At 42.4% G+C, this 69,538-nt stretch overlaps 7 protein-coding genes and 1 long non-coding RNA gene across 18 annotated transcripts in view; 3 read left to right on the top strand and 5 right to left on the bottom strand.

Annotated features, from left to right (window-relative positions):
- LOC106607195 (histone acetyltransferase KAT7) overlaps positions 1-7,704 on the bottom strand; it is a 14,638-nt gene extending 6,934 nt beyond the window's left edge. For 2 of the 4 annotated variants that reach the window (XM_014203900.2, XM_014203902.2), the window contains exons 1-3: positions 7,495-7,704; positions 1,859-2,006; positions 880-1,041 (exon numbers count right to left, since the gene is read on the bottom strand). In XM_014203900.2, the coding sequence (XP_014059375.1) occupies positions 880-1,041; positions 1,859-2,006; positions 7,495-7,509 (325 nt within the window). In that variant the 5' untranslated portion in view covers positions 7,510-7,704. The remainder of the gene's footprint in view (positions 1-879; positions 1,042-1,858; positions 2,007-7,494) is intronic. The other 2 variants (XM_014203901.2, XM_045720469.1) reach the window with 2 other exon arrangements.
- Positions 7,705-9,014: 1,310 nt separating this feature from the next.
- LOC106607196 (glucose-6-phosphatase catalytic subunit 1) lies at positions 9,015-12,041 on the bottom strand. The gene is made up of 5 exons (XM_014203905.2): positions 11,587-12,041; positions 11,263-11,372; positions 10,314-10,419; positions 10,036-10,151; positions 9,015-9,802 (listed from the first exon to the last, which is right to left on the bottom strand). Exons 1-5 carry the CDS (start codon positions 11,802-11,804, stop codon positions 9,294-9,296), a joined length of 1,059 nt encoding a protein of 352 aa, XP_014059380.2. The 5' UTR covers positions 11,805-12,041; the 3' UTR covers positions 9,015-9,293.
- A 4,957-nt stretch (positions 12,042-16,998) lies between these two features.
- LOC100194731 (primary amine oxidase, liver isozyme) lies at positions 16,999-20,416 on the bottom strand. The gene is made up of 4 exons (XM_014203899.2): positions 18,787-20,416; positions 18,271-18,556; positions 18,031-18,163; positions 16,999-17,904 (listed from the first exon to the last, which is right to left on the bottom strand). The coding sequence occupies exons 1-4, from the start codon at positions 20,342-20,344 to the stop codon at positions 17,620-17,622; spliced, it is 2,262 nt and encodes a 753-aa protein (XP_014059374.2). The 5' UTR covers positions 20,345-20,416; the 3' UTR covers positions 16,999-17,619.
- Positions 20,417-28,989: 8,573 nt separating this feature from the next.
- On the bottom strand, positions 28,990-39,007 carry LOC106607192 (proteasome activator complex subunit 3). Its single transcript, XM_014203891.2, has 11 exons — positions 38,711-39,007; positions 38,118-38,150; positions 37,845-37,907; positions 34,881-34,985; positions 31,553-31,607; positions 31,190-31,305; positions 30,984-31,052; positions 30,754-30,821; positions 30,591-30,645; positions 30,424-30,510; positions 28,990-30,297 (listed from the first exon to the last, which is right to left on the bottom strand). The coding sequence occupies exons 1-11, from the start codon at positions 38,753-38,755 to the stop codon at positions 30,217-30,219; spliced, it is 777 nt and encodes a 258-aa protein (XP_014059366.1). The 5' UTR covers positions 38,756-39,007; the 3' UTR covers positions 28,990-30,216.
- Positions 39,008-39,061: 54 nt separating this feature from the next.
- On the top strand, positions 39,062-51,778 carry LOC106607191 (next to BRCA1 gene 1 protein). 3 transcript variants are annotated; one of them, XM_014203890.2, is made up of 20 exons: positions 39,062-39,305; positions 42,303-42,365; positions 42,466-42,484; positions 42,578-42,600; positions 42,760-42,945; positions 44,099-44,176; positions 44,336-44,532; positions 44,861-44,986; positions 45,267-45,470; positions 45,686-45,845; positions 46,000-46,269; positions 46,412-46,619; positions 46,736-46,830; positions 46,864-47,023; positions 47,123-47,290; positions 47,416-47,833; positions 47,955-48,037; positions 48,430-48,505; positions 48,691-48,787; positions 49,006-51,778. In XM_014203890.2, exons 1-20 carry the CDS (start codon positions 39,204-39,206, stop codon positions 49,177-49,179), a joined length of 2,907 nt encoding a protein of 968 aa, XP_014059365.2. In that variant the 5' UTR covers positions 39,062-39,203; the 3' UTR covers positions 49,180-51,778. The 3 variants fall into 3 exon arrangements, 2 of the variants coding, with proteins under 2 accessions (XP_014059365.2, XP_014059364.2); XR_001329165.2 differs by having other exon boundaries at positions 46,736-47,023; positions 48,430-48,528; XM_014203889.2 differs by having other exon boundaries at positions 46,736-47,023.
- LOC106607193 (transmembrane protein 106B) lies at positions 51,453-60,065 on the top strand. Of its 6 annotated transcripts, none has more exons than XM_014203897.2 (7): positions 51,453-51,588; positions 53,500-53,713; positions 54,443-54,596; positions 54,747-54,887; positions 54,999-55,042; positions 58,449-58,502; positions 58,970-60,065. In XM_014203897.2, exons 2-7 carry the CDS (start codon positions 53,505-53,507, stop codon positions 59,085-59,087), a joined length of 720 nt encoding a protein of 239 aa, XP_014059372.1. In that variant the 5' UTR covers positions 51,453-51,588; positions 53,500-53,504; the 3' UTR covers positions 59,088-60,065. The 6 variants fall into 6 exon arrangements, with proteins under 6 accessions (XP_014059372.1, XP_014059373.1, XP_014059369.1 ...); XM_014203898.2 differs by having other exon boundaries at positions 51,460-51,588; positions 53,503-53,713; XM_014203894.2 differs by lacking the exon at positions 51,453-51,588 and adding an exon at positions 51,783-52,312 and having other exon boundaries at positions 53,503-53,713.
- Positions 60,056-63,329, bottom strand: LOC106607194 (uncharacterized). The gene is made up of 5 exons (XR_001329166.2): positions 63,176-63,329; positions 62,584-62,671; positions 61,818-61,887; positions 60,367-60,434; positions 60,056-60,277 (listed from the first exon to the last, which is right to left on the bottom strand). It is a non-coding gene; the product is annotated as an uncharacterized lncRNA (long non-coding RNA).
- Positions 63,330-65,079: 1,750 nt separating this feature from the next.
- LOC106607190 (ADP-ribosylation factor-like protein 4D) lies at positions 65,080-67,350 on the top strand. The gene is made up of 2 exons (XM_014203888.1): positions 65,080-65,257; positions 66,023-67,350. Exon 2 carries the CDS (start codon positions 66,166-66,168, stop codon positions 66,769-66,771), a length of 606 nt encoding a protein of 201 aa, XP_014059363.1. The 5' UTR covers positions 65,080-65,257; positions 66,023-66,165; the 3' UTR covers positions 66,772-67,350.
- The last annotated feature ends 2,188 nt before the right edge of the window (positions 67,351-69,538 follow it).

Genomic DNA, 69,538 nt, shown 5'->3' with positions numbered 1-69,538 from the left:
AAGTCAGTTAAGAACAAATTCTTATTGACGGCCTACCCCGGCCAAACCCGGACAAAGCTGGGCCAATTGTGCGCTGCCCTATAGGACTCCCAATCACGGCCAGTTGTGATACAGCCTGGAATCGAACCAGGGTCTGTAGTGACACCTCTAGCACTGAGATGCAGTGCCTTAGACCACTGCGCCACTCGGGAGCCCACATGGGGCTTAGTTCATATTTCAAGTGCCTGGCTTGTATCTAGAATTATGAATGAGGAGATTCCAACTATCTCACAGTACCATGTTTATACAGTTTCAGGATACAAGATTCCATTTAGTTGTGATGCTGTTACACACACACACACACACACACACACACACACACACACACACACACACACACACACACACACACACACACACACACACACACACACACACACACACACACACACTATGCTATATATTTTTTGTCAATGTTGGTGATGCATTTGTTTTTCACAGAATTCGTGCACGCCTCCTTCAGGTTTTCCCATGATCGCATACAACGACCCCACCACACCAGCAACGGAAACCCAAAGGAATGAATAGGGATGGTAGCTACAAGCAAAGGCTGCAATTTTCAACAGAACTGTCTGGGTAACCAGCAGAAACATAACAAATGAGTGGAATAACATGTGGAGGACAACACAAGCTCAAATCATCTATGTTTGAGGACACAAGCCCAAAACAAACTTAAAGAGTAGAAAAGCACTGGTTGAGCATCACTGCCTCTTCGAAAACTTAAAATGATACAATGAAAATATAACATAAATAACGCAGTGGGTGGCCAGCTCTCGGGTGTGGACAATGGAGCGGGGGGAAACTGTGAGAGAAAGTGACCATGCTGCATCGTCCTCCTACCCTCCACATGCTGCTCCGTGTCCGACCCCGAAGAGCGACTCTGGCGCAGAGGGTATTTCTTGGGGGTGACCGGCGGCCCTTGCTGAAGACTACGGCTACGGGTCACTCGCCGGGCAGAGAAGGTCACCACCTCTGCTGGGCTGATCTGGACAGGGCTGGAATCTAAAAACACATTTTTTTAACAGACGTCTTCAGGGGTCTCCGGCCCTCAGCAGTAATGTAGCAGGCTAGGAGCTACAATTCTTTTGTCTCGTCAATGGACAAATCCCTTTCAAGCAGAGACACTTACACTCCCTTATCAAACAGATTCGTTTCCACAACAAAACTGACCAGTAGAGTACAGGCAACAAACAAAACATATACACAACAAGCAGCCTACTGATTGGGCCTAACAACTTAATAACAATATCAGTTCAGACATGCCAAACTTTTTAAAAACCACATAGAGTGCATCCAGTTTTTTTTCAATAACAAAAGGGAGTGGAAACTATATCATCCTCTACTCAAACCATGACCGCCAGACCGAATAGGGATCAGGGGGGATGACTGCTGTCTAAATCCATTCACAGTTTATGAGCTTGAATGCTGATATACAATGGCTATTGTACAGCAACAGATAACAACCCACGAGCACATCTATGGGTGTAGCTACAGACAGACAAAAGAGAACCCCAGCATTACATTCAGTATCTTCATTTTGAATCTTCTGACTAAGATTATTGTCACAACATTTGGTTCAATGATCTAGACTGAAAACTCATAGGGCTGGAATCCAAGGGATTCATATAGGATTCATAGTTATTCAGCAGATTCTTGATGCAGAAACATAACAATATAAATATCTTGGCCATCTCATGACAGTTCCATATCAAAACTGCATTGTTGGTTAAGGGCTTGTAAGTAAGCCACTGTAAGGTCTACACCTGTTGTATTTGGCGCATGTGACAAATACAATTTGATTTGAAAGAGGCATATTTACCTTGTGAACTTTGGCTGAGTCGCAGCGATGCCCGGGTGAGGCGCGTGTTCCTCCGTGTTCTCCCATAGGTCTCGATTCTGTCTGTGTGCTCATGGTCAGCAGAGAAGTCTGAATCCTCAGTGCCGTCGGAGCTGCTTCCAGCATTCTTCTTTCATAGAACGAAAGGGAAGATCGATCGTCAGTTATGCACATCAGTAACATAAACATGACGATTCTTTGGTTTGGTTCCTGTTAGCTTGTATGAACACAATGCTATCATTGAATCCATTTATGATTATCATGAAGCATCACTTGTGTGCCCCAAACTTCCTATTACTTTCGTTGTCGTCTTCCAACAACATGTGGGAGGAAACAGCGCAATAGCCGCTCTAACTGCGACGTGAATAGGCTATATTCAGTAGCTTACAGTGCATTCGGAAAGTATTCAGACCCCTAGAGACTTTTTCCACATTTTGTTACGTTATGTATGAAATCGTTTTTTCCCCCTCAATCTACACGCAATACCCCATAATGACAAGGCAACATTTTTTATTTTAGCAAATGTATAAAAATATATATCATATTTACATACGTATTCAGACTGTTTACTCAGTACTTTGTTGAAGCACCTTTTACCCATTACCTATCCATTAGCCATTCTTCTCTGCAGATCCTCTAAAGCTCTGTCAGGTTGGATGGGGAGCATCGCTGCAAAGCTATTTTCAGGTCTCTCCAGAAATGTTTGATCGGGTTCAGGTCCGGACTCTGGCTGGGCCACTCAAGGACATTCAGAGACTTGTCCCAAAGCCACTCCTGCATTGTCTTGGCTGTGTGCTTAGGGTCGTTGTCCTGTTGGTAGGTGAACCTTCACCCCAGTCTGAGGTCCTGAGGGCTCTGGAGCAGGTTTTCATCAAGGATCTCTCTGTACTTTGCTCCGTTCATCTTTGCCTCGATCCTGACTAGTCTGCCAGTCCTTGCCGCTGAAAAACAACCCCACAACATGATGCTGCCTCCACCATGCTTCACCGTAGGGATGATGCCAAGTTTACTCCAGACTTGGTTTCATCAGACCAGAGAATCTTGTTTCTCATGGTCTGAGAGTTCTTTAGGTGCCTTTTGGCAAACTCAAAGAGGGCTGTCATGTGCCATTTACTAAAAAGTGGCTTCCGTCTGGCCACTCTACCATAAAGGCCTGATTGGTGGAGTGCTGCAGAGATGGTTGACCTTCTGGAAGGTTCTCCCATCTCCACAGAGGAACTCTGGAGCTCTGTCAGAGTGACCATTGGGTTCTTTTCCAATTTTTTTATTCTTGGTCACCTCACTGACCAAGGCTCCGATTGCTCAGTTTGTCCGGGCGGCCAGCTCTAGGAAGAGTATTGGTGGTTCCAAACGTCTTCCATTTAAGAATGATGGAGGCCACTGTGCTCTTGGGAACCTTCAATGCTGCAGACATTTTTTGATACCCTTCCCCAGATCTGTGCCTCGACACAATCCTGTCTCGGAGCTCCACGGACAATTCCTTCGACCTCATGGCTTGGTTTTTCCTCTGTTATGCATTGTCATCTGTGGGACCTTGTATAGATAGGTGTGTGCCATTCCAAATCAATTGAATTTACCACAGGGGGACTGCAATCAAGTTGTAGAAACATCTCAAGGATGATCAATGGAAACAGGAAACACCTGAGCTCAATTTCGATTCTCATAGCAAAGGGTCTGAACACTTATGTAAATAAGGTGTTTTTTTGTTTGTTTAATACATTTTCAAGAATTTATAAAAATCTGCTTTTGCTTTGTCATTATGGGGTAATGTGTGTAGATTGATGAGAAAAAAAAATATTGAATACATTTTAGAATAAGGCTGTAACGTAACAGAAGGTGGAAAAAGAGAAGGGGTCTGAATACTTTCCGAATGCACTGTATATCCCCAATATAGCTCCGGTCTCCCCTAATCTGCATCGGATGCGCTCATAAATTCTCTGCAGAGATCTCAAGTTATGATGTTGCGTGCATTTCATCAAATACACGCAGTCAAACAACAAATAACAATTACAGACCTATATCCATCCTGCCTGCCTTATTAAAAAGTCTTTGAAAGCCAAGTTAATAAACAGATCACTGACCATTTCGAATCCCACCGTACCTTCTCCGCTGTGCAATCCGGTTTCCAAGCTGGTCATGGGTGCACCTCAGCCACACTCAAGGTATTAAACGCTATCATAACCGCCATCGATAAAAGACAATACTGTGCAGCCGTCTTCATCGACCTGGCCAAGGCCTTCAACTCTGTCAATCACCGCATTCTTATCGGCAGACTCAACTGCCTTGGTTTCTCAAATGACTGCCTCACCTGGTTCACCAACTACTTCTCAGAAAGAGTTCAGTGTGTCAAATCGGAGGGCCTGTTGTCCAGACCTCTGGCAGTCTCTATGGGGGTACCACAAGGTTAAATTCTCGGGCCGACTCTTTTCTCTGTATATACCAATGATGTCGCTCTTGCTGCGGGTGACTCCCTGATCCACCTCTACGCAGACGACACCATCCTGTATACATCTGGCCCTTCTTTGGACACTGTGTTAACAAACCTCCAAACAAGCTTCAATGCCATACAACACTCTTTCCGTGGCCTCCAACTGTTCTTAAACGCTAGTAAAACTAAATGCACTACTACAGCATCACTACTCTGGACGGTTCTGACTTAGGTATTTGTAGTTGTCCACACATTCTAGGTGTCTGGCTAGACTGTAAACTTTCCTTCCAGACTCCAATTAAACATCTCCAATCCAAAATTAAATCTAGAATCGGCTTCCTATTTTGCAACAAAGCCTCCTTCACTCACGCCGCCAAACATAGTCAGTTTTACGAGGGTATCCTACCGATCCTCGACGATGTAATTTACAAAATAGCCTCCAACACTCTACTCAGCAAACTGGATGCAGTCTATCACAGTGACATCCGTTTTGTCACCAAAGCCCCATATACGATCCACCACTGCGACCTGTATGCTCGTCGGCTGGCCCTCGCATCATATTCGTCGCCGAGACCCACTGGCTCCAGGTGATATGTCTTTGCTAGGTAAAGCTCCGCCTTATCTCAGCTCACTGGTCACAATAACAACACCCACCCGTAGCACGCGCTCCAGCAGGTATATCTCACTGGTCATCCCCAAAGCCAACACTTCCTTTGGCCGCCTTTCCTTCCAGTTCTTTGCAGCCAATGACTGGAACGAATTGCAAAAAAAATCTAATTGAAATAAATTACAAATAAATAAAATCGCTGAAGTTGGAGACTCATATCTCCCTCCCTAACTTTAAACATCAGCTATCTGAGCAGCTTACCGATCGCTGCCGCTGTACACAGCCCATCTATAAATAGCCCATCCAATCTACCTACCTCATCCCCATATTGTTTTTATTTACTTTTTTGCACACCAGTACTTCTACTTGCACATCATCATCTGCACATCTATCACTCCAGTGTTAATTTGCTCAATTGTAATTACTTCGCCACTATGGCCTATTTATTGCCTTACCTCCTCACGCCATTTGCACACACTGTATATAGACTTTTTTTCTATTGTGTTATTCACTGTATGTTTGTTTAGTCCATGTGTAACTCTGTGTTGTTGTTTGTGTCACACTGCTTTGCTTTATCTTGGCCAGGTCGCAGTTGTAAATGAGAACTTGTTCTCAACTGGCCAACCTGGTTAAATAAAGGTGACAGATTATTTTCCTGTGTTTAGTGCGGACTGCATTCTCACCTGCAGTGAACCGCACCACGGTATGAATAGAATCGGACCGAGTACACCCTTTTTGAGCAAATCACAGTGCGTTGTTTAGTGTGCTTCCGAGTGCACATAGTAATCACACCAGTCCAAATGAGCCAAACTAAGGGGATAAACGCACCAGATGTCGGAAAAAACGCACCAAACCAATTGTGTGAAAGCCCCCTACAACTGCAAAAACATGTGGCAAAGAAATGTACTTTATGTCCTGAATAGAAAGCGTTATATTTGGGGCAAATCCCAACACGTCACTGAGTACCACTCTTCATATTTTCAAGCATGGTGGTAGCTGCATCATGTTATGGGTATGCTTGTCATCAGCAAGGACAAGGGAGTTTTTTAGGATATAAGAAATGGAATAGAGCTAAGCACAGGCACAATCCTAGAGGAAAACCTAGACACTGGGAGACAAATTCACCTTTCAGCAGGACAATAACCTAAAACACAAGGCAAAATATACACAAGAGTTGCTTATCAAGACGACATTGAATGTTCCTGAGTGGCCTAGTTACAGTTTTGACTTAAATCGTCTTGAAAGTCTATGGCAAGACTTGAAAATGGAATGCTCAACAACCAACTTGACAGAGGTTGAAGAATGTAAAAAATAATAATGTGAAAATATTGCACAATCCAGGTGTGCAAAGTTTGAGACCCAGAAAGACAGCTGTAATTGCTGAAAAATGTGATTCTAACATGCATTGACTCACGGGTTTGAATACTTCTGATTTCAATTTCAATAAATTTGCTAACATTTCTAAACTAGATGTTTTCACTTTGTCATTATAATTATGGGGTATTGTGTGTAGACGGGTGAGAAAAAAACATTTAATCAATTTTGAATTCAGGCTGTCACACAACAACATGTGGAATAAGTCAAGGGTAAGTGAATACTTTCTGAAGGCATTGTGTGTTTTGAAGCAAACTGGACTGGAATACTAGCTAGTACTCTACACAGGAAAAAAATCCTAATCCAAAAGCACAAGCACATAAAATACAAGAATCCCCGAAAATATTGTTTACAAGCGTCAACGGTTTACATCTTCATTCATGTGGAGGAGGAGCATGTGTACAAGCAACACTTCCGTAGTACTTTTCCCACAATGCACCATGTCAAAACATTTACCAACGGCCAGAACTGAAATCCACTCGAAAAATGTTCCAAAACAAACATGAACATGCAACGGACCATGCAAATGTATATTACCATACTGTTACGTTAACAACTAGCGTAGCGAAAATACATTCGAGATGAAAATGGTTCAACAATCGTTAGGGCACTATGTGTCTTTAACCAATTGCAAGCGAGGAAAGGCGGGACAGGAGAAAATTAAACCAATTGACACTATGTTATTCCTGAATCAATCCAATGAAATCGTTGTTTTGAGGAAGACAAGTATTTCCCTCACCACCAGCAGGATTCAACTAGCTACAGCCAGAGAGGTTTGAACCTAGATAACACCTTTTCCGTACACCCTGCGGGCCTGTTCCACCAAGCTTTTGGTTCTATCACTGCTAGCTGGTGCTTCATCTGTTAGCTAGATAACTATGTCAGCTAGCTAAAGCGATTGTTAAATGATGTTCAAATGCGCCCCATCACTATAGCCATGAATGAACATACTCATGGATAGCTAGTTAGCATTAACTACACCAGTATCGCATCAGCTTGCCATGGCATTTGTGCTATTCTAAATGTTACACAAAATTGATTGTGCTATGCTTTAACGCAAACCAGGGCTCAATTAGCTCCTATCTGTCACGTTATAGTGACATTTCGACATGATAGCAAGTTAGCTAAACAAATTGACATTAGATATAGCTAGCATGAGTCAGTCACCTGTATTTTACCACTACGTATCTAAATAAACCAAGTTCTTACCTTTCTCCGAGGCATATTTCACTTTAACGGTGTCTGTTTTAAGACGTTAGCTATCCCTTAGCAGTAAAAATAAACACCGCGTTTTAAAATGAAAATGCTCACTAATGAAACTGATTGACTGGAGATGCCGCTCAACGTTTGTCTCACACTTCCGTGGTATGTTCAAGCAAGTCGACACGTTTTGGAATGTTTTGAAACGGTTCTACTGTTATTCAATTGGCCACTAGATGGCAGTGTTGTAACGTGTACATGATGGTCCCTTGTGTAAAGGCCCCTTGCTATTCGGAATCCTTGGGAAGTCCCTACCCCACTACAGGTTGAGAGGTAGGGACATCCCAAGGACCCCAGATAATGTACAGTGAAATACACTGACAATACACTGACTCATACAGTTTACATAAAAATTGACTGTGTATTAGGGGCGTGTATCAGAAAACCAGTCAGTATCTGGTGTGACCACCATTTGCCTCATGCAGTGTGACACATCTCCTTCGCATAGAGTTGATCAGGCTATTGATTGTGGCCAGTTCTTCAATGGCTGTGCGAAGTTCCTGGATGTTGGCGGGAACTGGAACAGGCTGTCTTACACGTAAATCCAGAGCATCCCAAACATGCTCAATGGGTGACATGTCTGGTGAGTATGCAGGCCATGGAAGAACTGGGAAATTATCAGCTTCTAGGAATTGTGTACAGATCCTTGCGACATGGGGCCGTGCATTATTATGCTGAAACATGAGGTGATGGCGGCGGATGAATGGCACGACAATGGGCCTCAGGATCTCGTCACGTTATCTCTGTGCATTCAAATTGCCATTGATCAAAATGCAATTGTTTTCATTGTCTGTAGCTTATGACTGCCCATACCATAACCCCACCACCACTCTGTTCACAAAACATGGGACCAACACTTTGTTGCGTTTATATTTTTGTTCAGTATGTATGTAATTCTATGCTCACCCTCCTTCTCTCCCAATAACAATATTTCATGAAGACAAGAAACCGATTGGGAGTGCTTCTTGATTTTACAATCTAAAGACTGAATCCTCCACAGGCTTTTCTGGCTGAGAGCGATAACAAATAAATTAACTGTGGTCTATCAACAGTAAGTGATTATTAATTATTCTATTTGATAGTCAAATAAAATGTGCCATTGGGTATTACAAATCACAGGGCATTTACAGGAAAAGTGTCTGTTTCATAGAACATGATTAATGTGGATTGTACACAATAAAAAAATATATATATTTAATTTTAAAAGAATTGTCTCTCATATCATATAAAAAGAAAACCAAGTAGTGAGCTAATAATGGATTTATATTGCTGTCTAATTTCTCAGGGCAAGCCCTGTCCATGACCACTGCACTGCGTGAGGTTACCAGCCCTTCTCCATTGGAAAAAACGACAGCTGATCCCTCTATGGACATTTTATCCCCCCCAATGGACAATTACCCTGCCCACACCCAATGAACATTTATATTTATCATTGTCATGTTGTAAACATGTATACATAATAATAATAATTGTTATTGTATTTTTTTATTGTTTCATTCACACCTGCACTGCTGGAGCTCGGAGCTTAAGAATTTCACTGTACACTGCAACTACATCTGTGCATGTGACATGAAAAAAGAGAAAGAAAATCGAATATAAAACATCCACCTCATGCAGCAACAAGTGTCTACTGACCGACCTTCAAGCCCTTTCAACTGGGGTGAACATTCCTGCTTCTCCTATGACAGTCCGTCTCTGTCTGTCCCTTCAGGGCATTTCTCACAGAATTACAATAAGTTTGAATTAGTTCAAAACTGGTGTTTCTTTCCGTTCCGTCCCGCTGCCCCGGCCAAGCAGTAGGGCACTATGCCCACAGTGGCCAGGGGCACAGTGGCACTCTTACAGAAGGACAGCAGGTAGAACAGAGCCCTGGTGTGGGCTGGTGGCCTGACTGAGTCCAGTAGGTGGAGCAGCAGCAGTGTGGCGCCCACGCATGCCAGCCTGTAGGTGGCGCCACCGCCTACTCTCCGGGCCTCGGCGTAGAGGGGCGAGTGCAAGCCCAAGCCCAGGCCTAACAGAGTGCCGGTGTTGCGCAGGAGGCTGGCGAAGGGTGTAGTGTCTATGTGGACCCATTGGGGCCGCTGGCACCAGCGCTGGGCCTTGTCCAGGGTCCAGAGCAGGTCCACCCCCAGGCCCCTGAGGCCCAGGTAAAGGCCCACAGCGAAGGAGAGCAGGGAGAGGGTGGTGTAGATGTAGCGCCTCAGGCTAGCCCTGTAGATCCAGTGGACCCGGTCAAAGGTCTCCGCCACTAGGATGCCTAGGAAAATGGACAGGCTTGTCAAAGAGAAGTTCTTTCCCAGCTTTCACTTGCATGTTCTCAATTGGGAAAACACCTAACAAAGGCGCCAGGGACCTAGTACCATACCTCGTTCAAAGACACCTAAATCTTTTGTCTTGCCCATTCACCCTCTGAATGGCACACATACACAACAGGGTAGGGTGTAGGATTTGATTTAGAATTCGGTATAAGAGTTGGGGCTCTCCACTGACCTGTGACGACCCCAGCGACAACCTGGTGAGGGAAGTGGGCAGCGATGAAAACCCTGGAGAGGCAGACACACACCTGCACACACCAGAAGACAGCCCACAGGGTCCCGCGGACACACCTGACACAAACACACACACACACATACACACACACACACACACACACACGGGGAAGGACACACAGTCACCTACTTAGCAGAGTTGGATCATTCAATCTAGATAATTGTGTCTAGCGGATAAACTCTGATAAACAACATAAACAACAGAATTTGTCCTCTTACCAGTTCTTGATGTGACCCCCATGTTCCTTGAGGAGGATGGCAAGGAGTGATGAGATCATAGCGTAGTAAACCCCTGCAGCACTCATGGCATGACCCGACGGACTTCCTGTGAGAGGAGAACTGCAGTCAAGTACAGTTTTGCTTGAAAAGAAATTGCGAACTGAATGGAATCCAACTGAATCGAACTGCACTCTCTACTCCTCTGTAAACTGGTCATATGTGTATACCTGTTGCTAGACCCACTGGTTGATGCTTATTTATAAAACCCTCTTAGGCCTCACTCCCTCCTATCTGAGATATCTACTGCAGCCCTCATCCTCCACATACAGCACCCGTTCTGCCAGTCACATTCTGTTAAAGGTCCCCAAAGTACACACATCCCTGGGTCACTCGTCTTTTCAGTTCGCTGCAGCTAGCGACTGGAACGAGCTGCAACAAACACTCAAACTGGACAGTTTTATCTCAATCTCTTCATTCAAAGAGTCAATAATGTTCGCTCTTACTGACAGCTGTGGCTGCTTTGCGTGATGTATTGTTGTCTCTACCTTCTTGCCCTTTGTGCTGTTGTCTGTGCCCAAAAATGTTTGTACCCTGTTTTGTGCTGCTACCATGTTGTGCTGCTGCCATGTTGTGTTGCTACCATGCTGTGTTGTCATGTGTTGCTTCCATGCTATGTTGTTGTCTTAGGTCTCTCTTTATGTAGTGTTGTCTCTCTTGTCGTGATGTGTGTTTTGTCCTATAGTTTTATTTAATTGATTTTTATTTGTAATCCCAGCCCCCGTCCCCGCAGGAGGCCTTTTGCCTTTTGGTAGGCCGTCATAATAAAGATGTCATTTTTTTTTTTTTGAATAATAAAATAATGGAATTTAATTCATTTGAGTTGAAAATACTGCATGGATTCTCCAGAAGGGAAAGTGGTTTTGCCAGCAGCAGACAAACAGGCACTCACCTGGACTAGTCTCACAGGTCATAGGGAACTGCTCAATTTGTGGCGCTGATGAGTTGGCATAGTAAGGAGTCTCTTGAACCCACCAATAGGGACGCTCGCCAAACAGGATCCTGTGTAGACATGAGAGAGTAATACATCATGTATCACATATTAAATCCTCCTCTGTCTGGCAACATACGCCCTGGAGGGATCATCTGTTGGATCGTTCTCATAGCATTGTTAAAACATTCGGAACCTGCAGTATTTTCATCCTGGAAATATACTTATTATATTGTTATTCTTTATCTTAGCATCTGAGCACTGTGATTAGTATTAGTCACCTACCATTTGAAGATAAGGTTGAGCCAGTCTCCCACTACAGCCACCCAGACCAGCTTGACCCCTACTGATTCCCGCAGATGGAAACACACAGGGAAGAAGACAAAGAAGGTGTTCCGCAGGTCAGCTGCCATGGAAACAAACAGGAACCAGCTCTGAGTGTCCCTGTAGTGAGTCTGGAGGTATCGTGTGGTGCTAACCCCATAGGCGTGGACGGTGTCCATGGCTGCTCTCTAGTTCACTGTATCTGACAGTCACACTAACGTTAAGAACAGTCTTCGACAACTATAGCTGCTGCTGTGTCTGATATCCTATGTCAGAATAGCAGAGGTGTCTCCTGAGATGCCCGCTGGCAGTACCATAGTTCTGTGTATTGCCCGATAAAGTCAAGAGGTAGTGGTGTGAGGTCTCTGTGCAGCCCTTGTAGTGTGTGCTGCTTGTCTGTCCAGTGCCCGCCTGTCACCGCTGCTATCCCTTTTATACCCTTGTGAACACCTGGTCACTCCACCATGCCTGATCTTTGAACTGGAGAGAGTGAGGAGGGAAAAGAACTGGACAAACATTACATCATGACTGACTGCACTGCAGCCAGCTGGTCAGTGCATCACCATGGGGACTACCTGTGGTGTGGTATTGCTGGAAGACCCCCTTTCCCCCCCCCCCCACATGCACGCACGTACACACGCACCTGTGGTGGCAGGTGGGAGGAGCTATAGGAGGACGGGCTCATTGTAATGGCTGGAACGGAATCAATGGAACGGTACCAAACACATCAAACATATGGAAACCACATGCTTGACTCCGTTTCATTAATTCCATTCCAGCCATTACAATGAGCCCGTCCTCCTATTGCTCCTCCCTCCAGCCTCCACTGAAAGACATATGCATGCACACATACTCATCACCACCGTCACGTGTCATGCATGTGCAGGGGCTGCTCCTCCAGTTATCGCTCCCTGCCCTGTTAAGAGCTCAGAGTGAGTAGATACCAGATGAAGTAAATGTGAGGTGTTCTTTTTCCCCCGGTGCCTGATTGCCCTCTTATGGGGCTGGTGGAGTTGAACAATAACAAGAGTATGGGTTCAATATAAGCGCCAATGAATCGCTGACGGATTTCTCCTTTCAAGAGTTCAATATCCCTCAATGTCTCATTGATCCATCATTCTTATTTCATTCAATGACTGCTTTAAACTACATGTACTCTCTAAGGGTTCCAAAAGGGTTCTTTGGCTGTCCCCATAGGAGAACCCTTTTTGGTTCCACGTAGAACACTTTTGGGTTCCATGTAGAATCCTCTGTGGAAAGGGTCCTACTTGGAACCCAAAAGAGTTCTACCTGGAACCAAAAAGGGTTCTCCTATGGGGACAGCAGAATAACTCTTTTAGGTTCTAGATAGGTCCTTTTTTTCTAAGAGTGTATGGTTAACCATGTTAAGAAAGAGGACTTTTCCAGGACATACTACTTAGCATGTGTTACTGAAGGCCAAATGAGAAGGGGAAAAAAAGAGGACAATATGGAAAAACCCACGCTGGACAGGCACGTCGAGCTAGTGATGGAAAAGAGTGTAGCCTCGTTTAGTGAGGGTAGGCATGGAGGGGAGTGAAGGAGGGAAGAGGAGGGGAGTGAAGGAGGGAAGAGGGGGGGGAGGAGGAGAGGGTCTGTGTTTACTTCTAGCTGAGTGTTACCAACCTCCAACCAGCACAAGTTTCCAAGGTGATATGTTATCTGGCCGTGGCCGGCTGACAGACATTAGGCCTGTTCCTTGCCTGCTGCTGCTGTTTGCTCCACAAACCATAATCTTCCCCAGGGAGCTAAAAATAACACTAGCATGGTTCCACTGTGCAGCCCACCACACGTACACACACATCCTACAATTCCCATTTCATGTCCGTCCCCCACCCCTCCAACTGCACTAATGGAGCGGATGGCTTTCCCTTGAGAAACACGTTCAGGGAGGGGGGAGACAAGTGAACGTGTGTGTGGGGTGGGGAGGGAAACCAAGTGAGAGATGCATGATCTAAGTGTGTTTTGTTGAACTCTTCCCTGATGGTATAATAGGATACATTTTTGTGATATTTATTCATGTAACATTTGTAAATCCATTAAAAACCTATTGATATTTTCTAGCCAGCCAAGGGACTGCTACTGGTGTGAGAGGGGAGAAAGTTGTTATTTGCAACTCAAGGAGGCCTTTAACTGTGGTTGATCTCTGCTATGCAACATGTCACTGTGAAGATGTTTACTCAGTCAAGAGCCTCTTGTTTATGTCTACACATATACGTCTGTGATTAACAAGGCAATTGTCTTAATTGTGCCATGTTGATTACCAGAGTGCTATAACCAGGCTTAATAAACAGAGTTAAAACAGAGGTTAAACCGGGCACTCCATCACCAATAATACCCTTGCCATAGACCACATCACCAACACCACTGCCCTGCACACCAAAGTACCATCTGTCCCAGTGGACTGTGCTGATAAACTAGAGAAAAACACACAGTTGTCCAAATATTGAATGTTCAGCCAATGGTTGTCTGCTTTGTATGGAGATCAGGCCTCTGAGCTGTGGCTGTTTGGGACTGTGAGTTATGACCAAACCAGGTCTATTAGTTAATGATTACAGACATCCCCAACACATTCATCACAAGTGTGAGGATGCATAATGCATTAGAGAGGAAACCTGTGCAGTTCACCATGCGTCCATTACATTGTCTAGTGTTGCTGTTGTTCACCACGTTATAAAAGGAGGATAATGGTCTACTGGAGACTTTTAGCACCAGGGAATCACAAGGTTCAGACTTTTGCGGAAATAATGCATTGACGTCAATGGGAGATTTTTGTGAAAGTTATCCTTGCAGATCACATGGCAGGATTCCTCCCTGAGTTTCTGGACTCTGTCAGCATCCTCTTTCTGTCACAGGGGTCGTTGAAAGGGGACCAAGGCGCAGCGTGTAAAGTGCTCATATTTCTTTTTATTAATGATAACACTTCAACAAAATAACAAAACGACAGCCAACAGTTCCGTCAGGTACGTAGACAAAACGGAAAACAACTACCCACAAACCTCAAAGGAAAACAGGCTGCCTAAGTATGGCTTCTAATCAGAGACAACGAAAGACACCTGCCTCTGATTGGAAACCATACCCGGCCAAAACCTGGAAAACAAAACATAGAAATAGAATACTAGAAAAAAACCACATATAAACAGAAAACCCAAAACCACCCAACACAACCACCTGTCATGCCCTGACCGCTCTACTATGGCAAATGACCTCTTACAAGGGTCAGGATGTGACACTTTCATCAGTTGGAGAGGCTTACCTTCGAGGAAGTTCCAAAGGGAAGTCAAATACTGGGGTCTCACACCATGCATAGGCCTAGATTTAATTTCATTTATGGTTCATTTTAAGAGGGACGGGTACAAGCACATTGAAATATTGAATAAACAATCATCTGATGTGCTGCATCAGATAGATTAGCGTATTAAAATAGCATCACTGTGTTTACACAATACAATTTAGCCATAAAGTTGAGGTTTTGTTTATAAAGTCATCTGGTCTGTTCAGCATTTATACATCTGTTATAGAAGTTGTTGTTGAAAGAGAAACTAGACTAATTAATGACTACAGGATCAAAGGAAGTGTTGTACTATACTATCATGAACCTCAACTTGTAGGCAACTTTCCATCTATTGCCCTTGAGAATAGACAGATGAAGCCATAGCATGTGACACCCATGTTGCTCTCGATGTCTCGCCAGGCAGTCTGCCAAGAGAATCCAAATGATAAACAGTCTTGTTATGACAGTAAAGTTCTTTATAGAAACTTCCAACATACTTTCCCAAGTCAGTTCAGACTCCTCACAGTATGCCCTGAACCAAGAGACCCTGAAATTGAGTATTTTTTGCTAGATTTTCTTGCTGCCATAAAGAAAAAAAATTCCCATGGTTGAAGTTACCTAATAGTTGTGCATGGGTCTTTCATTATGAAATGAAACTCAAACTCAAGTGAACTCAGGTAAATCGCTAAAGATGCGTGGTTTTATCTGGCCAGCATTTGATCTAATGTTGTATAGAAATATGTTATCTTTCTATGTAGGCTATAGGCTATCCTGTATATAGTCCTCTATTCAAGTCTTCTTACTGCTTAGTCTAAGTCTAGTAATCTTGGTGCAGACTTTTCAACTCCAAGGGAGTGACTCTCCGAATGATGGTGCCTCTGGAGAGACTGACAACCAGTCTTTGGTCTACCTCTGAGATCAGTGTGTGGGGGTTCTTACCAGTAACTGGAGCAGTCTACTGGTCATGACTCATGACCGTTATATGGTTAGTGGAGCAGGAAGGTCACAGGGCGAGGACGTTGGGGTGACCAGCACAAGGCAGCTGAGAGTTTGAATCCAGTGGAAAATGTCCCTGACATTAACACAGATGCAGTTATCTCCTCTTTATTTAGGGGGGATGTGGTTGCTGTGTCAGGATTCAAGTTAGGAATTTGACAAATGAAGTTCCATCGCTTTCTACTGAGTGTTTATTTTCTTGTTTTAACCAAGCTAGCCTGCAGGCATTAATTAGAATGGAGGACAAACCAAAGTTTCCCTAGTGTCTGACTGAAATCATGCGAACCCAGATGTGGTAATCTCTATAGGAACGTTTTCTCTGACATCACAAACTCCAGTGTTGATTCAATGTGTCCATTCCCCTCACAGTTCTAACACTTTAACATCTGGTCTGTAACTGAATGTCTACACAGTCTGAGTGGAATTTATTGAAAGTGGGAGTAGACGTGTGTGTGTGTGTGTGTGTGTGTGTGTGTGTGTGTGTGTGTGTGTGTGTGTGTGTGTGTGTGTGTGTGTGTGTGTGTGTGTGTGTGTATTTACGATGGCCAGGGAGGGCAGGTCATTTTCAGGTCACCTTTTGTAAGGATTGGACGCTGCGCCAAGATATGTTACAAAATCTGTGGGTTATCCAAGGGAGGAAATTACAGCCTCGCAATGGCCTTAAAAAATGCCAAAATCTTGTGTAACAAACCCCCCAGAAATGCATGTTTACAGGAAATAAATTGCAGTGCTGTTTAAATTTGTTACCCTATTGTACTATGAAAAAAAATTCTAAGTTAATTCTTATCCAGGCTGTATCACAACTGGCCGTGATTATCCTATAGGGAGGTGCACAGTTGGCCCAGCGTCGTCCGAGTTTGGCCAGTGTAGGCCGTCATTGTAAATAAGAATTTGTTCTTAACTGACTTGCCTAGTTGAATAAAGGTTTAAAAAATATTTTCTATGTATTAAAATGCATTACAACAAGAACTTCCGTTCCCATGAGGTGAGGAGGGGTGGGGAGTTCATTCACCCACTGATCTGGTCTCTGCAGACACCATGGGGAGTAGAAAGACTGAAAAAACAGGAAACAGCTGAGGTCCAGCCCATTTTAAACAAATATTTTAATTTTTATTGGGAGAGACAACTAGACAGATTCTTTCTTATGTGTAAGGTAAAAACATAAACAAAACAATCAACGGAGAGTTCCAGCTTCCTCCTCATACAGAGAGTGGTCAGACGAAAGTGAATTGAAAAGCCTCAGTGCAGTGATAAAGTATTCAAATGAGCAGATATAAACCTATACTGTATTGAGTTGAATATATACAGTGAGTGTACCATTCAGAGGGTGAATGGGCAAGACAAAAGATTTAAGTGCTGTTGAACAGGGTATGATAGCAGGTGCCAGGCACACTGGCGCGAGTGTGTCAAGAACGGCAGCGCCGCTGGATTTTTCCACGCTCAACAGTTTCCCGTGTGTATCAAGAATGGTCCACCACCCAAAAGACATCCAGCCAACTTGACACAACTTTGGGAAGTATTGGAGTCAATTTCAGACAACATCCCTGTGGAACACTTTTGACAACTTGTAGAGTCCATGCCAAGTTAGAAATCCAATGTTGTTTGTTAATTATTTAAAATGTTGTCTTGGGAAAGTTTCACATTTTCATAAGTGTTTTAGTGTTTAGCGCAGAGCACACTCAGGATTGGGACTGGGGATTTTTTTTTCACTCTTCAAACTTCATGGTCCCTTCAAACCCACTGTAGGTGAAGGGTTCAATGACTGGGCTGCATGCGTCTTCAGTAAAGCAGGCCATCTTGTTATTTTCACAGTTTCCCTCTGACCCTGGGCTGATGTACACCCCGTCTGGAGAGTGAATAGACGGGTCCTCATCAAAGTAGTTATGTGGTCTCAGGATCACTCCGCCTCCATTTCCAACGGTAACTGTGTTGGGGATGTCCTCAGCGTGAGGAATGTGGAGGAAGCCGGTGGTTACCCAGGCAACCAGGTCCTAGACGAAAAAGCACTAATTTGGTGACTACCAAACCTTCATTTATCAATGACCTGAAAATGTGCAAGTCTCAAGAGAGGGGTAAAATATATGTAAGGACAATGGCACATTAGATCAAAAACACACCTGGTTCTCAATGCTCTCGTCATCCTCAATGTACTTGCTGAAGTCCACGGCTGGTGTCCACATGTTGTTCTGACTGTACAGGCTACTGCTGGTCTGCTCTGAGTCTTTGTGCTTAGTGATGGCCACTTTATACCTGTCAAATAAAATAACAAAAGTTGGTCAAACTGCTTTGCCTTTGGTCTACCTGTAACCTGTGTTTTAGGAATTAGGACCTTAGGAGGAGAGAGGAGGGAGCCTCACCTAGCCCAAGACATGGACTTCTCCTCTGGCTCCGTCTCTGGAAGGCTGTCACCGGTGAAGCTGACCACCTGGAGGCGGTAGGAGCGTTGGTGGCCCCAGCGGTTGGTGCGGTTGCTGGCGATGTGAAGGTAGCGTGGCGTCTTGGTGTCGTAGCGGAGAGCAGCCTCCTTCTCAGTCTTTAGCTGGGCCTCCACCAGCTGAGGAACCATGGCATAGCGCTCCGGCATCCAGGGTAAAGAAACATTCATAAACTTCATGTCCTTGGTCTGGAATACATTCTCAACCCCTGTGGTACAGAAACCCAATTCAAAATTCTAATTATTGGATCATGCTATAATCCTATCATTGAAATGAAAGATAACTCGCAGAGACAACTCGCAGAGACACATCCAGCACCAATGTAACCAACTGGGGTTAAAACCAGGTCTTCAGTGGTCACAAGGCATTTAAAACATTTATAGCTGTGCTTGACCTTTCATCGGTTCATACAAGGCCAAAGGCATTGTTCACACTTACCCAACACGTCTAGGTCAACTTTGAAGTTGATGAAATGAGTGTGGATGTTCCCAATAGTATTTTCTGCCACCTGGTGTCCGTATTTGAGATTGCCATCAACATTGAAAGATGACGATATGTATCCAGTGGCATGCACTTTGGTCTCAACAGAGCCGCTCTGGTAAAAAATGAAGTCCCACAGGTAGTCATAGTTACCTATGGCCGTAATGGTCCTAAAAACTAAGGCACTGTTAACCATGCCTCCATAACTATTGCTGAAAAAGTCAGAGAAGTGTCTTCTGAGAGGACGGCCTGTATTGTGCTCAAAAAGGCAAATTGAATTCCTGAATCTATGAGGTGCACTGACGTCAATGTATCGGAAAGTGTCGATGTAGGTTGCAGCGTACGGACAATCCACGCCTCGAACGAGCTCGTGCGCAAAGCGCCCTATTCCGATACTAGAGTCCAAAAACTTAGTCAGAATCATGCCGGGTGTGATGGAACCATAAACTGACATTGCCTCTTGAACACTAACCTCATAAGCTATCCTCTCCCCCTTAAAACGAATGTCAAAAACTCTCATACCGGTGAGGGAACTCAGACCAAACGCAAAACTCCATTCGAGATACATAACATGATTATTCTTGACACTGAAGCGTTTACCTTGCGCGTAAAACTGCTGAGGGCTTAAACCGGTGGGTTTACTTTTAGGTTTGAGTGATGCATAGTTCTGGACAGGTTTATACACAATTTTAGTCACTGTCCCGGCATCATATTGTTTTATAAGATCCTCCACACTGTCGAAGTACTGTCCGTTATAAAGTAATCTCTTCACACTCCAAAGAGACGCGTTGGTGCTTTCGTGATTGATTAAAACTTCCAAACCTACAGGGTGGATGTACATCCCACTCAAATCCCGAAAGAAAGATATCCATGTCTGTCTCTCTCCCGATTTGACACCCCGAGGCATGCCTTCGAAACCATTCAGGGTTTTCTCTTTACTGACATCAAAACTTTCTTTCACAATTTTACCAAGTTTTGTAAATACCTCCTCATTAATAAACTTGAAAATAAGTACATATTCACCAATGGTGACCGTACGCGCATTGATGGGCAACTCTTCTTTATACCTCTCAACGGTGACATCGCGGTGGTAAGTCGGGTTGGGGAGAGGTCCCACCACATATTCCTTAATGTGCCCAAGGGTGCCATAGAAAACCACCGCAGTCGCCTCTCTCACCGGCTTGGGTTTATTGTTATCTAGGTAGCCAAGCGCATCTGCTTTCCTTGGCAACAACACTTCAATTAAGAAGAGAAAATTCCCTGAAGGCTTTGTAAGCGCATTGACAGAAATATCCAAGTCTTTCTGATTACTCATATAGTCGCGGACTTGGAGATATTCCTCGGCGGACAGGTCAGCAAACACCACGCTGCGTTCATTGTGTTTGCCCTTGAAAGCATGATGCGGCTTCAAGGAGCATTTGGGCAGCCTACCTGAGTAAAGACATACGATGACAATATTCGCTATTACTGAGATCAGGCCAAAGAGTATCAATATCCATTTAACTAATGAAGTCATTCTCAAAACCACCAGCTAAACACCATGGGGTGTTCTGGATAGAGAAGGCGATTGCGAGGAGCATAGAATAAGATTAGGCGCGCAAGTGAATTTGGGATGAGCCACACCCGTCCGTCCCTCGTCCCACCCCCATGCAGCACCCTCAAGAAATTCAAAGTTCTCCCATACTTTGAATAAAGTTATGCAATTGCCGGGATTTAATCCAATAGTTTTTGGATAAACGCCAACATTCCCTTTGCGTAAAGTGTATTTTACGCACATACAGTGGAAAGGGTTGTGCGTTCCTGTCAAATAAATACTTGTTCAAGGGACTTCGTTAAGTTGATATATTTTTGACAGATATTTTTATTTGTACATGTAGGCCTAGATTAAATTAAATGTGTAACTATTTTTACACAAAATGTGGTTTGCAAGAGCATCGTCTTCTTGAAGTTGAAATACACTATAATGGTTATTTTAGTTGGGAAGCCTCTATAAACCAGGCATCATACGCAGACAAAACAACTGATGGTGTTGCTTTTGTTGTTTTTCACTAGCCTGGGTCTCACTGCACTGTCGAAGTAAAAAAACACCGTCTTGATTTGTCTGTTGTCTCCCGCCGTGTTTCCTGGACCCTGGTGGGAAGAGTTTTCCGTTTCGGAACGAAGCCAACATTCTCTTCCCAACATTTGATGTAAGTGGAAAGCCACAAGTCTTGGCAGCCTTCCGAAAGTCCTCAGTTTGAAGTAGGTTTATAGTGTATTGCGCTCCTCACTTTTTCTTTCTGAGGCAAGCCGTAAAAGGAGCTCTCTTATTCTAACCAACACAGCTATAACTCTTAGTTGCAACATCAATTTTTGGATATAGGCTATACATGAATGATATAGCCTATACCCATTGATTCTTGAAGAATAGGCTAAGTTATAAATGCCTCATGAGCTAGTTCAACTGTCGTAGACCTACCCCATCAGAACCCAAAATATAAGCTTGTTTTACACCAAATGTAAACGAACAATGTATACCCTCAAAACATGGCTAGCAGAGACAACTTTGTATTAGCAACTGATAATTATGTGCTTATATGGTATTAATGTTAAGGGACATCACCCTGGGCAGTGTGAACCATAGTAGGGGATAACAACGGCAAACAACATCTTGACAACTGAGTGTGTTACTTGCAAATGACTGTAAGTGTATACTCCAGGTTGCAATCCTTATTAAACAAACTAACCTCTGATCAAAGAAGTTTCCTGTGGTCTCTTGTATGAACATAGGGTAGAAATCCCTTACAACTGTTTGCATCTGAGTGATTGAAGCAGGGAGGACAGGGCATGGCTGGGGTCCCTGATGATCATCTTGGCCTTCCTGCGACACCTGGTGTTGTAGGTGTCCTGTAGGGCAGGTGGTGTGCACCCAATGGTGAATTTGACTGCACGTATCACCCTCTGAAGCGCCTTACGGTCCGTGGCGGGGGAGTTGCCGTAAGTGATGCAGCCTGACCATGCAGTCAGAGTGCCTTCCTCCTACCTGTAAACTGTCTCGTCGTTGTTAGTAATCAGGCCTACTACTGTCGTGTTGTCAGCAAACTTGATGATGGAGTTGGAACTGTGTGAGGCCACGCAGTCGTGTGTATACAGGGAATACAGAAGGGGACTGAGGACGCACCCTTGTGGGGCCCCTGTGTTGAGAATCAGTGTTGACAAGGTAATGTTGCCTACCTTCACCACCTGGGGGTGTCCCGTCAGGAGGCCAAGGACCCAGTTGCATATGGAGGAGGTCAGACCCAGGGCTGTGAGCTTTGTAATGAGCTTATAGGGCACTATGGTATTGAAGACCGAGCTGTAGTCGATGAACAGCATCCTCACATATGCATTCCTTTTGTCCAGGTGGCTAAGGGCAGTGTGCAGTGCAATGGCGATTGAGTTGTCTGTGGATCTGTCAGGGCGGTAGGCGAATTGAAGAGAGTTGAGTGTGTCAGGGAGGGAGGTGATATGGTCTTTGACTAGCATCTTTAAGTACTTCATGATATCAGAAGTGAGTGCTACTGGTCGGTAGTCATTCAGTTCAGTTACTTTCTCTTTCTTGGGCACAGGGATGATAGTGGACATCTTGAAGGTGGGTATAGCGGCCTGACCTATATGACCTAGGGAGAGAAAATGTCAGAGAAGACAACAGCCAGCTGGTCTGCACATGCTCTGCGGGCAGGGCTAGCAATGCCGTCTGAGCCGGCAGCCGTGTGAGGGTTAACACATTTGAATGAGTTACATATGTCCTCAGTGGAGACTGGGTGTGTAGCCCATGTTGTCATCGGGGCTCTCCTTGGCAGCTTGGGGTCATTGTGCTCGAATCATGAGAAAAAGGTGTTTAGCTCGTCCGGTAGTGAGGCGTTGGTGACCGCTATATGGATGGCTTTCCTTTTTTATGCTTCAGTTAAGGAATCTATCTTTAATTTCAGGATTAACTGGTATATTTGGATACATTTTATTCCCCATATTCTATTGATCCAATACAACAACACAATTCATAATTATAAAAATATATATATGTTTTGCTTAGGGCCCCCAAAACGCTAGGCTGGATGTGTGGGTATCGATGTGGGTATGGAGACCTGTGAGCCACTGGGGCTTCTCGTGATGATTTCAGATTTTTTGTTGTGGCTCCCACCCCCATCAAAGTTGCCCGTCCCTGACCTATACATTTTCCAGCCTTTGACCTTCCTGCCATTCGACTTAGATTTACTGAGATATGTTTCTATAATTCACTCATTTATTCCTGGCCAGTGCAAGAGCTGCTTGGCCCACTCATTTTCATTCTCCTATGAGTCCTCTCTCTCCCTTGTGACAACTTTCAGATGTTGAATTCCAGGGAAACACAACAATTTGCTTCTCAGGAGGAACTCCGATAAGTTGTAGCAAATTCAATGTCTGTTTATACAAGAAAACCAAGAATTGTAGATCACTTTGAGTATACCGGCCTATCTGCAGAACTATGTGGATATTTGATTTGTTAAATACACATTCATATATCTAGCTATATTATCTATATTATAATATGCTAAGCATTCTAAGCTGCAGGAGGATCCCCTTCTACAATTTCGCGCCAATTTTCTTAATTTTAGGCTCAAAAGAAGTCGATTTAGAAATGGATATGAAAAAAGCTTCACTTGAACCTGATTGGTCAACTCCCCTAGCCCTCCTGCATCAGTAGTGGCACTTACTTTGACCACTCAGAGGTCTGTAAGAAAACTCAATCAGTCACCAAAGACATGGGATAAAAGGCAGACACTCAGTTGGTGAGGCATAAATATTGCACCATTCCTGTTAGTAGAGACCATGAAGAGCAGGGATATGAAAATAAATAGTTGAAATGTAAAAAGGCTAAAAAGCACAAACTTTGAAAAATGTGCTCCGCCAGGTGGTTTGATACACTATATATAAGTATGTGGACACATTTACATACACCTCCTCAAATTAGTGAATTTGGCTATTTCAGCCACACCCGTTGCTGACAGGTGTAGAAAATCGAGCACACAGCCATTCAATCTCCATAGACAAACATTGGCAGTAGAATGGCCTTATTGAAGAGCTCTGTGACTTTCAACGTGCCGCCATCATAGGATGCCACCTTTCCAACAAGTCAGTTTGTCAAATTTATGCCCTGCTAAAGCTGCCCCGGTCAACTGTAAGTGCCGTTATTGTGAAGTAGAAACATCTAGGAGCAACAACAGCTCAGGTGCGAAGTGTTAGGCTACACAAGTTTACAGAACAGGACTGCCGAGTGCTGAAGTGCATAGCACATAAACATTTCTGTCCTCGGTTGCAACACTCACTACTGAGTTCCAAACTGCCTCTGGAAGCAACGTCAGCACAAGAACTGTTCGTAGGGAGCTTCATGAAATTTGTTTCCATGGTCATGCAGCCACACCAAGATTATGATCACCATGCGCAATGCCAAGCATTGGCTGGAGTGGCGTAAAGCTTGCCACCATTGGACTCTGGAGCAGTGGAAACGCGTTCTCTGGAGTGATGAATCACGATTCACCATCTGGCAGTCTGATGGATGAATCCGGGTTTGACGGAGGCCAGGAGAACGCTACGTGCCGAATGTATAGTGCCGACTGTAAAGTTTGGCGGAGGAGGAATAATGGTCTGAGGCTATTTTTCATGGTTCGTGCTAGTTCCCTTAGTTCCAGTCTAGGGAAATCTAAACACGACAGCGTACAATGACATTCTAGACGATTCTGTGCTTCCAACTTTGTGGCAACAGTTTGGGAAAGGTCTTTTTCTGTTTCAGCATGACAATGCCCCTGTGCACAAAGCGAAGTCCATACAGAAATGGTTTGTTGAGATCAGTGTGGAAGAACTTGACTGGTCTGCACAGAGCCCTGACCTCAACCCCATCTCACTAATGCTCTGAATGGAAGAAAGTCCCTGCAGCAATGTTCCAACATCTAGTGGAAAGCCTTCCCAGAAGAGTGTAGGCTGTTATAGCAGCAAAGGGGGACCAACTCCATATTAATACCCATGATTTTGGAATGAGATGTTCGATGAGCAGGTGTCCACATACTTTGTCATGTAGTGTATATGACATTATTCTTTTTGACACTGAGGCGTTTATCTTGAACATAATATAGTTGGGAGCCTGTCCCAGCGTCATATTGCTGTTTAAGATCCAGCACGCTATTGAAGTACCGGCCGTTATGAAGCAACTTCATCACACGCCTTTGAAACGGATTTGTGCTCTCGTGATTGAGTTGAAATTCAAATCCTATAGGGTGAACATACAACCCCTCATAATTACGACGGAACCCTCTGTCCTTGACTTGACTCCAGGAGGCATACTCTCGTAAGAGACAAGGGGCTCAACACCAAAATTCTAATTTAGCAATTTACCAAACCCTGAAAATAACTAAATAAACAACAGATTAAAAGTGTGTACTCCCCAGTGTAAATTGGCGGGCGGTAAAGTGTAACTCGGTTTTATACCTCTCAAACGTGACATCTCGATGTTAAGTAGAGTTGGGAAGAGGTTCCACCAAATATTATTTAATCAGTGTTGTAAAGTACTTCAGTAAAAATACGTTAAAGTACTACTTAAGTAGTTTTTTTTGGTGTGTATATGACAACTTTTACTTCACTACGTTCCTAAAGAAAATCATGTAGTTTTTACTCTATACATTTCCCCTGACATCCAAACGTACTCGTTACATTGGGAATGCTAAGCAGAACAGAAAAGTGGTCCAATTCACGCACTTCTCAAGAGAACATCCCTGGCAGGCTCACTAAACACAGACGCTCCAGGGGCACACAGTTTCGAGTGTGTCCCTGGCTATCCTTTCATTTAAAAAACAAAAAAATGGTGCAGTCTGGTTTGCTTAATATAAGGAATGTGATATTATTTATGATTGTACTTTTACATTTGATACTTACGTATATTTTAGCAATTACATTTACTTTCGATACTTAATTATATTTAAAACCAAATGATTTTAGACTTTGACTCAAGTAGTATTTTACTGGGTGACTTTCACTTTTCCTTGAGTAATTTTCTATTAAGGTACAGTATCTTTACTTTTACTCAAGTATGACAATTGGGTACTTTGCCACCACTGTCTTTAATGTACCCAAGGGTGCCAATGGACCCAAGCCGGTTCTCTCACCGGCTTGGGTCCATTGTCATCCAGGTAGAGCCGCGTATCCACTTTCTTTGGCAGAGAAAGGTCGATTAAAGTAATCATCAAAAGGCATAGTTTGTGGATAGTACGAAATGTTTATGTCTGGAATTGTGCCCATGTAGTCGCGTACTTGACGATATTCCTCAGCTGATAGGTCAGCAAAAACAACGCTGCGCTCGTTGTGTTCACCCGTTATAGGGTGGAGCGGTTAAGCAAGGAATTGTTGCCCTGCTGTCACATCTCTCGTATTAAGCCATATTAGAACAATGTTGTACCATTACTAAGACAATGCCAAGGAATATCAATATCCATTTGACTAACGGATATATTCATTGATGCGACCATTTTGCAGGAGAGGTCAAAAGAAAGCGGTAAAGGAACGATTGTCAGTTTTATATATTGTGAGAGGTGCACATCTTATCTGAGATGACCAGCCCACACCAACCATTCCCTTTAAGAGTTCATTAACAACATTCACATTACAGGATTGCATTTACAGCTGTATGGGATGTATTGGAACATTGTTCAGGTCAGGATCAGATGTAGCCCCTGACAAGGCTTACCTTTAAGAACCAACTGTATCAAATATAAGAGCACAATAAATCTTAGCAGGCACTAATGCTACTTTAAACAACCACTGTTCTGTATACAGTAAAGTCATGTGCCGATGACTCACCGTCTCTCTAAACTCTCACTATATACGAACATTTCATATCACACCCGTGACCAGAGTTGGGGAGTTATTACAAAAAAACGGATTATAAAAAAGCTACGCAATCAGTTATTTTACCAGCAAAAATATTGTAAACAGATTAGATACTTAAAAAAAATAGATTATAATTTAAAATCTAATTTTATTGGTCACATACACGTGTTTAGCAGATGTTATTGTGGGTGTAGTGAAATGCTTGTGCTTCTAGCTCCGACAGTGCAGCAATATCTAACAGTTTCACAACATATACCCAAAATACAGGTAAATCTAAGTAAGGAATGGATTAAGAATATATATATATATATATATATATATATATATATATATATATATATATACATACACACATATGTCAGAGCAGCTTTGGACTAAAATAGTGTGGCATAGTATAGAGCACAGTATATACATATGAGATGGGTGATGCAATATTTACAAACAATTAAAGTGACTAAGATACATAGAATAGTATAGAGTACAGTTTACACATATGAGAGGAGTAATGCAAGATATAGAGACATTATTAAAGTGGCCAGTGATTCCTAATCTATGTCTATGGGCAGCAGCCTCTGGTGTGCTGGAGATTGCTGTTTAACAGTCAGTGGTGTAGTATAGAATACAATACAGTATATACATATGAAATAGGTGATGCAATATGTAAACAATTTAAAAGTGACTAAGATACTGTAGAATAGTGTGGAGTGCAGTTTATACACATGAGATGAGTAATGCTAGATATGGAACATTGTTGAAGTGGCCAGTGATTCCTCATCTATAGGTAGCCACCTCTGATGTGCTAGTGATAGCTGTTTAGCAGTCTGATGGCCTTGAGATAGCTGTTTTTCAGTCTCTCGGTCCCAGCTTTGATGCGCCTGTACTGACCTCACCTTCTGGATGATATTGGGGTGAACAGGCAGTGGCTCAGGTGGTTGGTGTCCTTGATGATCTTTTTGGCCTTCCTGTGACATCGGGTGCTGTAGGTGTCCAGGAGGGCGGGAAGTTTGCCCCCGGTAATGCGTTGGGCAGACCACACCACCCTCTGGAGAGCTTTGTGGTTCTGGGCAGTGCAGTTGCTGTACCAGGCGGTGATACAGCCCGACAGGATGCTCTCAGTTGTGTATCTATAAAAGGTTGTGAGGGTTTTGTGTTAAGCCAAATTTCGTTAGCCTCCTGAGGTTGAAGATGCCCTGTTGTGCCTTCTTCACCACGCTGTCTGTGGGGGTGGACAATTTCCATTTGTCAGTGACGTGTACACCGATGCTCAAGTTTAAATTTGTTAGTCAGAGACCACGATGACACACCAACTGCGTTTGATGGGTCCTTTTCGTCCTCTTCTATTGCCTCTTAATGGGAAAGTAATCCAAAAAAACTGAAATTAATAATACTACATTACTGAGTTTGGTTAATCCCAAAATTACATTACTTCTGAAGTGCAGGTTACATTTAGAAAGTAACCTACACAACCCTGCCCATGACCAACCAGCAGCCAATTCTAGATTATTTCCCATTATCTAGCCTGTTATACATTACCTCTTGGGTGCACTTCCCTATCTCTATACCACCACTACGAGTGCAAAGTGTTGTGCCCTCAAACTCTTACTCTGGACCTCAAAGCCAATGCCACAGATTTTTTTATTTTCTTCCATTGTTCCCCTCTAATCAGGGACTGATTTAGACCTGGGTGCAATTAATGATCAATTAGAACAAAAAAACAGCAGTAGTAGATTAAAGTTACCCTATAACCATGTATCCATCAACAGTTTTTATGCGAGTAAAGGCCTGCCATATGAAAATACATCACGACAAGTGTGATAGAAACAGGATATGTCCTTACAATTTTGTAAATGTTTACAATTTCTTTGTTCGACATGGTGGGATCTTTGTGCAACGAATTGTGGTGAAATTTCTTACGCAATTTGATAGAATAATCATCATGTTGAGGTAAATTTGCAGTCACACGTTGCTATGATGTGTGGTCATCCCACAGCAAGTTGGTAAAGCATGCCGTTGTCTACACTACAGGGTGCTGAAAGTGCACAGTGATAAGCTTGATGCTCCTTTCCAATAAAAATTGAGGGTCTTAATTTGTATGCTAGTGACATGATCTGTGCTTAGCTGCCAATTAACAAATACAAGTTATCTTGCTCTTATCCAGCTTATATAACCTAACCTATCCTGTGTACACCATCAACAAACTTGTCTAGAGAGCATGCGAACCAGATTGGGCAAATTTGCCATTTATCGCAACACTGCGTGACAAAACTAAATCGGTAGAGCTGAAAATGCCATAGAAACACATCAACCTTTATTCAGTACATGCAACTTCATCACGCAGCCTTTTATCCACACACAAAAAAAAAAGTGTCTGATGGAAACACCTCTGGTGGGGAAATGCACATATTTTTTAAATGCAGATTTGAGCACATTTGTATGAAAATATGTAGCAAATTAGATAGAAACCTAGCTATTAATAAGTATTTTGCCCCCTCGTCTGGAGGTTAATAATTTTCACAGCAAGGCTTGAATTCAACTACACAAACTCTTTGAGACACACCAACAGTTTCAGCACATACAATAGGTGAGAAACCATGTCATTCTCTCAAGAATTTGTATTAAGTAAAAATATTTATTCTTAAAACAAAATTACAATTAAGGGAGAGATACAGTAAAAGACACTTCTCTCATCACGTAGCATCTGGGATATGAGAACATTACAGATCTGGCTTTTAACACAATTGAAACTCCAAGATCAGAGTGGGAGTGGATGGCCATTACATATTGTGCTGGAAACAGACCATAGTCATTCACAATGTACTTGTGAGTAGTCCCTTAAGTCAAAATAAAATAACTGACAGGACTGCAAGCTACACTACAGCTAAAATGCAGACTGAGCATTCCCACACACTCACCTTGACAATCTCACATACAGCTAATTATAGTTACCATCAAGCACTTCAGAATCCTAAAAATAATTCCTTAAAAACAAACTAAAGATAAAATAGACAAAGTATACCTGTGAGACTCCAATGATGGTTTCCAGACAAGACATACACACTACAAGCACACAGACATGGACAACAAGGACACAAAAAGTTTCATCTGACCTCCTACCAACCTTGTGGAGGCCGGCCATGTTTGAGTTCAGTTCAAGCCCGCTTGATTGGTAGACATGGAGAAAAATCCATAATCAAGGTACAACCTTCTCATAAGTCCTGGAAACATGGATGTTTCAGAACATGTCTAAGGAGGTTCTTTCGAAGTCCACCTTGAGGGAATTGATGATAGTCCAGAACAAAGCCTGTTACAGTCAATGGCTGCATTCACACAGGCAACCCAATTTGGAGCTTTTTCCCACTAATTGGCATTTTGACCAATCACATCAAAGCTTATCTGATTGGTCAAAAGACTAATTAGTGAAAAGAAATAGGCAGCCCAATTCTGATATCTAAATACTGCCAATGTGGCTGTTACTAGGAGTTGGTGAGAAGAGGATAAGGAGAAGTGGAGTGTTCAGTAGAGGGCTTCATTGTTGCTGCTTCGTGGCCTCTTGATCTTCTCTATGTTTTTCAGGATCATGTCATGTAATGTCACCTGCAAGCGGATGGGGTTTGGTTATTACGGTAAACAAATACCTGCACCAGAACATGACAGGCTAACAACATAACGTTGATACAACATGGTTGAACAGAGCCAGAACGGTGTGCATGTATTGCTCACATATTGATTCCTCAGCTCTGACACAATGATCTTGAGGCTGATGTATTCCTTCTCGTCTATTTCAGTCACCGTGCGCTGGTAGTCCTCCTGCAGACAGACGGTCAACAATAAGAGACTCGGGGCAGCAGATTGGATGTGGATGTAAACAGTATGCAGTTAACACTTACCACATGAGGGTACTTTGTAATTTTTGAGACTAGCTTCGCTCTGGTGATGTAATACCTGTTGAAAACAAATGTTTGAGACAGCCAAAGGAACCGTTTTACAGATTCATAAGGGATTTTTGTGAAGTAAATAAAAACACACAACGTAGTGTATACTGTGGCATACCTGGAAATTTGGTCCAGGTAAGAGGCTGCCTCTCCTTCCACAGTCCTGAGCTCAGCAACAGTTTCCTCCTGTAAACAGAAACAAGGCCAGCATCATCTGACAGAAAGGCAAAAGAGTGCAATTACTGCCCCCTAGTGTTGGAGATTTGTTCATGTTCGGGAAAGTAGACCAGAAGCTAGACATGTTAATGTGCATGTCTCTGCACTCATATTGATGGGAAAGTATAATACCTGGATGGATACACCAAAGTTGTTACCATCCTCTATTCTGGGGATTAAGAGCTGGACCCACATTTTGACCTGAGAGTGAGAGACATACAGACGAGACAGTCATTTCTCAACAGTAGATCTCCACTAAGCAATTCAGTGGGAGAGCCCTCAAAAAGCAATCAAATAAATCCCTCAAAAGAAAAATGGCTGTGTCTTTGGGTACATACCGTGTTGCATTTCTCTATGAGGGTTCTTATTTCTGGCTTGACTCTTTCGATCAGGTCCACCAGCTGGCCGTTGCTCTTTATCATCCCCCCTGGCATGGCAAACACCTTGGGGCCATCTAGAGAGGTGGGATTGAGAGGTCAAACATCCAAGCAGCTTCTAGCTAATACAGAATACTGCAAATCAGTCAAGTGTAGTCTACCTATTCTCTTCTATCAAGAAATGTATTGAAGATTAATGGTTCTGGCATAAGTCAGCATTGACAGACATTAAGCGATATCAACAAGCATATTTTACAGTACAGCAATGCCATCAGACGTATTATGCAAGTATTAAATGGCATGACAACAGGCAGTAGGGTTTACCTTGACAGTTATCATCATCTAGTCCATCTTCCATTTTCCGTTTTCTGGAATTTTGCTATAAACATTAACCTCGCGTTAACATAGGCATTACTTCTGTTACAGGTCTCCCTTGACCAAAGGGGTTCCACATTTTTCTCCCTCGAACAGTAATGGTCAAGTGCTTTGAGCACAGTGACCTGCTAAGAGTCAATGAGCCATTCTGTTTGTGTCTCATTAACATTCCTTCACAGTGTTATGTTAAAATGAGTGAGAGACTACTGGTGTTGGCTATCCTCCACTTTGTTCAGGGTAGTCTCTTTCAGATGTGGAACATACCCTTGTGATCAGACTAATGAAGTTGTTAGGCAGTGCCAATATAAACAAATGCTAGCTAACTGCGGGTGCAGGCCTTTGTTCCAGCCAAGCAGTAACACACCTGATTCTACTTTTCATAGTCTTTTTACATTTTTATTTCACCTTTATTTAACCAGGTAGGCCAGTTGAGAACAAGTTCTCATTTACAACTGCGACCTGGCCAAGATAAAGCAAAGCAGTGCGACACAAACAGAGTTACACATGGAATAAACAAACGTACAGTCAATAACACAATATAAAAAATCTACATACAGAGTATGCAAATGAGGTAAGATTAGGGAGGCAAGGCAATAAATAGGCCGTAGTGGCGAAGTAATTACAATTTAGCAATTAAACACTGGAGTGATAGATGTGCAAGTAGAGATACTGGGGTGCAAAGGAGCAAAATAAATTACAGTATGGGGATGAGGTAGTTGGATGGGCTATTTACAGGTGCAATCTGTGAGCTGCTCTGACAGCTGATGCTTAAAGCTAGTGAGGGAGATCTGAGTCTCCAGCTACAGTGATTTTTGCAATTCGTTCCAGTCATTGGCAGCAGAGAACTGGAAGGAAAGGCAGCCAAAGGAGGAATTGGCTTTGGGGGTGACCAGTGAGATATACCTGCTGGAGCGCGTGCTACAGGTGGGTGCTGCTATGGTGACCAGTGAGCTGAGATAAAGCGGGGCTTTACCTAGCAAAGACGTATAGATGACCTGGCGCCAGAGGGTTTGGCAACGAATATGAAGCGAGGGCCAGCCAACAGGTCGCAGTGGTGGGTGGTATATGGGGCTTTGGTGACAAAACGGATGGCACTGTGATAGACTACATCTAATTTGCTGAGTGTTGGAGGCTATTTTGTAAATTACATTGCCGAAGTCAAGGATCGGTAGGACAGTCAGTTTTACGAGGGTATGTTTGGCAGCATGAGTAAAGGATGCTTTGTTGCGAAATAGGAAGCCGATTCTACATTTAATTCTGGATTGAAGATGCTTAATGTGAGTCTGGAAGGAGAGTTCAAGTCTAACCAGATACTTAGGTATTTGTCGTTGTCCACATATTCTCAGAAGTCAGAACCATCCAGAGTAGTGATGCTGGACAGGCGGGCAGCGATCGGTTGAAGAGCATGCATTTAGTTTTACTTGCGTTTAAGAGCAGTTGGAGGCCACGGAAGGAGTTGTATGGCATTGAAGCTCGTCTGGAGGTTAGTTAACACAGTGTCCAAAGAAGGGCCAGAAGTATACAGAATGGTGTCGTCTACATAGAGGTGGATCAGAAAATCACCAGCAGCAAGAGCGACATCATTGATGTATACAGAGAAAAGAGAGTCAGCCCGAGAATTTAACCCTGTGGCACCCCCATAGAGACTGCCAGAGGTCCGGACAACAGGCCCTCCGATTTGACACACTGAACTCTAAGAAGTAGTTGGTGAACCAGGCGAGGCAGTCATTTGAGAAACCAAGGCTGTTGAGTCTGCCGATAAGAATGTGGTGATTGACAGAGTCGAAGGCCTTGGCCAGGTCAATGAATACGGCTGCACAGTATTGTCTTTTATCGATGGCGGTTTTGATATCGTTTAGGACCTTGAGCGTGGCTGAGGTGCACCCATGACCAGCTCGGGAACCAGATTGCATAGCGGGGAAGATACGGTGGGATTCGAAATGGTCAGTGATCTGTTTGTTAACTTGGCTCTCGAAGACCTTAGAAAGAAAGGCAGGGTAGGATAGATATAGGTCTGTAACAGTTTGGGTCAAGAGTCTCCCCCTTTGGAAAGCTGCCACAGTCATCCCCCTCTTCAATCTTTGGGGATCTCAGACGATACGAAAGAGGTTGAACAGGCTAGTAATAGGGGTTGCAACAATTGCAGCGAAAAAAAAAAGGAAAAAAAAGGAGGGTCCAGATAGTCTAGCTCAGCTGATTTGCAACTCTTTAAGAACATCAGCTATCTGGATTTTGGTAAGGATAAATGTGGGAGGCTTGGGAAAGTTGCTGTGGGGGGTGCAGGGCTGTTGACCGGGGTAGGGGTAGCCAGGTGGAAAGCACGGCCAGCCGTAGAAAACTGCTTATTGAAATTCTCAATTATCGTGAATTTAAAAATCGGTGGTGACAGTGTTTCCTAGCCTCAGTGCAGTGGGCAGCTGCTCTTATTCTCCATGGACTCTACAGTGTCCCATAACTTTTTGGAGTTTGTGCTACAGGATGCAAATTTCTGTTTGAGAAAGCTAGCCTTTGCTTTCCTAACTGCCTGTGTATATTGGTTCCTAACATCCCTAAAAAAAAGTTTCATATCGCGGGGGCTGTTCGATGCTAATTCTGTACGCCACAGGATGTTTTTGTGCTGGTCAAGGGCAGTCAGGCCTGAAGTGAACCAAGGGCTAGATCTGTTCCCGGTTCTACATTGTTTGAACGGGGCATGCTTATTTAAGATGGTGAGGAAAGCACTTTTAAAGAATAACCAGGCGTCCTCTACTGACGGAATGAGGTCAATATCCTTCCAGGATACCCGGGCCAGGTCGATTAGAAAGGCCTGCTCGTTGAAGTGTTTTAGGGTGAGGGGTGGTCGTTTGACCGCAGATCCATTACGGACGCAGGCAATGAGGGAGTGATCGCTGAGATCCTGGTTGAAGAGAGCAGAGGTGTATTTAGAGGGCAGGTTGGTCAGGATGATATCTATGAGGGTGCCCGTGTCTTCAATCAAGATCCAATTTGCTAAATCATGTGAGTTACTTGTAACCATGGGAGCAGCAGGTAGACCGTTGGGCCAGTAACCGAAAGGTTGCTAGATCGAATCCCCGAGCTGACAAGGTAAAAATATGTCGTTCTGCCCCTGAACAAGGCAGTTAACCCACTGTTCCTAGGCCGTCATTGAAAATAAGAAGTTTTTCTTAACTGACTTGCCTAGTTAAATAAAAAAAGTAATTGACAAAATCATGTTTGGTATTGAATGTATACACTTTCATGATACTGATTTGATGCAATTGAGAATCCACGAACTTACCACATCTACTCCATCATGACTATTGTTGAGAATGATTGGGTCTGGTACTTTGATGTTTATCTCTGAGTGGATCTCTTTCAGGTCTGCGACATTCAAAATGGGCTCCTGGAAAGGATGAAGAAATCAAGTCAAAAATTATTTTAATATACTTTGTAAACAACAGGTGTAGACTAACAGTTAAATGCTTACGGGCCCTTCCCAAAAATGCAGAGAGAATTTGAAAAATAATAACGCGTGGAATAATTACACAATGAGTAACGATAACTTGGCTATACCGACTCGATGTGCTGGGGTACGAGGTAGATATGTATAGTTGAAGTCGGAAGTTAACATACACTTAGGTTGGCGTCATTAAAACTCGTTTTTCAACCACACCACAAATTTCTTGTTAACAAACTATAGATTGGCAAGTCGGTTAGGTCATCTACTTTGTGCATGACACAAGTCATTTTCCCAACAATTGTTTACAGAGATTATTTCACTGTATCACAATTCCAGTGGGTCAGAAGTTTACATACACTAAGTTGACTGTGCCTTTAAACAGCTTGGAAAATTCCAGAAAATGATGTCATGGCTTTAGAAGCTTCTGATAGGCTAATTGACATCATTTGAGTCAATTGGAGGTGTACCTGTGGATGTATTTCAAGGCCTACCTTCAAACTCAGTGCCTCTTTGCTTGACATCATGGGAAAATCAAAAGAAATCAGCCAAGACCTCAGGAAAAAAAATTGTAGACCTCCACAAGTCTGGTTCATTCTTGGGAGCAATTTCCAAACGCCTTAAGGTACCACGTTCATCTGTACAAACAATAGTACGCAAGTATAAACACCATGGGACCACGCAGCTGTCAAACTGCTCAGGAAGGAGACGCATTCTGTCTCCTAGGGATGAACGTACTTTGGTGCGAAAAGTGCAGATCAATCCCAGAACAGCAGCAAAAGGACCTTGTGAAGATGCTGGAGGAAACAGGTACAAAAGTACCTATATAGACATAACCTGAAAGACCGCTCAGCAAAGAAGAAGCAAGGAAGCAAGGAAGAAGCCATAAAGCCACTGCTCCAAAACCGCCATAAAAAAGCCAGACTACGGTTTGCAACTGCACATGGGGTCAAAGATTGTACTTTTTGGAGAAATGTCCTCTGGTCTGATGAAACAAAAATAGAACTGTTTGGCCATAATGACCATCGTTATGTTTGGAGGAAAAAGGCCGAAGAACACCATCCCAACCGCGAAGCACGGGGGGTGGAAGCATCATGTTGTGGGGGTGCTTTGCTGCAGGAGGGACTGGTGCACTTCACTAAATAGATGGCATCACGAGGAAGGGAAATTATATGGATATTGAAGCAACATCTCAAGACATGAGTCAGGAAGTTAAAGCTTGGTCGCAAATGGGTCTTCCAAATGGACAATGACCCAAAGTATACTTGTGGCAAAATGGCTTAAGGACAACAAAGTCAAGGTATTTGAGTGGCCATCACAAAGCCCTGACCTCAATCCTATAGAAAATTTGTGGGCACAACTGAAAAAGCGTGTGCGAGCAAGGAGGCCTACAAACCTGACTCAGTTACACCAGCTGTCAGGAGGAATGGGCCAAAATTCACCCAACTTATTGTGGGAAGCTTGTGGAAGGCTACCCGAAACATTTGACCCAAGTTAAACAATTTAAAGGCAACGCTACCAAATACTAATTGAGTGTATGTAAACTCCTGACCCACTGGGAATGTGATGAAAGAAATAAAAGCTGAAATAAATCATTCTCTACTATTATTCTGACATTTCACATTCTTAAAATAAAGTGGTGACCCTAACTGACCGAAAACAGGGATTTTTTCTAGGATTAAATGTTAGGAATTGTGAAAAATTGAGTTTAAATGTATTTGGCTAAGGTGTATGTAAACTTCCGACTTCAACTGTACATATACATAGGGGTAAAGTGACTAGGCAACAGGATAGATAATAAACAGTAGCAGCAGTGTATGTGATGAGTCAAAAGAGAGTGCAAAAGGTTCAATGCATATAGTTCAGGTAGCTATTTGGTTAACTATTTAACAATCTTATGACTTGGTGGTAGAATCTGTTCAGGGTCCTGTTGGTTCCAGACTTGGTGCATCGGTACCGCTTGCCGTACGGTAGCTGAGAGAACAGTCTATGACTTGGGTGGCTGGAGTACTTGACCATTTTTAGGGCCTTCCTCTGACACCGCCTGGTATCGAGGCCCTGGAAGGTAGTGCGTACGACCCAGTGCTCGCTGTCGGATGCCAAGCCGTTGCCTCACCAAGCAGTGAGGCAGCCAGCCAAGATGCTCTCAATAGTGCAGCTGTAGAACTTTGAGTATCCGAGGGCCCATGCCAAATATTTTCAGCCTCCTAAATGGGGAATAGGCGTTGTCGTGCCTTCCTCACGACTGTGTTGGTGTGTGGACTAGAGCTGGGTGATATGGAGAACAATCCATAGCGGAATAAAGTGCCTGAATTGACGCAATGACGTTGTTATAACATTAATGTGCACTATAGTTTTTATTATGTACTACTGGTTTGATGGTTGTAGCCATCAACTGTCCCATGAAGAATCACCCATATTAGCAAATGTATTTAACTTCAAATTTCACTAGTATAGTATTGGTATTAATCATTTTTGGTTTATCGTCCCAGCTCTAGTGTGGACCATGTTAATTAGTGATATGGACACAGGAACTTCAGGCTCTCAACCCACTCCACTACAGCCACGTCGATGGAGGCGTGCTCGGCCCTCCTTTCATGAAGTCCATGATCAGCTCCTTTGCCTTGCTGATGAGGGAGAGGTTGTTGTCCTGGCAGTGCAAGGGTGGTGCCAGGACAATGCATCACAGCTGACAACACATCATGTCAGCTGTGACAGTACTTAAGGGGCTCTGGATTAACCTATGTTCTATTTTGACAAAGAAATGTACAACAATAGAATCCCTGTTATTAGAATATGAATTACCTTCAGAAAGCTGTCAAGTTCCAGCAACTTTTTGGGGAAAAAGTCTGCGACCAGGTTTTCAGCCTAGTAAAGAACAACGTTTATTTATTTTTTTAAATCAATTATCACGTGTGCACCAGCATATATATATATATATATATATATATATATATAAAAATGCCTCCACTACATGACGACTCCAAACAGTTATTTGTGGTTGGTAAAATTTGTGAAATAGACTAGGACCATCAAAAGTCTAAAATAATAACATGTTGACATAATATTGATACTCACCTCACCCGTGATCCGCTCTCTGAAGGCGTCAACCTATGAGACAATAATAATAATAACCCTTTTCGAACACATCTTATGACATGTGAAAGTAAAACCATGTTGAATGACAGTCCAATAACACCACGTGCCATTTGATGGAAGCAGCTGTCCTTACCGCCATAGTTTTTTTCCCGTCGTGTATTTATCTGTACCTAGCAGGCAACCCATCTAGTTAAATTTGTACATATGCTAATGTTATCGCTCTCCTAAAGAACTGTTAGTGTTACAACAGATTAAATAGTAAATATTTAGTTAGTAACGTTACTAGCTAACGTTGCTGTTTCTGCAGAAAAAGACAGCCCTCGTGCTTAAATGTGTGATGCCGGGTACTGTAGACAAACAAACAAATCGGTACTGTCCAGTCTCAAAAGGATAGATAAACACCACTTGACTGAGCTCAGATTTTCTAATTGAACATTCATAGATGATGTTGTGCTAATAACGTAACTAGCTACTATAAGCAATGAGCAAAATGTAGCTAACCTCCCTAGCTAGGCCTTGTAAGCATTGTCAATTATTCAACTTCTGCGTCAAAGAAATTGTCAAAACATTACCTTTGTTTTGAGGTCATTGTCTACCTTAATTCCTTTTGAAGACATAATTTGAAATAAATCAAATTAACTGATATAAACAAAAAACGGTTTGAAGTGGCTCGTTGTTGCTTTGCCGCACACTGCTTCGAAATCAAAGTATGACGTAGACAAGATGCGACTCGTAAAACAACCACGTGAACCAAAAAAAACGTATCACTAGCTATGTTTCTGGTGGATTATTTTAAAATATAAGATTATATACGGATACAAAAAGTTACGTCCATGTATTACATTAACTGTAATACAGTGTTTATTTTTGCGCAGCATTGATTCAAATATGCGTTTCTGTCACGTGATCATATGGGTGTGTTTACATAGCTGATGATGTAAACAGAAAAGACGCCTCATCCGGATAAGTCACATACCATAAAGACAGACAATCTGTGTTTATCTCGGCAACAGTAATTCATTTTTGTTTTCCTTGATATGTTTTAATTCATAGAAACAAGGAGCAATGGACTTCTACATCAATTTGAAGGTGAATTTCAGGGGGAATGCGAAGAATTTTCTTCTGTCAGGTTCGGAGACGAAGAGTTGGGAGTCAATGGAGGCCATGGTAAGCAAGGATAACGACGCTGGTGTTTTCATAGCAGCATTCACCTTCACCTACCTTTACGGTAGGCTGTTACTGAAGCTATCAGCCATCGATCGCCGGCCGCTTATTTGCTAAATGTTGTAGACCTTGTATAAATGATTGATACCCTGTAGTTGAAAACATTGTTCTAGCTATGACAATCCAGTATTTAACAATTAGGGCCTAATGTTAGCTAGTAGTTACAGTAGCTACCGATCTAAACGACATGAAAATCAGTACTACAACAACATCCCAGTCGCAACAACATAATATCGATCAATGCTAAAATAAGAGGCGCTGCTATTAATAAAAGTGGATATATTACAATAGGCCCACATTTTGCCGAAGATACATTAGACATGAATTTGTTGCCTGCCCTGCAGAGGGCATCCACGTAGATGAGTATACATGCGTCGTAACCATGTCAATGGTAACAACAACAGTAAAGAAGACTAGTGACATTCTTGATATGAGCGCTTGAAGCCGTGGCTGTCAAAATGGACTACAAGCAGAACCTATCTACTCATGGACACTCTTACTGACAGTTGTGGCTGCTTTGTGTGATGTATTGTTGTCTCCTCCTTCTTGCCCATTGTGCTGTTGTCTGTGCCCAATAATGTTTGTACCCTGTTTTGTGCTGCTACCATGTTGTTGTCATGTTGTATTGCAACCATGCTATGTTGAGAGGTCGACCAATTATGATTTTTCAACGCCGATACCGATTATTGGAGGACCAAAAAAAGCCAATGCCGATTTTTATGTGTGTGTGTGTGTGTGTGTGTGTGTGTGTGTGTGTGTGTGTGTGTGTGTGTGTGTCTGTGTGTGTGTGTGTATATATATATGTGTCATTATTACATATATATTTGTAATAATGACAATTACAACAATACTGAATGAACACTTATTTTAACTTAATATAATACATCAATAAAATCAACTTAGTCTCAAATAAATGCTGCTACCACCGCACAGTCAGACTGCTCTATCAAATCATAGACTTAATTATAATATAATAACACACAGAAATACGAGCCTTAGGTCATTAATATGGTCAAATCCGGAAACTATCATTTCGAAAACAAAACGTTTATTCTTTCAGTGAACTACGGAACCGTTCCGTATTTTATCTAACAGGTGGCATCCCTAAGTCTAAATATTGCTGTTACATTGCACAACCTTCAATGTTATGTCATAATTATGTACAATTCTGGCAAATTCATTATGGTCTTTGTTAGAAAGAAATGGTCTTCACACAGTTCGCAACGAGCCAGGCGGCCCAACCTGCTGCATATACCCTGACTCTGCTTGCACAGAACGCAAGAGAAGTGACACAATTTCCCTAGTTAAAAGAAATTCATGTTAGCAGGCAATATTAACTAAATATGCAGGTTTAAAAATATATACTTGTGTATTGATTTTAAGAAAGGCATTGATGTTTATGGTTAGGTACACATTGGTGCAATGACAGTGCTTTTTTCGCGAATGCGAAGTAGGCTGTGATTCAATGATAAATTAACAGGCACCGCATTGATTTATATGCAACACAGGACAAGCTAGATACACATGGTTGATGATATTACTAGTTTAACTAGTGATTATGTTAAAATTGATTGTTTTTTATAAGATAAGTTTAATGCTAGCTAGCACCTTACCTTGGCTCCTTGCTGCACTCGCATAACAGGTAGTCAGCCTGTCAGGCAGTCTCCTCGTGGAGTGCAATGTAATCGGCGTCAAAAAATGCAGATTTACCGATTGTTATGAAAACTTGAAATCGGCCCTAATTAATCGGCCATTCCCGTTAATCGGTCGACTTCTAGTTGTTATGTGTTGCTGTCATGCTATGTTGTTGTCTTAGGTCTCTCTTTATGTAGTGTTGTCTCGTCGTGATATGTGTTTTGTCCTATATTTTAATTTAATTCATAAAAAAAATAAAATAATAATAATAATAATCCCAGCCTCCTCCCCCACAGGAGGCCTTTTTGATAGGCCATCATTGTAAATAACAATTTGTTCTTAATTAACTGACTTGCCTAGTTAAATAAAGGTAAAACAATTATAATTGCCCCATTATCATCTATTATTCAGTTGCATCATTTTGGGATGAATTCATATTTAACCCAGTGACACTTTATTGACAACAGTCAGGCTATTGAGATGGAGGGCTACACTGCGTGCTACCGTTAATGTTGCTAGTTCTCTGCGGTTCTCATTTCCTTTTCATAAATACAATAACAGAACATATTATTCGTCTATGATAGCTTGGTTCATGTTAGTACTATACTCTTTTTGACGTCAGTATGTGGAGGGTATTGATTCGAGGGCGAGTCTGGCTTATGACACTTGAGGCTTCCGTCTCTCACTCCAGGGTTTAACAGCCCTGCCATATGATGTCAAAATAAACATTTGAGCCAAGCCACCTCATCTGACAACATCCCCTTATGCCAAGATGTGTCACTTTCCAAAGCAAGCCAATCAAATATATTGCAATGGGCTGCATTCTCTCTCTTCCCACAGTAAAATGGGAAATCTTAATTTCAGTGAGTGCAAGACTGAATGGTGGATGCCAGTTGGTGTTTTTCCTATATGGAGAGCTTATGAGACTGTGTTTCCTCTGAATCTCCTGGCAGCAGCAAGCTCAGACTCCATTGTCACTCCGCTGTCCAGTCACTAATCACGGAGTTCATCCTCATTGAAATTGACATTGTGTCTCCATGTTGCCATGGCATTGCCTTCAAGGAGACCGATCAATTTTCCTTTCAGGCATCATATGCTACATCATAGCCCTGCTTGTTCATTCAATGAGCAAATATGGGATACTATGGCATAGCCTAAATATAACCGTGATAACATGATTGATTTTTGGCTCTTCTTGAAAAGATCACTTTTATGTCATTTGGAGGCGCCTGTCCTTTGTCTGAGAAACAGCTTGCTAAATCATGTAATACACTGGTTGGTTTATAGATTGTCTTTTGTCTACAGGTGAAACGGTCCTTTGGCCTGTGTAATCTACAAGTTACTTATTTTGATGAGGAGAATGAGGAGGTGAGTGAGAGCAAAGAGTTACGGCAATGTTAATTTGTTGGGAATGGTAATACAACGCTATTACAATGTTACTGCAATACATTTCCGTTTTGTGTTTCAGGTATCCATAAACTGCCAAAGTGAGTAGTAAAACACATTGTTTTTGTACCAAACATAATATTAATTAGTTGTTCAATGTAACATGTCCAATAATGATATTTTTCCTCTTCTAGTGGAGTATGAGGAGGCATTAAAGGTAGGTGGTAACTTAAATCTGACTCCTGTCCCTACTTAGGCCTTATGATGACAAAAGGTTCAAGTGAAGTGGAACTGTTACCTGCGGCAGGGTCCAAAATACGCCTTCAAGTAACAAAGCAATACATTAACCATCATTCCTCTATGTTGATTTCATCAGAGTGCATCCAGGCAAGGGAACCGGCTGCACATGAATGTGTATGAGACCAGGGGTCAGCCCACACGTGTGCCGGCCAAGGCCAGTGGAGGGGAGCCCAAGAGAGGGTTCCGTCCCCCACAGCACTGCCCAACCCTGGCTCAGGTGGTGAGCCGGAAGGTCCAGGCTGCTGTCCCCGAACAGAGCATGGTAAGGACAGAGCTATAGATATACACACTACTGTATACTTTCTACTTAATAGTGCTGAGCGATTAACCAACATTTTAGTTATGTTTCGGTTTTTAAACAACTAATTGACCAATGTTGGTTACGTTATAGGGACCGAGTGGTGCAGCGGTTTAAGGCACTGCCTCTCAGCGCTAGAGGCGTCACTACAGACCCGGGTTCGATCCCGGGCTGTATGACAACTGGCCGTGATCGTGAGTCCCATAGGGCGGCGCACAATTGGCCCAGCGCCGTCCGGGTTAGGGGAGGGTTTGGCCGGGGTAGGCTGTCATTGTAATATAAGAATTTGTTATTAACTGACTTGAATGGTTAAATAAAGGTGTAAAAAAAAAATATATGTATTTGAATTCCATTTCGTATTTTTTTTTCTGTGAGCTCAATGCGCACATCTCACAGTTTCTCTAGAGATAAATTAGATCCAGCCTGAACTGTGTGATGTAGTAGGGAGTTGTAGATTCCAACAGGCCAATATTCTACATAGGTTAGCGCATAAAATGCGGTAATTAACTACAATGACCAAGATCGATTGCGTGAGGTGATATAGAGAGCAACTGTTGCTTCGTGGGGTATCTACCAGAAAATACACCATCTAAGTGATTGGTAGTTGCTATTTAGCAGTCATAAAAGTATGCCTTATTTACTTTGAAGAACTACATTTTTAGATTTTGTCAGACTGCATAGGCAGCAGCTATATTGAGATGACATGAAATAATAAAGTAATCAAATAAAACAAATGTAATATACACAACAACTGAAATATTTTATTAATGTACGGTGAATAAATGATGGTTGATAAGCAGTAATGGGCAGTCACTACCATCATGGGATTTTTATTAATTGCTTTATTCTGTGTTACAGCATTCAACCCACATAATGTATAGTGTATTTAATGTTGTTTTTATAATCGAACCAAAACCAAACCGATCTGACCTCAAAGTACTAATCGCTCAGCACTATTACTTTTATATAGCTAATTCTTTCAAATTGAATGAGCTTTTGTGTCATTAGGTATTAATTTAATAAAAGTAAAGACCAAACTAAGTCATTGCGTGTCCTAAAATAAATATGGCTTATTTGTCTGATTTCTGACCGATGTGTTTCTACTTTGGTTTCCAAGGTGATCATGAAAGAACTAAAGGGAACCAAAGAGGAAGATAAGACGCCTCCAGCATGGTTTACATCTTACATGGAGAAGGTGAGGACATGATTTGGAAATTACTGTGGTTTTATCTTCAATGAATGTACTATTTAGAATCATACCACTTGACCTTGACATTATATGGTTGTATGTGTATATTTTATAGATGAAATTAAACTCACTAGCTAACCAGTAACCCAAACGCTTGTCATCCAGTTCAAAGACCAAGTAGTGAGGGAGGCAGTGGAGAAGATCTGTCGGGAGTTCTCGGGCCAGTGCTGCATCCACAAGCCCATTGGGGCTGAGGCCCAGATCCCTGAGGTGACCTCCTCCACCCTGCCTGGTGGTCCTAGTTCCACCCCTGCCTGCAGCAGCTGCCGGGGCCAGACCGCTGGGGGAGGATATCAGTGCAGGTGAGAAGGGGAAGAGGAGAAGAGAGGTGGCTCCGAGAGAGACTAGGGAGGACATTGACAAATGTGAATTAGTTAAAATGTGAGTTAAGGTAAATAAACACCAATGTAATCAGATATTTTCTTACATGTTTTTGTAAATAGCCTATTCCCACACACTTTCCATTTAGTGCCTCCAACATACATTGTGTTGCTCCAAAACAAACTAATTCCTTCGATCAGTTGTCGTTTCCATTTCTTCAGTATGCGACACCTAAGATCAGTTTAAAATAATCAGAGGGCCCTTTGTTTGGTGTGCCGCTCCCTGAATGTCTGCTTTTCTTTTTCCCAGTGTGTGTACGTCCTGCACACTGTGTGAGCCCTGCAGCTTCTCCCATGACCCCAGCCACAACCTGGTGAGAGCCAGAACACCCCTCTCCATCCCTGAGCACGGCTCACCAGCCCCAGACCACAGCAGGTAAGACCAGGGTTGGAAAATATTACATATTGTAACAGTTACATATTCACTTTTTGGAACCTCATTTAATGCTTATGGGGTGTCAATGTTAATTAATTCTTGTTTATGGGGATGCTATGGTTTGATATGAGAAATTACTCTCCATTTTGGGGGTTGTTTTGTGTTTGTAATTTTCAATCCTACAGTGATCATTGTCATCAGAAAGTTGTCAGAACTGTATCTGTCCTATGATGGCCAATCAGAAACACTTGCATTCTCCCCTTCCCTACCTCGTCCCCAGGTTCTACCGGCGAGGGGACCGGAGCTTCCGTAAGGCAGAGAAGCAGCGTCTGAAGGCTGAGAAGCGTCAGCTGAAGGCGGAGGTAAAGGAGATCAGGAAGCAGCTGAAGATGGAAAGGAGGGGCCTGCAGTGGAGTGCTGCTGGCGACGGGAGCTCCTCACCCGTCCTGCTCCAACCCAGGGCCACCCAGGCCAACAGCCCAGAGTACGTCTTAAAGGGACAGTTAACCAGAATTAGATGAAAGGCGATACACTGAATACCACGCCTTGCAAGCAGTATCTTAAGGTCAAATCAGTGAGAGGCACAGGGCTTGTCTCTGTAGTTAGACTGCTGTCAAAAGGAGGGAAAGGTCAGAGAGAGTTGTGCTTTGTAGAGATGTTCTGTGGTTTAATAGTGTATTTTGGCGCTTTGTTCCCCAGGCGTCCCAAGCGGCCCTGCCCTCTGGTGGTGCCAGCCATGACGGCCCTGTTCCTGGATGAGAACCTGCCTGATGGGACTCGTCTTCGTCCGGGCACCAAGTTCATCAAGTACTGGAAGATGAGAAACACTGGCAGCGTGAGCTGGAGCTCTGAGACCAAGGTACTATTATGGGATGAGGATGCACCTGGGATATGCACATTATCTGAGGTTACCATTGACAGCCACAGTACTCTTAGCAGAAAGGAGGACACGATGATGAGAGTTAGGCATAACATTGACAGTCTCTTTCTTTCTACTCTCATCTCCTTCTCAGCTGAAGTTCATGTGGGGGAATCTGGCGGTGGCGTCGGGCGACCGCTGGCGTGAGGTGGCTGTGCCTTTCTTGCAGCCAGGTCAGGTGGGCGTGGTAAGCGTGGCCCTATGCGCCCCAGCCCTGGAAGGCTCATACACCTCCCACTGGCGTCTGGCACACGGTGGGGAGCAGTTTGGCCCTCGCGTCTGGTGCAGCATTGTGGTGGACCCCCTGGCCCCTGCAGCCGTGATGGCAGATGGCGTGCTGGTGTCGCCCTGCGTCACCCCTCAGGCAAGTCCACCCACCCTCTTGACTTTGGTTCTCAGTGGCCTGCTATACAATGCTGTATTTCTCTGGAAAAGATGGTAGTAATCTCAGTTAAGTGTGTATTCTGTCTGGGTAACATATATTTCGATCTGCTGGTGCACTACAGGGGAAGAACCCCCTCTCCACAGATAAGGGTGGTAAGTCTTGTACTGCAGCCTCTAGGGACCAAGCACTCATGTCAGTGGACCAAGACGAACAAGAATACTACATTCCCTCTGTGGACCTGCTCACAGCCCAGGATTTACTCTCCTTTGAGCTGCTGGACATCAACATTGTTCAGGAAATAGAGAGCGTGCCCAATAACACCCCGGCAGGTAAGCCTTCCATTGCTATTCACATGCTAAATCTGCAGGGTGTTCCTAATCAGTTGACTGCACTTAGGGTCTCTCTGTCTCTTTTCTGAATTTCTCTCTCTCTCTCTTCCACACAGATATGACCCCGTGCATATCCCCACTGCCCCATGACGGTCCCCTGCAGGAGAAGCCCACCCTGGGGTTGATCCAGGAGGAAGCAGAGGCCCATCAGGCCCAGGGAGTCAAAAGCATCCAGCCGTCTCAGGGCCTGGGGCCAGGGGCGGAGGGGGGCCGGGTTCCAGCCCAGGAGGAGGGAGAGGAGGATATGAGTGGGACTCAGTTTGTGTGTGAGACAGTGATGCGCTCGCTCACACTGGAGGAGGCCCCAGACCACACACCCCTGTGTGGGAACTGCCCCGGCAAAGGTGAGTTTTTATTAATTGGTTCCATATTAAGCCTATGTTAATACCAGATTAAGGGCCATAACATAGTGTAACCAAAATTACTTTCCCTGATCTTCACAGTGGTCCGCCCAGCAGCCCAAGGTGGCTCCGCCTCCTCTTCTCTTAAAGAGAAAGGTGCTGAGAAGCGTTTGGAGGCGAGGTTGGAGAAAACCCGGGACATATCCCCTGTGGCCCCTCTCACAGGCCTAGCACCACCCCAGCTGGCTATACCAGAGCTGATGATGCCAGGTGATTGGCCCAACTTATCCTCCTGTTTTCAATTAGTTGGTTGGTTGATAAATACCACTTGAGCTCAAATCTGGGCCCTGTTGTCAGGTAAAAAAACAACAATTAAATAGTTTGACCATTTGCAGATGAGGTACTGGAGTCAGACATTGAGAGCATCTGCGTGGACGCCAGCGGGGACGAAGACAAGGGCGAAGATAAAGGAGAGTTGACAGAGGGGAACACAGTCGCCCGCAGCCGTTCCTCCTCTGCCTCATCCGAGGATTACATCATCATCCTCCCTGACTGCTTCGACACCAGCCGCCCGCTGGGAGAGTCCATGTACAGCTCCGCCCTCTCCCAGCCTGGCGACGTCCCCGACACGCCCACAGACCCTGACCGCCAGGGTCGTACCACTCCCGAGGGGGAGCACGATGAAGCAGAAGAGACGGTTTCAGGCTCCAGCAGCGCTAACGATATGCTGTGCACCTCCCAGACATTGGACGCCGTTCCCCTAACCCCTGTGGTGGTGGCACCCCCTCGGCTCAACTCAGCTCTTACACTCAGGTGAGAAACCATGGGCCAGCAGTGCTTGGAAATTGGTTTACAGTGCTATTACACATTTTGACAGTGCTAAATTGCTGAGATGTTCCAAAATGTAGATGTATATTGTTGGTGTTGTCTTCAGCCTAGACAGCAATGATCAGACCGAGGCAGCAGCAGAGTCCCTGGACAGGACTGAGGTCTACCAGCAGGGAGAGTCAGAGGATGGTAAGGAATACACACGGTCACATACTGAACAGTAGTTCTAGCAACTAAAGGAAACAAAGCGTTTTTGCTCGTCACATAAAGGTAGTTGGGCCTAACTGATGACAATACCCTAACAGTAATAATGTTTTCTGCTTGCTGCAGTGCCTTTTTGCTGTCTGATCATTCAGCGGTAATATCGAAGTACAATATGTATGCTTGGTTCTAACGAACACAAGTACTAAGCACTAGATCAATGGCTATGGAGTAGAGGTCTGCTTGGAGAGTCATTCTTGTCAAAGAGCACCTTCTATACACTCCCCTCTAGAGCTCTACAACTTATCCATATGAGCATACTGGTATATCCTTTTCCCAGAACATAACCAACCAGTCATCTCTGTGGTTGTGTCTGAAAGGTTCCAAGCAGCCAGACAGCCAACCAGACAGTCCATCTGCTTCTGGTGACTCAGAAGACAACTCCGAAGACCCTAGGTGGGACCCTGATGTGCAACTCAGTCAGTTCAGATGCTAATATTTTCCTAGATCTCTCTTGTTTAAAGAGATTGTTAAAGTGGAACGTCAATTTAATGATATTAGTGTTGGCTGACCAGAAACAAAATGGTGTCAGTAAGACTCACTCCCTGGCTCTCTCTGTCTGTCTGTCTTCTTCCTTCTAGGCACCCAGGCATCACTGGAGGCCTGGTGAAAGGAGCCCTGTCTGTCGCAGCATCAGCCTACAAGGCTCTGTTCACTGGGCAGCCTGGCCCAGTGCAGGTCAGTCCTCTGTTCACTTCCTACAGCACTGTTAATAACAGCATTCAAGGTCATCCTTTTTGCAACCTCAGAGGATTGCTATATCATATCAACATGGTGGTTGAGACATCGAACTGGAATGCCACCATTGTGAGGCTACTTTAACATGTCATTACTGACTATCAGAGTCGTTAGTATCTAGGAGGTGTATTTTAAACAGTATACTGTCCTTCCTGCAGCCCCCAGTGGATGGAGCCACCCAGGACACCATGATGGGGGTGCTGGTGGAGATGGGCTTTGGTGACCGGCCGCTCAACCAGCGGCTGCTGAAGAAACACAACTACAACCTGCTGGACGTGGTCAACGAACTGGTCCAGATGACCGACAATGACTGGTACTCCACCCGCTACTGAGGAGAGAGGGAGGAGGAGGAGCTGGGGTGGCGTCATGGGTTTATCCTCTGATGCCTTGACCTCTCGTCTCTTCTTCCTCTTTTTAGATTTGGACCAAGTTGACAGGAGGTATCCTGATTTATGACCTAGAGACATTCCCACGGACTTTGGGATATTTAGACTATCAAATAGCTACAGTATGTATGTAGATTCATTTAACATGGCTGTTTCTGGCTGTTGGCTTTTGCATAGGAAAGGGGGAGACTGAAGGGGGGTGGATGAGGTGGGCTACTCTTTCCAGGAGAACACCTTCATTGCTGTGGTATCAAATGGCAAACATATCACAAGTTGCTATCACCAAGCCATTCCTGTTAAACAGTATACTCACCCTTGAAGTCATAGATTGGAATACAGGCTGAATAGGCAGCCATAGACCAGGTATATTCAACAAGAGTTACAGAAAAGGTGTAAGTTTAGCTGAAGGTGTGTTGGGTGTAATATTTATCACAGAGAGCCAGAACCATATGAGGCAATAGTCAACATTGTATGACGTTAATCAACTTCATAGAGTGTTTGAATAGTGGACATGTCAGGTCCTCGTTCCAAGTGTGAATGACTGTCAGTGTTGGAGAACACTATGCTTCATTCAGATCACAGCAATTAAACACACACACACACACACACAAACACTCACCCCCACATGCTTAAACCTTTCTCAGCTTAACTGTTCAAAGTATCAGCGTACTGTAGACATAATGCGTGTCTTATTGATTGAAGATAATCATTCCCCTACTTTCTGTGATGTTGTGCCATGGCTGGCAACATGCTATGGATATTTGTGCGTAATGGTGTACACATGAAGTATTTTTGAAATGAGGACCATTACATTGATGCACTCCATTTAATTCCATTTTGAAAGGGTATATGAATCACCATTCTTAACTAGGAGTATATTTGGGTTGAAAAAGAAAAATCATGTAAATATAATATACAAATTATTTTTTTTGTTGCACATGGAAGACATAAATATTGATGCAAACCCAAAAGACTAGCTGCTCAAGAAGTGAAGGATGTTATACATTTTAAGATCCTGTTGAAGGGATTTTATCAAGAAATGAAATAACATACTTTACAACATGTCTTCAATCGGCTCTATATTGTCCACAGAGGGAGGGGGGTTCTTTTCAGAGCCATACCTGGTGATCATGATGTATCAAAAGCATTTTCTCGTTCCAGTTGGTATCATTCTTAAAAAAAAAATGTACGTCAAGTTCTTTCAAAACTTAAGCTGAAATCAAGCAGTATGTAACAACAAGTTTGAAATGCTTTTATTCTTTTCCAATATGGAAATGCTAACGTGTTTCAGGTGATCCTAAGAGGTAATCTTTGTTGTTAAAAGATTTTTTGTTTTAGAGTTGATTGCTTGAGGGCTGTTTTGGAAATGTAAAGGAAGATTTGCCTATGTTCTTCTGGTTGAAGCTTGCTCACGTCATTGTGCTTGAATTTCCACTGTTCTAATATGTTTATATTTGAAGAAAATATACTGGAAAGGTTTGCTTAAGTCTTGTACACTAAGGTGAAATTGACAGGGTTGTGAGCATTGTGAAAAAGAATTAACACTTACAGTGGTCAGTAAAAAATGTAGCAAATGGATATTGGTAAAAATCATTAATACAAAAGCCCATTGAATCGACCCTATTTTGGTATAATGTAGTCTTAATGGTTCTTGGGATTAGGGTCTTACCAAAAGATAAGTGTCTGCTAAATGACTAGAATGTACAGTCCTACCAGGTGATGGTATCTGATTTATTGCCACTTATGAGTCAACTTTTAGGGTGTCAAGGAGAAACTGAATTCAAGGAATATAAGGATTGTGGTCTTTTGAATTAAAATTAAAGCTTTTCCCACAGTGGAAAACTATACGTCAGCAATTATGGCAGGTTAATGGAGGTCAGAAACAGTGCGATTCATACATTTCTACATACATGTACTTGAAACATTCATACCTTCCATATATGGGCAGGATCATTTCATAGAGGGTGAAGAACGAGAACTCCAAAAAGTGTTTTGGGAGGGATAATGTGCAGATTGTCTAAACTCTTTCTGTGTTGCACTTAAGACTTACCTGGAACCCTGACGTTGAATTGCATTGAATTCTAGGTCGGCAGAATTTAGCATTTGAATCAGGAAAAGTGTATACTCACGACCTCTACAAGCCAGAATGTTGAATAAAATTATATTTTAATGTACTTTACCGCCATGCACACATGATAAAAATACATGCATTAGTTACTTGCCGAGCTCGTGCACGTGTTTACATGTTTTGCTCATGCTTCAGGTGATAGAAATCTGAATGTAATTATACTTTCCTGTGGATATTGTCTCACATTCCTTCCACCAAAAGGACCAACCACAAAGACAACCGGTAAAGTACGTAAAAATATAATTTTATTCAACATTCTGGCTTATAGAGCTCGTGAAAGCAAACTTGCCTGATTCAAACGCTCGTTTCTGCCGACCTAGAATTCAATGTAATTCAATGTTGGGTTTCCAGGCAATTAAAAGACAGGCTACCTGTGATGTACAAATATCTTGTCTCTAATAAAAGACATTACACTTAGATGTCACTTTTTTTTAATAAGGCTAAATAAAAATATTTAAAATGCTCACATACTCACAATAACCAGGAATCAATGTATTTATTTGACTTCGTTTAAAAACATTGAGTAGGCATACCTATTAAAGATGCACTATGTAGAAATTGTTCCGCCATTTTCTGGTTGCTAACATTTGCCTATTTTCTGTTTGACTAATCGAGCAAGTGCAGTGTAAATAATAATTGTACCCTCTAAACCACTGAAATATTTTCCATAACTAAAAATATTGTATTTTCAGCTGTTTGAAGCTGGTGTACAAAACTGAAAGTAAAAGACTCGAAAATAAAACGTAATCACGGGAAGCATAAAATAGAACACATCTACCGCTTCTTAGACTTCCTTTCAATGAAAATTACAGATCTAGAACTCATCTTTCTTTGTGAGTTTGGTCGGGTTCCCCAAAAAGTTACATATAGCCGCTTTAATTATTTCCTGTAGGTCGCAGCAAAATTACGCTGCGTCACCCTCATCTGGATAGGAAATTACGACACTGCTGAGTGAGTATGTGACCAACATAAGAATATTAGACAAATTTCATGACTTCTGTGAGGCATATGGTGTGGAGTTAGATTACAGATAATCTTGATGACGGCGCCGTCTTTATAAATCGTAACACCCCATAAACAAGGCAAGTAAACACAGTGCAACAATTGTTTTCTTCAGGGGTGGCAGAGAAACGAAACTCATCACAAGACTTGTATACTGAGTGTTATAAATGCGTGGTCAAATTTCTGTTTAGATTAAAACTAACGTTCGCCATCGGTTATTTGTTAAATTGTAGTCTTAATTCACATAAGATGTTTGATGTATGGACAAAGCCGACTTCGATCTAATTGGTTCATACTTATGGTGTCTGCGAAGTTAATGAAACATCGTCTAATTGTACGCATTTAAGATAATCACCATTGTGAAATCCACCAAGACAGCAAAGCACATACATACTTAAAATATAATCCTTTGTCGTTACAAATATCAAATAGTAAAGTATCATTATATTGATGTGAAGCAACTAACATTACAGGTAACTTCCAAAAGAAAGGAAACACTTGCTAAAAGAGGGATACAAAGTATATTGAAAGCAGATGCTTCCACACAGGTGTGGTTCCTGAGTTAATTGAGCAACTAACATCCCATCATGCTTAGGGTCATATAAAAAATCCCCAGTTGCCTATTATTGTGGCTAGAAGAAGAGAGCTCAGTGACTTTGAAAGAGGGGTCTCAAAGGAGTGCACGCTAAACTATACTGGTCCCCACAAGAATTGTAAACAAACAAAAATTCGCCCAACTGGGGACTATTTGCAGGTCACCACAAATTAAAAAGGTTATTTCTAGGGGGGGTTGAAGTTAGGTAAAATAGGATTTTGAATGGGAGTCAAATGTTTCCCCACAGGTGTGTGTGTCTCAGTAACCAAATCTCAACACAATTGAACACTTATGGGAGATTCTGGAGCAGCGCCTAATACAGCGTTTTCCACCACCATCAACAGAACACCACATTTTTAAATTTCTTGTGGAAGAATGGTGTCGCATCCCTCCAATAGAGTTCCAGACACTTGTAGAATGTATGCCAAGGTGCATTGAAGCTGTTCTGGTGGTTCGTAGTGGCCCAAAGCCCTGTCAAGACACCTGATGTTGGTGTTTCTGTTATTTTGGCAGTTACCTGTATATATGACTGTCTCTTTAGCAGGCATGGGAGCTGGTTCCAGTCAACCCAGTGAGAATGAAGAGCAGGCCATTGTACCCCAGCAGGACAGGAGGAAGACCTCTAACAGGAGACACTCTGAGGAAACACTGGACTGCCCAACCTGCCAGGGCACGGGCCGCATCCCACGAGGTCAGGAGAGCAAATTAGTGGCAGTGATCCCCTGCTCCGATCACAGGCTGAAACCACGACACACGTAAGACCATGTTGAGATTTACAGCAATAATTGTTTTATTTCCCACATGCAGCATTTAGAAGGTCCTTTAAGTCTATGGTGTGTAGATATGTTCATTGTGTGTGCAAAGTATTATTGTGTTCTGTGAGTGGGCATCTGTATCTAGGCGTGTTTTGAGTATACTGCATGAAAACACTTGGTATGTTATAATGGCCAATGCAATGCAGCCATTTTTTCCCCAAATCATTTCTGGGTAACAATGAATTAACTTACTGTAATAATTTCCATTAACAAGCTTTTTAGCTAAACTTTATCTAGCAATGTGGTCATATGCCACGTTCACATGCTAGTTGGAACTCCCGACTTGCTGATTCCTTGAACGCAGCACGTGTATAACAACCAGTTAGCAAGTTGTACATTTATTTTAGAGTTTTCTAGTTCCGACTAGAAGTTGAATGCAGCATGACTGGAGAGATGAAAACTAGCTGTTATTTGCAGAGGTTTGGAGCTTTTTGTTATTGGTCTACTAACCGCATGGTGATGTCACCATGGAAATCTAAAACTCCTGCCCATGCAAACCTGCTGATTAGAAGATCCTGTGTAGATTGCATTTTCAACCAGCAAAAAAAAAGCACACTTAGAGTTAATTTCATCAGCTGTTGTACAATATGATATTAAAGAAAAAAAAACCATTGACTGCACTGGGCCTTCAATCAATACTCAACTTGTACATATCATGTCCCCTTACAGGAAGTTGTATGTCACTGTGTCGGTGACGCTGTGCCTGCTGGTCAGCTCGCTGGTCCTCTTCTTCTTGTTTCCTCGCAGTGTCATCCTCTCACCTGTGGCTGTCGAGTCTGTCTATGTTTACTTCACCCCGACCACTGTCCAAATGAACATCACGGTGAGACCTCATTGGCCTTATTCATTCATATACCACACAGTCGGTTTCTATCTGGGCTATGCCATAAAATTATTGGCCTCTTCCTCTGCATCACTGGAGTGTATTTTTGGAGGTGAATGTAATAATCGCCTTGTCTCTCTCCCATCACAGAACATCCTGAATATTACCAATGACAACTTTTTTACAGTTCAGGCCTACAACTTGACAGTGCAGGCTCTTTTTGATAAAACGGTTGTGGGCAAGGCTGATATGAAAAATGTCACCACCGTCAAACCACTGACGGACAAAACGGTGAGCACCTCCCCTCATTACCAACTGTTATACTGCAGAGATGTTAGCTTCTGTAAGCCTCTAAATATTGTTACTTGACTCACTAACGCTCTTCCTTATTTCCCCTGACAGTTTGCCTTTGAGATTCCTGTCACGCTAGTGGAGGAGGGTCTGAAGTAAGTGCAAGTATAACCTTGGTTAAATGATGTCTGGTGCTGACTCTTCCATTGCGTCAGTAGTGAGACATAAAGTTGCTTTTGTGGCTGTTTGGTTATACAAAGTGCCAGGGTAACGCACTTCCTTTTAATTCAGTTGTGAAGTTAAGCTTATTTTGATTGTGGCATGTTGTCATGTGAAAGTAATGTAACTCATTCGCTGTAAATGTGAATTTATTTTGTGTGCTCTACAGACAGTTATTTTCTTCCTTTTTCTTGGCTAGTTTTGAATAATGTATAAAGACAAACCAAAACTGTAAATGTTATTTTTTTTTTGTATTTAGAGCAAGTTTGAGGCATGACTATCAAATGTTTGAACAGATATTAAGTATTTGTCTTACAAAAGTACATAACCTGCTTACCTGGGAGCACTGGCATCTGCAATCCATCTCCAATTTTTTTCCATGTGTTGCAGGCTAATTGTCACTAGCTGTAGCAATTCCTATTCACAAAATGAAAGGGCCTCTGGACTGAAAGAAGTCAAAAGCATTCCCACTGGGCACACCATGTAATTTCAACGTGGATACTTGGTTACAATTTGGTTAACATGTTGATCAATGAGATTACAACCTATATTCACCCACTCAAAAAGACAGCGAAAAGTTAGATGAATTTCCAATGTGTTATCACTATGCTTTCAACCATCTAAAAGCACAACCAAATTCCAATGGAAAAACAATTAGATTTTTGGTTGTCGTCATCACCCCAAATGTCTATCACTGTGCTTTCAACCATTTTAAAAGTCCAGCAAAGTTGAAATGGGATGGCAATGTCATATTTTGTTTATTGATAAGAGTGTTTTCACTGCACTTCTTTTAAAAGCAGAACCAAATGGCCTAGATTGCAGTTGAGATTACATTAAAAGTATATGGTGCAACTGATCAATGCCATTTGATATTCTGCACAGATTACAGAAATTGTGAAGATCTCCACAGACCTGTGAGGACAGGACCTATGCGTGCTTTTTGAACATGCAGACTTTTATATGGTTACATAAGAAATATATAGTTAGTGTCCTCAATGTGGCCTTGGATATGTTACTCATTTTAGGGTTGAATGTTACATTCTCTTGTAAGATAGCTTTAACTTTAAGCAATTTACTGTATTACAGAAGTAATATTGTTTGGTTGACAATGCAACCAAATATCAACATTTTAAAGGAGAGGTATGGGTAACTGCCAAAATAAAGGAAATACCAACCTAAAGTGTCTTAATAGGCTGTTGGGCCAGAACAGCTTCAGTGCACCTTGGCATAGATTCTACAAGTGTCTGAAACTCTGGGAATGCGACACCATTCATCCATGAGAAATTCCATAATTTGGTGTGTTGTTGGAAAACGCAGTCTCGGGTGCACTCCAGAATCTCCCATAAGTGTTTTAATTGGGTTGAGATCTGCTTACTGATACGGCCATGGCATATAGTTCACCTCATTTTCATGCTCATCAAACCATACAGTGACCACTCGTGCCCTGTGGATGGGGGACTTGTTATCCTATTGGGCGTTGCCAAAATAGTGGCCTGTCAAGCATTTTTATACATGACCATTAGCATTGCTTAATTCACTCCGGATCAGGAAGCACCTGCTTTCAATATTCTTTTTATCCCTCGTTTAGGCAAGTGTTTCCATTATTTTGGCAGTTACCTGGATCTACTGCTTGGCTAGTTCCATCTGAGCCACTGGCTTAGTCCCATAGAGTACCACAGAATGAGTCATAATACCCATAAAACTTAGTAGTCAAGCAAGGAAATGGTTCCAATCGTTTTCCCACCATTCATTTTTCCCATAGGGGATTTTAGAAACACTTAAAATAAGGGCTGTGTTTCGTATAGGCTTACCCTGGCATGATCTTTTTGATAACCGTGTAGTCTCTAGGACTAGGTGACATATCAATATATTCGCCTGTATTTACCCCTAAAAAATGAAACGCTAAGCCACGTTAGCAGCTAATATCATACAGAACTACAAATGCCATGATGATCTGGATGAGACTGCCAAATCGAGGCAAAAGTAAGAATCTTTGTATTAACTATCTAAATGTAGTAATTAATATATTGGCAACATTTTTTTAAACCTGAATTCTTTGAACTTTCTTGTGCATGTTTTTTAAATTGACACTACTTGTCAGCAAAGGTGTCAGCAAGAGATGACACGCTGAAGCTTGCAGGGATTTGTAGTTTTGCATGATGTCTACTTTGATGCTAATTAGCGTTTTCGAATCTGAGTAAATGGAGGCGACTATATTGATAAAGGTCACCTTGTCCGAGAGATTTACATGGTTACAAAATGTCACGCCAGGGTAAGCCTATACGAGATGTTTGAAGAAGGTTTTAATCATCTGCTTGGATAGTTCCATCTGTGCCACTGTCTTAGTCTGGTTTTAATTCCAGTTTGTCTACAAATGAACAATGTTATATGTTGTATTCATGAAGCCATCTCAACCAAAAATTAAAGAATACGATTAAATTAAACTTTCAATGCACTTTAAATAAAGTTAGATTTTTATTTAGTCCTATTCTTTAACATTTTGGTTAAGATGGAGCTGTAAACCCAACACGCATTATACATTTGGAATTAAAACCAGACTAAGTCATTGGCACAGATGGAACTATCAAGCAGAAGGTGCATCTCCACATTAATTTGAAGTCAACCAGAGCTGGAAACACTAGGCCTATTGTATTGTCTATTTTTAGGTTAATTCTGGGTTGAATTTAAACAACTGTTGATGACTTTGCAAATGCTATATAGGCCTAAATAGCATCATTGATGATAAGTGCTAAAGTATGATCACATTTTAATTTACTCTGTTAAACCTACCCTTTGGAATGACATTGATAGCAGCAGTGAATTATTTAGTTTTAAAGTGGAGATCTCTCAATAATAATAATAATTGTCACGATAGCACATTGGTAATAGTCAATGATAAATCTCATAGCTAAGCTGGGCTGGGCTGGGCTTGGTTAAAACCCTGGATGGGAGACTCAAGGGTAGCTGGAGATGGATGAATTCTTCAGTAGGAGGTGCTGCCCAGCCTATTGTTTTTTTTTTTCCCCCTGGTAGTGGATATAACATTGCAGTTCTGACGTTGTTTTAAAGGTACGAATTCAACATTTTATACATTGTCTCAAATGTGGTTACCATGATGACATGCATAATCCTTTGGTTGAAATGTCACACTCAAAACAACAGTTGATAACTTTTTTCAAATCAATGTATTTTCCATAGATTTCACGTCACAATACGTTGTCAAATTACGTTGAAACGATGCTAATTCAACTAGTTTGTGCCCAGTGGGTTGTTTTTGAAATCTTATCTTTCATAAGGAAATCCTGAAGGTATTCATTATTTTCTCCGATTTATTCTTCCCAGCAATTACTGCAAGAAATCTACGATCAAGATCCACACGTTATTTGTCCATCTTCAGTGAGTATGTGCCCAGTCAGTCAGTATGGGTAAAACACCCACCCAAATGTAGCTTTGCTCCCACAGATTAGCCATTTAGATTATAATGCATATATATTCAACAATGAACAAGAATCATGTTGAATCTGTGTTCAGTGGAAAAAAATGTAATACCATAATAGTTAATGACTAAATGTTTTGATGATAAACCGACACACAACTTCACCAACGTAGTAAACCAATGGGGTCAGAGACTAACCTATTTATTTCTTATCAGTGGTTAAAATCTGAGGAAGGGATATAAAGGGCTTATTAACATGGCCCAGTTTTTACAGTTGATGGCTCAAGGTAGAGTTTATTTCATGGTTACGGTTAGGAAACCTTAATAGCTGGCTGACCTAAGTCTGGTACAATTACATCAATTATCATTACATTTGATAAATAATAGATGAAATATTTTATAATCTGTAACCATCCTCCTCCCTCAGGATGTCAATGACTGTCTACTACCTGGCCCACTTTGAGCAGCTTTCTCTGGACACGTTTGAATACATCGACTGTGGGTCTAACACCACAACACCCCACATCATCAACCCTACACCCTGAGAACAAGGGCTCCATTATGGGCGGGATGACATGGGTGAGGGGAAGACTGAGGAGCAGGCCATGAGGTGAACTGTGGAGAACAACTGTGTGGTCAAAAGCCATAGTTAATGCAAATGTTCCCTCAAGTTATGGGGAAGAAGGAAATAACACAACTGTGGAGCTTGAAATTAAAGCTCTGAAATGTTCTGTTTGTCTTTTTTATGCACCTCTGTAGCACTTGTTTTATAAGTAGGGTCATCGCTGTGGTTGGAGGCTCTGCGCTGTGAAATTAACTTTTTTGCCACTACATCCTACTGAAACCTACTCTGTTTTGTCTTCAAAGAAACTGAAAGACTTGAGTGGACTATAAATTTGCACACATTTTTGAAAGAGTAATTTAATTTAAATTTTGCATAATTTCCTATAAAAACAGATTGTCGGTGCACTTCTACAAACAAGTACATTACTTTTGTATGTGTGTTAATTGGTTAAAGTAGGTAAAACCATTTAAGTATTCTTAAAGTTATGCATACAACTATGTAGTATTGATCACATGACTGTGGTAGAGACTATTTAGAACTTTTCTATGGAATCACAGTTCTGTCTTTGATTTGTACTCTAATGGGATTGACTACTGCCCACACATTTCTATGTTAAACCATAATCTTGAATTGTATGCTAATTCTAACAGCTATAACAAGATCTGGATATTAATTCACCTATGGTTTTTGTGTCACTGAAATTAGATTATTAGTGAGGGGAAAAATGGTTGTTTGGAATCCACATGGACTAGTAGTGTCACCATGGGTATTTTTGGAAGGGGGAAGCTAACTAATTTACTCCCTTGTGTTCTTGCGCTACAGCATAATCATGGCAATGTTTCTTATGCCCTGTTCAAATACTCTTAATCTTTACTTCCTCTATTCCTTGAGTTAAGGGTTTTAGTGCATTGTTTTCACCTTTGTCAGATCAGTGAAATAAATTACTCATTTTAAAGTAGTCAATACTGTATTTTCTCAGGCTTTCTGATTTCACAGTCCTTGTTTGGTCACATGATTAAAGGGTGTTATACTTTGAAATGGCCACTGAGTGGTGCCGAAGTTGCATAGAAAAAGTTGCCTTGATGACAGTTGGGTCCAGTCCATATTAGTCGTCTTCTTCGCAAATGACTGGATATGGGCTCTTCACCACTGCTGGGAGTACTGTATGGACTGTAATGTCGAGAAATAAAAACACTATAATCTTATGTACTGTATATCAATAATACATAGCATTATCACGGTGTATCCCATGCACTCACCGAGTATCTGTTGTCAATCTTAGCACTGTACTGGAGCTTGTTTTTGCAGTGTGAACATTCATTCACGGCTGGAAGACAAGAAGGAGAAGATAATGGCATGTTAGTGGATACTACGGTCAAGAGAGGAAGTCATCAAAAGTGGTCAAAGTACTCCAAGACTTTGTACAGATATGTTGTAATCAGCGTTGTTCTGTTACTAAGAACATGTTATCCTTCCTGTCAACTGGTCCAGTTGTCTGAGACTAGTTACACAGTTGATAATTCACCTGAAAAATAGCACAATGCAGGTGGCCATGCCAATGAACTGTACATGACCCATGTCAACGAGCTGGCAACTACTTCTAGTCCTTTTTCTCACACGATAGGCACTCACTGGGGGTTGCATCCAGTAAGAATGAAACGGGGAAAAGTATTTTTGAAACAGAATATCATTACCACTACCTGAACTCGTAACCAAGAGCTTTCTCCTGTTTGTTTCTACTGAACACAACCCAATACTTGGCTGCCTGCCACAAACCTCAGGTTTCCAATCCCCATAACTCCTCATCTGTGATATTAGAGCCACTACACAGTAGGAGTGCAGAGCATGGCCCCATATATTATTTAACAGACCCCATTCTAATGAGAGGACGGTAGAGCGTGACACCCTCTGCTACTGTGGAGACTTGGTTTGGCCAGGCTAGAGCCATTAAAATTACCAAACTGTATAGACACTTGGTTCTATTTTAGTCCCGGGTACCCAGGTGACCGCACATTTTTGTTCAATACCAGCACTACCACACCTGCTTCAATTATTGATGTTTAGATCATAAACATCTGTTATGCTTGTGCTGCGGTCCTGTGTTTTCCCCAGGACTGGAGTTGGGAAAGTTGACTATTCTAGACCACTCCGATCTGAGCATTCATCCTAAATGGGAGGTTTTCTGTTTGTGGTGAGGTTGTGTCCATGTCAGCTCTGGGGGGTAGGCTGTTGTTGACTCAGTTAATGGGAATCATTGATGTGCCTGCAAGCGAGAAGCTACCAGATTACAGAGATATTCATGAGCCAATAGAAGGCTTTGGAGAGTAAATTGTAATTCCATTGTTCTCAAAGTGTTGGAGTCAATTGGGGATGAATGGCTCTGGTATTGTGGGCTACTTGCTGGACAACACGGCAAAGTCATGTTGGAACATGAGCCCACAGATATAACTCCTTAAACAGAATCCTAAGGGCATGGAATTGTTTGCTTATGAGATTTGATTACCTTATTTGCCTGAATTACAGTCAGAAGATGGTTGTGGTTGCAGGGTCAGAGATTTACAAATAAGTATGCAAAAGTCCCTTTTCTGAAAGGCCTAGTCATGAGACATAACATGAGCATGTCTGGCTTATAATGAATATGGTTTTGTTAGTAGTTTGTCACCCTTTTAGGTACAACAAAAATGGTGCAAATTAAACATTTAGATATTACCTGGCTGCTGAGCTGGTACGTTAGACTCTGCCAGTGGCTTTGAGCTTGGCTCGGAAGGGTCCTTTGTCATCTGCACAAACAAAAGAGGTACTTGTAAATGCTGTTACTTGAGGCACCCTGACATGCAGCAGAAACACCAAATGCACCTGAGATATTTTGCGTATAACTAGGGGTGTTGTACATTACTTCACAGTTTTGTAAATAGTTGCACACCTCAGACAGGGAGGGGTTCACCCCAAGTGACGGGTCAGTTTTACACCATCCATTTAGACAGGTGTTAATGGCCTCCAATTCTGAATACCTGTCAATGTTGAACATCCAAAATGTGGTGGAGTTGAGCTCCCTATACAATGATCCCTGTTCTCAATACCAAATTACCACCAGGAACTTGGAAACTTATTTGTTAGTGATAATGGACTGTGTTGCAGCAATTAACTTTGAATAAGAATACAGTAGCACCTTGCTCTGCTGTTTCCAGAGGTGCTTGAATATATAAGTGTAAGCCAATTACATTTAATGCCACCTTATGGTGGGAGTGAGGGATTCTGATGTTTTCCTGAATTTCAAGGCTATTCATTGGCTCTCGGTCAGTGCTGGCACACATGAAACATTCAGCCGAGGCGTAAGGTATGACCAGAGGGACACAACCTTCAAAATAAATAATAGGAAATGAGGTTGACCCCTCACATGGGTGTCGCATGTCCAACTTTGGTTTCCACCTCCGGTGTTAATCAATTATGGAACAAGCCTACTGACGGTAGCCTACCTGCTGCTTGGCCCTGGACATCCTGCGGTCCACCATGGTCTGCCGGCGCCGGGCTTCCCAATGCATAGCAGACATCCTACACCAGCATCTGTGGGAGAGTGGAGCTAACGATCATTAAACCACACTGCCAGTGCTGTAACCTGATAGACAGTCAAGCCCCTGTATCACTGTTTCACCAATTCTGATTAATGACAGCCCAACACAATGTCTTGTCTTTGTCTTCATATAAACAGGGGCCACTGATGTTATTCCCTCTATATCGCCACACTGCAGCATTAGGAGTTTCAATGAATGTGTATTAAAAAAAAGGCAATAGCTGTCCCTGGATAGTATAAATATAACCACACTAACAGCCAATAATTAAAGAAAATTATGTAAGACATTAAAATGAACCTCGATGTACTGGATCTGCTATGTTGATTATTAATCTAGGTTAACCGATTGAAATAAGATATACAATGATGAATGTAGCAAAATAAAATGATTTGCAAGTACAGCTACTTTAAAATATTATATTGATAAGGAAAAACACATCTACCCTGTTAAATTCAGCATGCAAAAATGACAAGGAATTATTGGATCTTTTACTTACAACAATCCCTGGAGAAAAAAAGCTGTTTTGCCCTCAGAGGCAAAGTGGACTTCAGCAGCCTTAAGCAGGTAGCTAATGATGACGTTGACTACCTCAATTTTCCAGCTTCAAGTATTTCCCACTTGCCTCGCAAGTTACCTAGCAACTGAACGTTCCCTTGAGTTAGTGGCGTCATAGATAAAGGTAAATAATTACTCACCCACCCCAGTAGTTCACCCTCTGGAGATACAATTCTCACCTGAGGAGTCTGGAAATCTCCAACCCATTAGATCATGTAATATGTGCAATGCACGTTTGGTAACTTACCAAATGCATTGTCGTTCTGCAATAGTTTTGCACCTGTGAATCTTTCAGGTGTAAGCTTCACAATATATAGATGTATTTCCCATATTAGTCGGTAGATGGCGCTACTGTCATGTTTAGTAAAACAGACCCCCTTTTTTTAACTACGCAAGTCAGTTAAGAACACATTCTTATTTACGATGACGGCCTAGGAACAGTGGGTTAACTGCCTTGTTCAGGGGCAGAACGACAGATTTTTACCTTGTCAGCTCAGGGTTTCGGCCCAACGCTCGAACCCCTAGGCTACCAGCTCCTTTGTACTGATACAGTCTGGAGGCCTTTTTTCTTGCATTCAAATTCCAATTGATCAAAGCTTTTATGTTTTTTTTTAAATCTAAAAAACATAGGCCTATTTGTTTTTCTAGCCTTTTTTTCATACAAAGCAAACACAGTAAGTAATTGCCAATGAGAATACATAAGTAGATGCATAGACAGTCTACTTAGAAACATATATTCTGCATGATATATTCAGTCCTGAAAGTGAATTGGTACCCAATTTATAATTTTCCAATTGTTTGTTAAGATAGCAACTGCTCTATAAATGGAGCAGCAATTAATAATTATCCATTGTATATTGAGGTTGTTCCCTTGTGATAATGACAGTAAAATGGATGTGTTGTGTGTGTGCATAGATCGAGTGAATTTACGATGAGAGAAGCACAGTATTTTTTTATTTGATTTGCTTCACTGGAAAGCTAATTTGTCAGTGATTTGAACGTTGACTGTGTGTAATTACTGAGTTCTGCTCCCCCGATGCAGACCCTTCGGCATGGAATTCTGCTCGGCAGGAAAGATAATTATTGTTGCACATGCTGACACAATTTCTCAATCTCAATTCCCCTGCGAGTTTTTATTTAACTCCCATGTGTGATATCTGCCCTCCATTTGCTGCACTGTGGGTACATCTGATAACCACTCTATTTTCAAATCTGCACACAGTTTTGCATCCTCCCCTCATGACAAGCTACAACCAGCAAGTGTTGTGCTGAGAGTAGTAACTGGATTCCTCCCAGATATGCTGATATGACCTGGCTGGTTTCATAACACATGCCCTATGAATACAGGGCACTCCAACTCCAGCGGGTCATTCACTGAAATGTTATCATGGTGCTGTTCAAGGAAAAGACTACAAAGGCATTAGCATTCAAATTGCCACAGTCGACCCATTGTCCCCTTGCTGCCCCCAACTTTGTTCAGAACAGAAAGACCTCAAGCGGCAACCCCAACTACTTTATACACATATTTCCATGATTTTTGCTGGTATACATTTCTCATAGGCTACTGAACATGACGTCTCATGTCAAAATATGAAATAGGTTACTGTTTAGTGGTTTACGATTATGTATTGATTAAATAAACAAGGCGAAACAGCCAAGACAGCCAACCAAGCTAAGCATTCCCACATAATCAATATCCTACTTTGTTTATTCCTTTAGTTTGACAATTCCAAATCAATTGACTGATAACTGTCGATAAGAGCTCAAAAGTTGACCTATGACCACTTTCCATTTAAAGGTCATTGCATTAGGGGGGAGGCTGGGACAGGGAGTGTTTTCGTTACGTCACACGGGGGTTGTGTTCTTCAGTCTTGCTCACCACCTCTGGTTCCATTCCTTTCCTGGAGATTCGACAAGAGGGACTTCTTTTCAAGCACAGCTTCTTTTGGAGTGCTTCAGTGTGGATTTGTGCTCGTCTGTGTTGGAATTATGTTGTCTGATTCAATACAGGCACGCTATAAAGGTAAGATTGCGTGTAAATGTTCTAACTAACATCGTTTGTTTGGTTCGGTTCAGCTAGCTAACTAATTAACGCTAAGTGTCACGACTGTTAGATGTTGTTTGTCGCACGGACAGAGCCAGCATTGCAAGTGCAGCACAGTAACTAGCCAATGTTTGTTAACCCCACTGTAATTACTTACAACTAAAGAATTGTTACCCAACAATCTACCTAGACGGCCAACACTTCACTAAAGTGATCTACTATTTTGTTTGTTTTTTCGCGTTAAGGTTAACTAGCTAGCTTTAGCGACACCAGCGTTACTATGCAGCCGCATACGCAACGAACCAACAGGACAGTGGAGATACGTTTGCTGAACTAACGTTACATACATAGGACCAGAATATTCTGTGCCTTACTGACAAAACACATTTCAATGTGGTCAATTCATTTTTCTGCAGATAGTAGCTTATCGCGCTATGACAATGCGTGTACTGTACACTCTACTCTTATTGCTATATAAAAAGTGAACAGGATTTTAGCCAGTGTTGTCAAACAGTAATGCCAATTCGGCTGCATTTCCATATAATTACATATTGAAACTGTTTTTTTTTCTGCTATGGAAAGATATGCAGGTTTGTTTTGAGAAAGTTGTGGCTAACTGAAATGGGCAGTTTATTTTTTTCTTCTTCCAAAGCATAGTCAGTAGACTAAACGTATAAATGATTGTCAACCATGGTGCTGTCTATAAAACATAACTAATCTTGCCCGTTTCCTTCATTTTACAAGGTCATCAGTGAGTTTAGTCGTCTGCCTTCTGGTCTGCAACTGCTGCCTTTGAAGTAGGTGTGAATGCTTCATCTCTCTGGAGACACCCACCACCTCCCTGACTAGTCTGCCACCTCACGATCAGGGCCAGCCAACCAGCCAAAATGGGTAACCAGCTAACAGAGATAGCCCCCAACACTCCTTTCCTCCCCAATTTCCAGTCTCTGCATGTGGTCGTCATTGGCCTGGACTCTGCAGGAAAGACCTCCCTGCTGTACAGACTAAAGCTCCGGGAGTTTGTGGAGACCATCCCTACAAAGGGCTTCAACACTGAACGGATTAAAGTAGCAGTTGGAAGCTCGCGGGCCACCACCACCTTCCAGGTGTGGGATGTGGGTGGTCAGGAGAAGCTGCGGCCCCTGTGGAAGTCATACACGCGTCGCACCGATGGCCTGGTGTTCGTTGTGGATGCTGCAGAAACTGAGCGCATGGAGGAGGCCAAGGTGGAGCTCCACCGCATCAGTCGCTCGGCAGAGAACCAGGGTGTACCAATTCTGGTGCTTGCCAACAAGCAGGACTTGGACTCTGCAGTCTCTGCTGTGGAGGTGGAGAAGGCCTTGGCCCTCCACGAGCTTAGCAACTCCACACTGCACCACACCCAGGGATGCAGCGCGCTGAACGGCCAGGGGCTCCAACCCGGCCTGGAGAAACTATATGAAATGATCCTGAAGAGGAAGAAGCTGCTCAGACACAGTAAGAAGAAGAGATGAGCTGTGCGTCTGAGCTTCAGAAAGCCGCTTACCCCGCAGAATGGACCTTGTTGGTGTTCCTTGGAATTTGATGGGAAATTTGTGCCCCGAAGGACCTGCTTCAGGTCTCCCAGTGAGGGTCAGTCCAGAGGAGCGTGAAATGGACCTGTTATACTATGTTGGACACAGCACGGACTACGTTCAGCCATTTACAGTGGCTCTTTTTCAATAAACATTGCCATCTGCTTTTTATCAAGTTGTAGTACCAACATGGTCTAGTCCAAACGTCCAGTGACGTATGGTAGTTCTAATGTAGTTTACCTTGTAGTTCACTTTGTTTCACGGAGGTGGTTCACCGTTGGAAAAGACAACGCTTTTGTAGATCAAAAGAGGGACTGTATTTCAACCCACTGTTCGGCTGGCATTGTAAATGCCTGCTGGCAGGAGGCCTGAGGCTGCTAGCCATGATGCAACTTTTCACCACTGTTTTGCTTGTCATGGTAGACTTAAATGTGTGAAGTTGTTACAACCAATATGTTTTTACATTCTGTACATATTTTTTTGTAATGCTTACAAATGAATAAATTATTGAAGACACTATCTGGAAGTCCACCTTCTTTCCTTCAGTTTATTTGACCATGCTGACCAAGTGTTATAGTTTGCCCTTGTTATATCAAAATGTTGGTGCAGTTAATGGTATTCTCAACAGAACACCAAGGGTTCCTGTAACTTATAGGTCATGTTTCCATTTTTGCTCTTGAGGTGTTTTTTTTTCTTAAACGTCATTGAAAAAGTATCCTTTGGAGTCAGGAGACAACGGCTCATGTTACTATTTCAGTTACTAATCTTTCCTTTAACATCTGCCTGCTGGTTCCCACCCTGGCAGAGATCGTTTAAAGAACAAACGGTCTCTTTGGCTTCTCAATTATAGCTTTTGCATCAATCACAAGAGGAACTGCTTACCTGTGTTCAATGACATTTAATTAGTGATTTGCACATCAAGTCTCCTAGGGGACATTCATTGGCAGTTTTCCAGGCATTTTATATCTATGGTAGCTCCAATAAGTCATTAATTGATCAGTGTTAGTCAGACAATTTATAATTAGCTCACAAAGATAATTGGGAATAGTTGTGTAAGAATTTGTTTTCTTGAAGGACATCTCACCTTCCAGTGAGGAAGGGCAGTGTTAAATGGTAGCCCAAAAACCACAGGCAATTCTAAACCTGAGACTGTTAAGTTACTCTTCCTGACACAGTGCACTACTTGGCAATAGTGCCACAATGAAAATAACCTAGTTCTTGCCAGGTGCTAATATGTAACTGGTTTGTCATATTGTATTTCATCAGAGACAATCTACAGGTTTGAACAAGTGACCCATATTACTTGTATAGCAGAAATCTGTGGATTTAGAAGTTTGATTTTGTATGTGTTCACAGAATACTAAGAAACAGGATCAAGGATCTACAGAGTTTGGCCTGTATAAATATTTGAAAGCCATATGAAAGGAAAGCTGTGGGCAGGACTGACTTCAAACGTACCAGATAATTCAAATCAATAATGGAGGCTAGGAGCCTACACCAGCACACGAAAACCTTCACTTTAGTCTCTTTTTGGTCGCTCTATTTATCAGGTAATGGGGCCATGACCAGATTAATGCAGTGTCTTCGACTTGTCCCTCACACATTTATGGGGGTATGTATTGCTACCTTTTTTTTTTTGGTTTTGTGTCCATGCTGTTATATTCCAATTGCATCACCTACGTTTTGGAGGCATTTTCATCCTTAAGCTTACCGTATACTTCCCAGTTGAAACAGTTTGCGCAAATATGACATTTTGTGACGTTTTTGTTCGTTTTGGTGTTCGGCAGTTTTTTTTGTTGGGCTGTTTGAGCACACACATTTTTTTTATTGAGGCTAGTCGAAGTCTACGCCCCTTCGTCGGTGATTGGTCAAAGTAAGGATTCTTCAATTAAGTGTTATTCAATGAGAGACTAGTTTTCATGCACATTTTTTCACTTGAGAAATACTGCACCAAGCATCTAAGATGTAAAATTATGCAACAAACTCCTACTCTGCAAAAACTGAAAAATGTATTACAGATTTCTTGATTTTTCTTTAGATTAATTCAGACTATTTTGAGGTAGTGTATTTTGGCTACGGTGTCTCAATAGGGCCAAAGTAATATTGGCATATTTTTTTCTAGTTTTTCAACCGATGGTCTTTTAAGGGCCTATATGAGACACAGATGTTCACTTCGCCTAGCCGAGTTCTGCTAAGAGCAAACCGAACCTAGTGTGCGGACGGCCTGCAGGCCGATCTGGGAAGACAAGTCATGCAGGAATGTAAGAAGGACCCAGCCATCCCCCGTCACGGCCACAGTCTCACCACCAACTATACACTTCTACTGATACCAAATACAATTACCTTGATTAGAACCTCCCTGTGTGTCTCAGCAGCTTGAGCTGGATTAGTCAGCAGTATTGACGATTTCATCATCAAAGTGCTCTGCTCTCCCAAGGCGCAAGACCAAAACCATGTAAAGCAGGTCTACATTAATTGAAGTTAAGGAACCATTTTTCACTAGAAGTTAGGCTTTATAGATCTTTGACCACACCATTTGGTTTTGCCAATAACATTCATCCAGCTTGGCTGCTAACATTGTCGGCCCTGATGCCTAAATATGCCCTGCACGCTACATTTCACCCCCCTGGCCAGTGCTGTAATTTAGGGTGTTTCTGATGTGTATCTCCACATTCTATGGGAGGCTCCAGCTTTATGGGTCATTTAA

This window comes from Salmo salar, chromosome ssa06 (assembly GCF_905237065.1).
Source record: "Salmo salar chromosome ssa06, Ssal_v3.1, whole genome shotgun sequence".
Taxonomy (NCBI): Eukaryota; Metazoa; Chordata; class Actinopteri; order Salmoniformes; family Salmonidae; genus Salmo; species Salmo salar.
The sequence above is the reverse complement of the archived record's forward strand: the minus strand, read 5'-3'. Positions and strand labels throughout refer to the sequence as shown.

Excerpts from the sequence above, each read along its gene's own strand:
- LOC106607191 (XM_014203889.2), top strand. The coding sequence starts at position 39,204 with ATGGACTTCTACATCAATTTGAAGGTGAATTTCAGGGGGAATGCGAAG. Across the intron at positions 44,177-44,335 it reads TTACATCTTACATGGAGAAG|TTCAAAGACCAAGTAGTGAG; the intron begins GTGAGGACATGA and ends CTTGTCATCCAG. Across the intron at positions 44,987-45,266 it reads CCAGCCCCAGACCACAGCAG|GTTCTACCGGCGAGGGGACC; the intron begins GTAAGACCAGGG and ends CCTCGTCCCCAG.
- LOC106607192 (XM_014203891.2), bottom strand. The coding sequence starts at position 38,755 with ATGTCTTCAAAAGGAATTAAGGTAGACAATGACCTCAAAACAAAG. Across the intron at positions 31,053-31,189 it reads TCATAGAGAAATGCAACACG|GTCAAAATGTGGGTCCAGCT; the intron begins GTATGTACCCAA and ends TCTCACTCTCAG. Across the intron at positions 30,511-30,590 it reads TTACAAAGTACCCTCATGTG|GAGGACTACCAGCGCACGGT; the intron begins GTAAGTGTTAAC and ends GTCTGTCTGCAG.
- LOC100194731 (XM_014203899.2), bottom strand. The coding sequence starts at position 20,344 with ATGACTTCATTAGTTAAATGGATATTGATACTCTTTGGCCTGATCTCA. Across the intron at positions 18,164-18,270 it reads AAGTCCATGTCTTGGGCTAG|GTATAAAGTGGCCATCACTA; the intron begins GTGAGGCTCCCT and ends TTTATTTGACAG. Across the intron at positions 17,905-18,030 it reads ACGAGAGCATTGAGAACCAG|GACCTGGTTGCCTGGGTAAC; the intron begins GTGTGTTTTTGA and ends TTTTTCGTCTAG.
- LOC106607193 (XM_014203897.2), top strand. The coding sequence starts at position 53,505 with ATGGGAGCTGGTTCCAGTCAACCCAGTGAGAATGAAGAGCAGGCCATT. Across the intron at positions 54,597-54,746 it reads CTGTCCAAATGAACATCACG|AACATCCTGAATATTACCAA; the intron begins GTGAGACCTCAT and ends CTCCCATCACAG. Across the intron at positions 58,503-58,969 it reads ACGTTATTTGTCCATCTTCA|GATGTCAATGACTGTCTACT; the intron begins GTGAGTATGTGC and ends CTCCTCCCTCAG.
- LOC106607190 (XM_014203888.1), top strand. The coding sequence starts at position 66,166 with ATGGGTAACCAGCTAACAGAGATAGCCCCCAACACTCCTTTCCTCCCC.
- LOC106607196 (XM_014203905.2), bottom strand. The coding sequence starts at position 11,804 with ATGGACACCGTCCACGCCTATGGGGTTAGCACCACACGATACCTCCAG. Across the intron at positions 11,373-11,586 it reads CTCAACCTTATCTTCAAATG|GATCCTGTTTGGCGAGCGTC; the intron begins GTAGGTGACTAA and ends ATGTCTACACAG. Across the intron at positions 10,420-11,262 it reads GACCTGTGAGACTAGTCCAG|GAAGTCCGTCGGGTCATGCC; the intron begins GTGAGTGCCTGT and ends CTCCTCTCACAG.